The sequence below is a fragment of the Schistocerca nitens genome, unplaced genomic scaffold, assembly GCF_023898315.1.
Source record: "Schistocerca nitens isolate TAMUIC-IGC-003100 unplaced genomic scaffold, iqSchNite1.1 HiC_scaffold_380, whole genome shotgun sequence".
Lineage (NCBI taxonomy): Eukaryota > Metazoa > Arthropoda > Insecta > Orthoptera > Acrididae > Schistocerca > Schistocerca nitens.
In genome coordinates, this window is record NW_026045914.1 from 4243228 (window position 1) to 4315316 (window position 72089).

Below are 72089 nucleotides of genomic sequence, written 5' to 3' on the forward strand. Positions count from 1 at the left end.
GAAAACTGAAAAATCACTTTGTCGACTGGTCAGTTCGCCACTTCCAAGGTTTTATCTGTCTCTTTCCTCGGAGTTGCTACAGACTGAAAGTTGTCCAGATGCAGCAAACGCTGTTCGGGATCTGTTTAGTGTGACTGCCACTGCTGTGCTCACTAGAAATGTGATTTTAGTTGTCAGATAGTAAGTGTTACCATGTTAGGAAGTATCTACGATTTTTAATTAATTTGTCAGAAGCACTTTTTGGACACTTCGTGAGTGATAAATATCTGATCGTTTAACTAGATTCAGTTAGGGGAGGCCTTGTTCCTCATCCAGTCATGATTTACTTCTTGCATCGCGATTCTTATTAAGTTTCTTGATGTCTTTCCATTGTCGGCTTCAAGCCAGTTTTCACAGCTCGTCTGCCCTAGAGATTGTGACCTAGTCGTCTGCTCTCTTTAAGTATCTCGATTTTTGTTTCACTTATGTGTCCACTTCGAATTTTTTACTTACCCTAATCCTTACGGAATACTGTTGACTAAAATTGTTAAAGTAGACACCCCTCAAGGATCGATAGTGAAAGGACTTTTTAAATTATGTTTACAGGAGTTGAGTATTTCATTCTGTTTCGTGAATAAATGTAGCTTGGAGTGAACTACTAACCCAAACTTCTCCCTAACGTGCATTCCAGCACACCATCCAATATTCCTGTGCTCATTAACCCCAACTGCCCTGTAATTAAAATCTATGAGAAGACATATATTTAAATTTTATTCCTCATCGGCCGTTCTCAAGTTTGAGTTCCTATTCCCATTGCAAACTTTAGTAAAAACAAAAAAAGTAATTACGACCAAATTCAATTAAGATATCGTATGACTTCAACCACATCAGCGCAGTGGGTGTCCGAGAATGATAGACATTTGTGGGGTCCTGCCCATTCGTCTTGTATAGAATGCCTAAAGGATGCTGCGTTCTCGGAATGCTGTACAACAATTCAAGCAAAATCACATTAATAGTTTTTATTACAAATAAGAAGAATGACAAAACTTAACTTCTATGTACAACAAGTGGTCGCAAGCGATGGGCGACATGCAAATAAGTGTCCCTGGCTATATACAGTGTTATTATAAGCAGTTGATATGGATGACACGTCACTGCTACCGTAGCACTCTCTGCCGGGCCGTGCTGATGCTGTCCGAATACTGAGCGGCCGAGGCAGGCAGGAGCGGCGCTTATGTTCTCCTCTTGTAGAGGCCGCTGGTGTCGTGGTACGGTCCTAATCAGCGCACCACTGGCCGACGTCGTCTCACCGCCTTCTCTTCTCTTGGGCTCTTCAGCTTCGTTCTGGCACTTTTGGTTTCGCCAGAACAACATTGTGCAAAAGGAAACATGAAACTTCGACAATGTCCACGTTACGTGCCGAAAGCCCGTCCCACAATATACTCAGTTATCAAAATTTAGACGATATCAGTATTTTTTAAAGCAATAGGAATGTTTTAAACTAGACGAATCTAATTAAGGTTAATTGAAATAGTTCCTGGTCTCAGCGGAGCATATAAAGACTGGTACTTTCATAAAGGTTTCGAAAGAATACATCTAAACGTATGTGGCGAATGAAATACCGAATTGCTTAACCACAGGGAGAATTAAACGCAGTTTATAAACGGAAACTGCAAAACTGAACTGTAATCGCAGGAAGGCACTCTTCCATGGCATTCTGTGTCTGACACAGATATTCTTCGACAACCCAACATTTCTCACCAAATACTTAGTAAAGAAAAAAGGGTTATCTCTGATGCAGAATAGTCGTACAAGAGGATTATTAATTTCACACAAGTACTTCACACATACAAACGTACTAATGCTTTCATATATTGCTGACTCTGTGGCATGCTGTATTGTGGTTTGATTGTGTGTTGTACAATTTCAGCAAAATTACAATAAAACTAGTTACTTGTTATTAATGTAGGAAGTGGTTTTATTTAGTCACTGCTTTTCCGGTTAATGATCATTATTTTGTTAAAGAAATCTCCACATGGAAAGGGTTAGCAATGTTGTCTGTCAAGCAGTGTAAATGGAACTAAGTTAACTAAAAACAGGAATCATATATATGCCAGCAAACAAGCTAAATGTATGATACGTAATATGAACCAAACAAGAGTAATGATTTTATTAATTTTCAGTGCTATTGCATAGGTCTATTTACTAGTTGCAGATCGTTTATCGAATTTAACGCTACTGTTATTCGAGGTGGCAACACTTTTCTTTCAGCAAAATGAACAGTTTTGTCACACAATACCACACTCACACAACACTAATGTATTTTTTCGCGTCAAAATATTTCATAAAAGTCTTTACGAAATAACTAGGCTTCATACATCAGCATATAAGAATTTGTATCACATAAGATGCCGCTTCCACTCATAGAAGTTCACAATATTTAGGGATTACTCACAGTCTAACTGGAATTTATTACCTAAGATTGGGTTCTGGGCCACCGATACACAATTATTATCACTATTATGAGCAACAACATTTATGTCTGTATAGAAAGTTAATTTTAAACTACCGCTGCAGTATATCACTAAGATGGCGGCCTACGTAAGACAGTGACTTATCGATTCTGCTTCTACCCCTGTTTTACTATTAACAAATAATATATATTAAATCTTTTTGTATCTTTACTATATGTATTAACATTTGAAAATATTTCTTAGTGTCAATCGCTTATTATTCAGCATTTCCCAATAAACCGTACTGTAGATCAGTAGTTCCAATGGCTGCGCTTCTTTGTAGCTGCTCAGAAAACTTAACATTTACATATGACGAGAGTCAAAATGAAATAAAACTCTAATCAAAGAAGATTTATTTCAGTGACCCATAAACTATCTATATCAACTATTAAATTAACAACATAATACACTTTCTTACGGACATCTGTGTTACCAGACAAAAATCACATCCTATCAGTACAACAGTTCGAAAAAGAAGAAGGATTATTCTAGAAGAATCATAAGAAAACAAAAGAATGAGATTGCCATTACCTTTCTCCATAGGTAATGTCTGAGATATAGTTTCTTACAAAATATTAAATTATGTCATTTACAATAAATATTTGTTTTTTACTAACGATGAAGTCGTTTTTATTAATATCGCAAGAACGTTCATTCACTTTCCACACACAATGCTGTCGTGAATATTATTGTGAATAAAATGTAGCCGTGGGTATTACAACTCTCACAGACTTCTCATCATGTACGAGGAGCGGTCAATAAGTAATGAAAGGCATTTATTTGCTCCACCATTTTGGTTAAAAAAATACATATTTTGTTTTGAGACATCGTGGCATATTCCTGCTTCACACCCTCCAGTTTCATGGAATTCCGATAGGTGGTGGCGCTATACGTGGCCTTCAAAATGGCGCCTGTAGCGGAGGTGGGTTACAAGCAGAGAGCCGTCACTGAGTTTCTTTTGGCGGACAACTGGAGTGTCGCAGATATTCAAGCTGCTTGCAGAATATCTACGGATATATGGCGGTGAACAAAATCACGGTGAGTAACTGGGCGATGTGTCTGTCATCATCACAACGAGGTCGCGTAAGTCTGCCTGACAGCCAGCCTGCCGACCGGCCGTACACAGTTGTCACTCCTGCAGTGTTGAAATGTGTGGAGTCTGTCTTTCGAAGTGATCGATGAGTCACAATCAAACGCAGTGCTGCACAGCTGTGTGTCTCCGTTGGTAGTGCTGACACACTCAAAGTCATCTGCTAACGTTTTGTACCTTCAGACTTCCATCTGCTTGTCCAACGAATGATGCACTCTGCGGAAAGCAGTACGTGGGTGATGGTGAGCTTACTGATATAGCAAGACGATGGCTCAGACATTGGCCTGTAGAATGGTACCATGCGAGACTACAGGCCCTCCCAGTAGGCTGATATAAGGCTGTCACACTGAACGGAGGTGATGCTGAAAAGTAGGATTTTGTAGGCAAAGCCTGTGGGGAATAGTATGGCGTATTTGAATCCATAATACGCTCTCAGGGTAAAAAATGGTTGTGTTACTTACTGAACGCCCCTCACGTATATACAGTCGGTCTAAAATGTTCAAATGTGCGTGAAATCTTATGGGACTTAACTGCTAAGGTCATCAGTTCCAAAGCTTACACACTACTTAACGTAAATTATCCTAAGGACAAACACACTCACTCATGCCCGAGGGAGGACTCGAACCTCGGCCGGGACCAACCGCACAGTTGTCGGTCTCAACGGTACACCAATTTACACCGTAAGAAAGGACACCTTTCTCTGTCACAGCCTCGAACAGAAAAGAAAGAAGACGCAGGCTCTGTTTTCCTTCGGAATTTGTAAAAGCATGCCTAACGTCTCAGCTTTATTTCCCTTGGTTGGCTTAGGTTATTCACGTCCTAAAGAACTCAAGCAGAGAAACTACCTTAACAGACGTTGCAGTGAAAGTTTATCAGTGGGTTCTACGATAACAACAGAAGTTCGTTGCGAATAAGCGACACGTAAGTAACTGAAGGTTAGCAATGTGAAAATATAACAAGCAAATTTCATTTTGATAAGACACGCGAAAAGGAATCGAGGAATGCCAGTTTCGAAATGGAGGAAGAGTGGAGAGTTAAAAGTACAGTAGAAGACCAGGGCTAGAGTACAGTAATCAGGTTCAAATTGATGTAAATTGTGGTTAAAAGTTATGTAAATTTCGGTAGTTACTCAGAGCTGAAGAGCTTTACACAGAACAGACTAGTGCAGAGGACAGCACGAAGCAGTCTTCGACTGATCTCCACAACGACACAGAAATGTGGAACGCTAAATTATTTACAGATGGTATTCAGATAATAAAGCCGATAATTGAGAAAAGCATTCTTCGCAAAATCTAGCAAAATAAAGGCTGAATTCTTTGTTTTCTCTGTTGTCTTCAGTACTTGAACCACATTTTTGGATAACCGTCACACCCAATTTGATATTTTGGCTTACTTCCTGTTGCACTGAATTTCAATGCAAGACCATCCACGGATGTGGATCTGAACCTCATCTGCTCTGTACGACCTAAAATTTCTTGGCATATCTTTCGATATGTTCTCTCATTGAAAGACGTTCTATTATTTTCGTCACCGATACATGAAATGTGATAGTTTTCATCTTTCTCCCGAGATTGTGTTATACTGTGAGGATGTAACTTCGCAGGTCTTTCTTGAGACAGGATGACAGTGACTGTTTTCTATTTTGGACAAATACATATACTCTGGATGGTTTTTTTAATGAGTTTCTGTCTTTTTTATCAGTTTGTGGATGTGGCTTCCATAGCCGAAAGTATCACACTTTTTAAAATATTCTGGGTTATTACTAGGGTTGTTAGCTGAATTTTTGTGAAGAAACCCAACTTTAAAGTGGAGAAACACGCATACATCAGCTGTTCCGAAATATGTTCTGCGATCAGGAGAGCATCACATTCTGTGTGGTAAAACTCTTGGCCTGGAAGTCAGGCGCCTGTATTGTCATACGATATGCAGGGACACGATAGAGATTATTAAACATACCTATAGTTTAATGGGATGAAGCTGATTGTGAGACTGAAGGGTATCTATTCCGCTGCTATAGAAGATGAGTACTGTTCTTCTATCATGGAGCGATATCATAGCGAATGTAGTAATCGACAATGGCCAATTACGCTTGAACTTTGAAAACATGTGGCAGCACATCTCTGCAGGAGAGCACGCAGAAACGAACTTTTATTGCAGTCAGTAATGAGCCAGCAGCTTGCATATTGGAACGCAAGTCGATTTCTTCGAACTGTACATAGAAGAGATAATTAATATAGAAGTATCTTGAAGGACATCTGTAGCGACTGGATACAATGTTGTGGATTTAATCGGTCCGCGTAACTGCTACAATCACCAGTGAGTATACGACGAGTATAACCAAAAGAAATGTGAACAACTGACACACACAGTCTGTTAGATACACTATTATGCGCGACCGCCGCAGAATATACTTCAGTCGGACATAATGCTCGCACAACCACACAGAACAGTGTTTTGACCACGACTGGCATTTTCAACGTACTGTGAACGTTGCACAGATGGCGTTCGTGGCCAAATAGAATGGCGCAACTTGCCGCCTTGGCTAGGAGCTGAATTTATGTCCAACCATGCGTTTTTCGCGGTGTTTCCTTATTGTTACTCAACTTCCGTACAACAACACACACGCACACTAATATGCCTTCCGTACTGAGAATAGTGTCAAAGGCTTGCAGTTAAGGCAAATGCAATTTGCAGTTGAAGATGACAGTCTGCATTTTATTGAAGTGTGTAAAACATAAAAGAAGGTAAAACAAAAGTGAAAAAGGAAGATTGGGTTTAACAACCAGTAGATATCGAGGTCATTAGAGATGGAGCACAAGCTCGCATTATGTTAAGGGTGGGGAAGGAAATCGGCCGTACCCTTTCAAAGGAACCATCCCGACATTTCTCTGGAGCGATTTCGGGAAATCACAGAAACCTACATCTTGATTTCTTACCTCTCACTCCATTAAGTTCTAATTTCTCTGATTCATCGAATCAGTAAATTAGTTATCGCCAAAGGTATCTTTCACGATAATATATGTTTATGCTTATTACCTTGTTCTTTCATTTTATTATCGTAAAGCCTAACTCTGAGTGACACTGTTTTCGTAGTCTTTATATTCGTGACTGTAGACGGTCCAGTCCCATTTATGTGACCACCTGTCGAAACGCTCAACAACCACCTTTTGTAACGCACACTTGCAGGTAGAGAGTGAGTGAGGCTCTGGAAGGTACCGACAAGGACGTGGCGTGGCCAGCTGCGCTATGGATTTTGAACCTCAAGATCAATGGCGCGAACAGCCGGATCGAGGTGGTCCCATATAGTAAGCCAGATCTTATATAGGGGCAGTTTGGTGGTTAGGGGAGTCCAGAAAACTCATCCTGGTACTCTTCGAATCTCACGTCTACACTGCGGGCTGTGGGATGCTTTGCATTGTCCTGCTGGTAGATGCACGAGAATAACGTCACCCAGGGAATGCCACGAAAATGTACTCCAGACCATGGTGCATTCCGCAGTTCGTGGTCGTGCGGTAGCGTTCTCGCTTCCCGCGCCCGGGCTCAGGGTTCGATTCCCGGCGGGGTCAGGGATTTTCTCTGCCTCGTGATGACTGGGTGCTGTGTGACGTCCTTAGGTTAGTTAGGTTTACGTAGTTCTAAGTTCTAGGGGTCTGATGACCACAGATGTTAAGTCCCATAGTGCTCAGAGCCATTTGAACTATTTTGAACCATGGTGCAAGCGTGGAGGCTTGCGACGAACGTTGCGGGGCCGTACGCGCCAACGAAAATCTGTACGATGAAGCAGAAAACGTGATCCACCTGGAAAGGCCACCTGTCGCCGCTCAGTGGACGTTCAGTTGAGATTCTGCCGTGAGAATTCCAGCCTCCGTCGCCGATGAACAGCAGTCAGCATGGCTGCAAGAAGCAGGCGCCTACTGCGGAGGCGCATACGCATCAACATTCGCTGAACGGGCATTGAGGAGAGACACATTCATTAAGGAAAAAAAAAAAAAAAGGTTTGAAAATGCCTCCTTGACATGATGTTTCTAGCGTAAGAATTATAATATTTACTATTTAAAACAACTGTCACGAGCATGCGACAGGAATGACGAACAAAAAGCAGCGTTGCCTAAACCTGCAATATAGAGAAATAGGAAACGACAAGGATGAAGAAGAAGTAGAAGACGAAGCTCAAAATGAAGGAAAGTATGCAGAGATTAGTTTTAAAGGAACCCGATTTTAGTGACCCATAAGGAATCGTAGAGATTCAGGCATATTGGGAATTTTCTTTGTTCATGGCGTCAGGTGAAATGTGAGGTGTACAAACGGAAGGTGAATACGAGAAATGAGCTGCTTGTTGGCTTCACTGAAGGTGCTGCTTTCATTATGGAACGTACAAAAGCACTCGGACAACCAACAGTATATGTCCTCCCAAGAGTGCGCATATACAATGAAGCTGACGGTGGGATATTCTAGAATTTATTGTCAACTATAAAACACTTGTAATGTGATATGTACAATAAGGCTTAAGGGGATTCCTTTAAAAAATATATGTTGGAATTGTCACTCCGTAAAAAATGTTGTAACGTTTACAAACTGTTGTATGTGTATGCACGTGTAAACTCGATATTTTATTGATCAGTACTGCTGCTGAATAACACTGTACATTAAACTCTACTATCTCGGAAACAATTCCGAATATGGCGTATGTCCATATGATGATTTTGCCTTCAAATGATCGTTCTTTTTATATGCCTGAAAAGTGACCACACCTGCCGAGAAACCCTGTACATTAAGGGTTTGCAGTTTAATTGTTTTCGTGTTTACACATTTAATACTTGGTTGTGTGGACCAGTGCCTGAAGCTATTTGAAGTGAAATAATAGTGTAAGGGAAGTTCAGTGTGTAATGCAACAAATACGTCTGAAGGCAGGTTGGTTTGATTTCCCATTCCAGTGCAGGATATTGTTTCCCTCTCATTTGGATACGAAACTCTACTTTTTAGCATAATCCTCGTACAATGAGAGGGCCTTACACCTCCCTACCACGCTGGCCTCTATGCCCGCATGGTACCACCTGCTGGTCGACGTCGGAGCCAACGTCACTAACCTCCCCATCATTTACGCACTGGTTCTTGCGGAGTGCATTATTCATTGGACTGGAGAGATGGACCTCGGAAAGTGCGAGATCCAGCCTAAAGGGTGAATGAGGAGTGTTGTAAGCTCCTCTTGGATACGCAGACATGTGTGAGGTGTTGTGTTGTTATGGAGAGGGAGACAGTCATTTCCATTTTTGTGGCAACGAACATACTGAAGTCGTTCCTTCAGTTTCATGAGTGCACCAGGGTAAACTTCAGAGTTGGTCATTACATTATGAGGGGTACATCAAAGTGTCCACACTACGAACAGAGATGTCCAGCACTGCAGCGAGGTGTCTGTCTGTGATCCGTCACTCACCTCGAATGAAAACGTCCACACGTCCCAAAAGTGCAAGAGTCACAAACGTATGCAGCGAACCGGCACGTGGGACATCGGTCAGGTTTCCACCAAAAGGATCATAATGACAGCACTCCGCTCTTTGAACGCACCTGCATTACTGATGCCATTTTGAAGGCTATGTATAGAGCCGCCACACATCGAAGCTTCATAAAACTACAGAAGCTGACGCATGGTATTCCACGATGTCTGCCAACAAATCTTCATGTTTGCAACAGAAAGGGACAGAGAAAAAATGTGTTATCTGTACATTACTTATTGAACTCCTCTCGTAGAACAATACCTTCATTTCGAATGTGGAGTTTACTCCGTCGACGTTATGTAGCTTAACAAAAGGGTCGTCTGCAAACAAATTGTTTGGAACAAATGCTGCTACGTTTTTATTTATTTACATACAGCTGCGGTCAAACCGAATGTCGGTTTGAATAAGGCAAAAACTGCTCTTGTACCTGTTCCAGGTTCTAGAAGCTACTCGTTAAGGCGTTCCACTGAAGTCGTCCATCGGACAGACAGATCTGTTTGCCCACCGGCGGAGAGGAGTATGGACTGCGGTCGGGCGATAACGGGCTGCCCTGCCGGAGCTACGCGGGCCGCCTGTCCTCTGGAGGCGAACAGCCGCTGAGGCGCGCCACTTGCCGTCAGGATGGAGCGGTCCGCAGGTCGCGTCGCCCTGGTGACGGGCGCCAACTCCGGCATCGGCGCCGCCACCGCACGGGCGCTGCTCAGGAGGGGGCTCGAGGTCGTCGGCCTCGACAAGAGGATCGACAGGGTCCAGGTAATTAATTAACCAGCAGCCTCGGTACAGCATCTCAAAACTGGCCAGCTTCAAAAAATTGTGCCAGTACTTCAGTTCGAAGTGTTATTTAGCTAACTGCCACCGAAACAGCATGGGTTTCAGAGCAATAGAGAAATGAATGTGATGGATTAAGAGTAAGATATTACTTTTTTCTATTTTTAGCTCAGTCACTTTTTATGACACAATCGTAACTGGGTTTTAGTCTTCAAAGCCCATCCTCAGATGCTACTTTTTTTGAGTCATCAGTCTTCTGACTGGTTTGATGCGCCCGCCACGAATTCCTCTCCTGTGCCAAGCTCTTCATCTCAGAGTAGCACTTGCTACTGACGTCTTCAATTATTTGCTGAATGTGTTTCCATATCTGTGCTCCTCTGCAGTTTGTCCCCTTTACATCTGCCTGTAGTACCATGGAAGTCATTCCCTGATGTCTTAAACAGATGTCCTATCTTGCTGTCCCTTCTCCATGTGAATGTTTTCCTTTCCTCTCCGATTCTTCCAGAAACCCCTCTTTATTACCTTATCATTCAATCTAATTTTCAACATTTGTCCGTAGCACCACATCTCAAATACTTCGATTCTCTTCGGTTCCAGGTTTCTCACAGCCCATTCTTTACTACCACACAATGTTGTGCTCCAAATGTACTTTCTCAGAAATTCCTTCCACAAATTAAGGCCCTTTTTACCGGTGATAGTCTGCTTTTGATGTCCACCTTGTCCCGTCCGACACAAGTTATGTTCTTGCCTAGGAAGCAGAATCCACCTACTTCATCTACTTCGTAATCGGTCCTGACGTTAACTTTCTCACTGTTCTCATTTCTGCTACATCTCATTACTTTCGTCTTTCTTAGATTTACTCTCAATCCATATTCTGTACTCATTAGACTGTTCATTCAGTTCAGGAGATCATGTAGTTATTCTTCGCTTTCACTCAGGATAGCAATGTCATCAGTGAATGGTATCATTGATATCCTTCCACCATGAATTTTAATCGCTCTCCTGAACATTTCTTTTTTTTCCCTCATTGCTTCTTCGATGGTACAGTAGGGGCGAAAGACTGCATTCCTGTCTTATTACACCCTTCTTAATCCGAGCACTTGGTTCCTGGTCGTCCACTCTTATTATTCCCTCCTGGCTCTTGGACATACAGTATATGACCCGTCTCTCCCTACAGCTTACACCTATTTTTCTCAGAATTTCGAACTTGCGTATCCCACTTCTTTGCGTATTGATTCTTCCTGACTAATCTCTTACACTTCAGCCTGCTCTTCATCACTATTGCATTCTGATCTACTCCTGGGTACGCCTTACAATCGAGTATCTGATTTCGGAATCTCTGCATGTGTATGACGTAATCCAACTGAAACATTGCCGTATCACCCCGACTTTTCCTAGTATACCTCGTCCTCTTGCGATACTTGTACAGAGTATTCACTATTACTAGCTGAAATTTATTACAGAACTGAATCAGTCTTTCTCCTCTCTCATTCCTTGTCTCACGCCAATATTCTCCTTCCCTTACAACTGTACTCCAGTCCCCGATTACTATTGGATGTTTATCTCCCTATTCTTGCTGTATTACCCGCTCATTATCCTCATATACTTTCTTTGTCTCTTAATATTCAGTTTGCGGCGTCGACATTTACACATGAACTATCGTTGGTGTCGGTTTGCTGTCGATTCTGATAGAAACAACACTATCAGATAACTGTTCACATTAACACACTCTCTGCCCTTCCTTCTATTTTTAATGAATCCTACTCCCGCTACACCATTTATTGCTGCTGTCGATATTACCCTACACTCATCTGACCATAAATCCCTGTCTTCTTTCCATTCCACTTCACTGACCTCTACTATGCCTATAATGAGCCTTCGAATTTCTCTTTTCAGATTTTCTAGCTTCCCGACCACGTTCAAGCTCCTGAAAAATCCACGTCCCGACTCGTACAACGCTATCCTTTCGTTGGTTATTTAACCTTTTTGTCATGGTCACCTCCCCTTTCGCAGTCCCCTCCCAGAGATTCCAATGGGGGACTATTCCGGAATCCTTTACCATTGGAGAGATCATCATGAAACATTTTCAGTTACAGGCTACATATCTTGGGGGTACAGGTTATGTTTCTTTAATGCAGTGATTTCCATTGCCTTCTGTATTCTTGATTGCGTTTACTTAAACTTAAGGGCTGACTTTTTTCTGGTTCATAAACATTTTATCTTTAGCTGTTATTACTTTTATGTTGTAATTTCATGTACTGACACGTTCCATGACCTCGGACATTTGATATTGTTGATTATTCCGCCCTTAGGGGCAGTTTCCTAAACCGAGGACAAGAGAGTGGCCTTAACCTCCGTCCGCTCCATCGCCCTCTTTGACAAGGTCGTTGGCAGAAAGAGGATGATTTTTATGTCGGAAGTCTTCGCCCGCCAATGCTGGTTATTAATCAATATTTAAGTAGTTTCGTGTTTCGAACTTGGGACCGAAGACGTCAATCAAATCAATAATCAAAGACGATACCCCTCGACCACTTGTGCATCACCAATGCTGCTATGGACAATACGAAAGGTCACAGTAAGACTTGAAACAAGTGCTATTTTTTTCACTTGGTTTACTTGTGAGCTTATTAATGTGCTATAACAATGTATGTGGTTTCATACATATGAGCGGCATTTGATGGACAAGTGCTCATCACCGTCTCCACAAACGGGATGTTGTTTCTTCCAAAATGTATTAACAGTTCTTGCTGCTAACAAGTGAGTCCGACTGTAGGACTGTAACACTATAAACACTATTCCCTGAACTTGTCATATTCACAGAGATTCAAAACTCGCTATCTAATGTCGGTAAACAAACAAACCAAGACTTACCATACTGTTGCGTTTGGCCTCTTTATTCACATTAGTGAAATCCATCAATAGAGTCCAGATTTTCTCAATACTGTTAACCGTAATGAAAGCGTCGTCCCTCCGTGGATTCCCATTTATTTTCACGAAGCATCTTGGTGATACCCGCCTGTTGCTCGAGCGTGTAGTAACAAATCAGGCAGACCGTCTCTGAATTTCTTCGACATCTTCCTTTAATCCGTACTTGTGGTGATCCAAAATACTGCAGCTCAGCTAAATTTTAATCAGAATTCTTCCAACGAATTTAAATAGATAAATCGCCTTCCCTACTGCCGACACTGCTTGCCCGTTTCATTTCACATAGCTTTGCAATGTTACACGTAGACATACAGAGCGTAACGGGTGCAATTTATTTTAATTTTATACACACGTCAAGTTCCGCAGGACCAAACTGAGGAGCAAATCTCCGAGGTCATGGAATGGGTCAGTACATCAAATTATAACATAAAGGTAATAGCAGATGAAAATCAAATGTTTGTTAACCAGAAAAATGCCAGTCCGTAAGTTTAACCAATCGCGATCAAATAAGCTAATATTGTTAACAAGGAATGACAGTAAGGAATAGGTATATCTATATATATTAAGAGGCCAATGTCAAAATACCCTGACTCGCGAACAGGGGTCGACAAGAGGTTCGTGAACTTTCATCACTTATTGCCCGAACCGCCCGTTTCTGAGCCAAAAATATCCTTTTGAAATGGGAAGAGTTACCCTAAAAAGTAATACTATACGGCATAAGCGAATGAACATCAGCAAAGTAGACAAATTTTCGTGTCGAACTATCACTCACTTCAGTTACCGTTCGAATACTAAAAATGGCAGCATTAAGTTTCTGAACAAGATCTTGAACGTGGGCTTTCCATGTATCTGAACACCTTGTAATATTTCTACACTAATTTGCTATGCTGAAATCGGGTGCTAATAGTAGAATAAAAGCGGGTTGAAAGCCGTGAGCTGTCTGGGGAGGTTAACCGTGCGTTTACTGGGCAGACTGTTTCAGCAGGTAACTAGTCTAGGTTTACCACATTACCAATCAGACTAACATTGATTATAATCTTTTACAGTCATACAACAACCGGTAATATATCTATATATAAAAAGGAGAATTTAAATAAAAAGAAAGAAATCAGTTTATATTTGCAAATTTATTTTAAGATTGATCATTGAAATTTCAGCATATTATAAGTGAGTTATACTGAGCTGGTGCCTTATTTACGATTGTGAAAATGTGAGATTGGAATCTTATGGAACACATAAAATATGGAGCCAAGATTGGGAGACTGGATACAACACTGCATTCATAAAACAACACACAAAGAACATTGAAACACATGCAAGAGAAAGTTAACCACAACCAACAGATTCAAATTTTCAGTCAAAGAAATTACGTTCGTAGCACAATCCTGTCCGTCATGTAATTACCACACACTGGTATACTAAATTCATATTAACTCTTTATGAAATCTTCCCAAGAAGAATAGCTGAGGGCTACTTTGAGGATTCCACCACATGCTTCACGTGGTCAACTTGGTTTACAGAAAGCGTATAACTCCACAGTAATTTTGATAATAAAATAAATTCGATCGAAAAGCAATTGACAAAAGAAAAACCTTGAACTGGTTACTAACGTCTTACTATTAACCTGATGGGTCAAACAGTTATATAACCACGTGGTACTGGTCTCACAAAGTACACCCCACGTGGGTTGAACATAAAGAAAAGTTGCTATATTGAAAATATTATCAAGACCAGACGTTATAATCACACAAGCATTCGCATTTAAGATTGATCTTAGAGTTACTGACCAACACGTGGTTCCACTTTACTCACAAAGTAGTAACAAAGCAACTACCGGAAAATAATATGAACTTCACACGAGAATTACACTACGCTGCAATTTAAGATAGCATTAGATATTTTAGAGCTAAACCCGAAATAAAAGTGATTAAATTCTCAGTTAAGCTGAACTTAACAAATCCATTGTCCTACGGACTTAGCAGACACGCGCTTAGCCGGAGATCTTACCATTTCAGACGCTCGCTACCGCCAGACTGCCACTGCCTACCACTGGACTGCAACTGCCTACTGCCGGACTGCAACTGCCACTACCCAGCGTGCTCATGAGAGTGGCTCACAAAGACAAACGGAAGGGCCCAGAGGGGCAGCTTCCTATACCAACATGACAAGGGACGGACCGGACCATACTAAGAATAGAAACCTCTCTGCTTTTAGGAACCGTAGCTACCTGTTCCGACGTTGGTCCTACTGTTCTCTAGCAGACAGCCTTGTCTGCTACCCTCAAGCATGCAACTACAAACACATTTGATCATTCATCCTCTCACACAGAAGGGAAGGGGGATGACAGTATCTTATCATATACAGTATATAAAAGAAAGCGGATGTAGGTTCCGTATGAGACTGTGTGACATGAATTACATATAAGAATTACATATAAACTGTGCTTTAAAGTGTAGTAGTGTGACAGATCGGTCTTGTTTACGTGTAAAAGTAACACGTTCCACTACTCAGTCTCCTCCCAGATAGTCAGAAACGCCACAGTAAATTTAGGAGAGGAATTTACTCCATAAATGACATCAGATTTAAGAAATTAAACATGAAAGGAATCCAACAGAGACCTTTCATAACCCCAACGCTCCGGGAAAAGACTGTGCAGGGAATCTTCTGGCCATGCTAGGACATTCCCAAGCAGGCTTCTCACAGCCTACTTAAACCAAAAGTGTAAAGAAAAGGCAAAAGGTCACCAGCTACTTGCTAAAACACAATAATTTCAAACATCTTTACAATCTACCAATTTCAAAGAGAAAAAAGAACACAATCTGTGACACCTATTTAAAAGATAGTGTAGACCCAAGTCGGTCAGCAAGTAAAAACAATGGTTCCTGTGTCATTAATATGAAAACAATTTCTGGTTGTTACCCTTATGGAGTTCACCAGTATTTGCTCATTGCAAGAGCCAACTGATCACAGGCAAATTTATGACTGTTTATTAACAAGCAAAATTTATGAAAATAGCAAAGGTGCCACAGCAATTAAAAAGGAACATGAAATAACATCAGTATTACAAGGTAGAACATTAAAATGCACAATCCGCAAAAGCAAAAAAATGATAAGAGAAAAAACATGTTTTACAAAGTGGTTATCGCAAAAAATTCTATATCTTATAAAACTAATAATTTGTAGAATTAACCTAACTATGTGGCACTAATTTAATCACTCTACAATATTTCAGTTAGTTAGCAAACAATGAGCACTGTGTCATTATACTGAAGCTACAATAATTATGTGATTGTTACCCTTAAGGGGTTCCTCAGAATAAATATGCCCCATGCAAAGGCTAATCGATCACAGCCCAATGAGAATGAATAGCAATCTGTCTGATAAACGAAGCAATCCCACTTGAATGAATTTACGAAACAAAATATCACAAATCTAATACATAACACAAGAACAAACATTGATCAATAAAACAGTACAATAGTCAACATCTAAACAACACACCAATAAATAAAACACCTGCAAAATACAAGAGTCAAAGTTTAAAAAAAATATAGAACACCTGCAAAATACAGGAGTCAAAGTTTAAAAAAAAATAGAACACCTGCAAAATACAAGAGTCAGAGTTTAATAAACACCAATAAATCGAGTGCCTGCAAAACACACGAGTCAAAGTTTCTGTGACAGAGATACACGTATATGCATTGAACTAAGAACCGTATAATCACTGTTCACTGATACACTCACTAGTTCCACTATTCCGAGGCACAATATAAGGGGAGGGGGTGGGGGTTCGTCGCCGCAGCTGTCAGTAGGGATTTTTGTCCATCTGTTGCGTGCAATCCCGCCATCTCTGCCCTCTCATGAAGTTTCTCTTGGTGGTCTGTGTCACGTACATCTCGATTTGGTTCCATGTTTGTGTTGTTAAATTCGTGCGGTATCCTCGATTGACACGCCAGGTTGATATTCCTGGGCAAGGATGACACTTCAATGGCTCTTCTTTTGTGCCACCCTTAGCAACCAGAGAACATCGAACCATGATTTACTGTCGCTTGACTGTAGGCATCCATCAGGAAATGTCGATAGGCGTCGTTGACGTCTGCAAGTTTCTTTGGACAGTACCTGTCAAAAGGCTCCACGCCCTTTCATCCCCTGTCTTTTGTCGTTTCACCGTGGCCGTCTCGTCACAGTCGCGTGCGTGTGGTGCGTTGCCAGGAGATGGATTTCCGCGCGGTGGACCGCTCGCCCATCTCAGGTCATTCCCTTCAGGAAGGGTCGCTTGGGGCGGCCGCCCATTAGCTGCAGGTACAAGGGAAAGTGTTTGCGGCTGCCCTTCTTTTGTTGTCGGCCGCGCTCCCGAAATGGCCTGGCTGACAGCGTGTCCTGCTGGGAAACCCGCCAGTTTACAACTAGTCCGGCTGCTCCCGCTGTCTCTTAAGAGTTTTGCCGGTTCGCTTTCACGTTCTCAACTGCATTCACAGAAATTTTTCATCATCCTTATGTGATTACACAATGTCATACATAATACCACTTAGTATTGTCTTTCACAATTTTTAAGAACAGAAGTGAGACTTAATTTTTTTATATAAAAAAATTAGATGAATCGACAATATAAAATAAAATTTAAATGACTTGACAATGTAAAAATAAAAATTAAATGAACTGACAATACAATATTTAAATCCACATCACTAATGTGATTCACTTGTGTTTTAATAAATCAAATGCCACTTATTAATTCACTAAAATGAATAGGGTTATGCTTTGTGCAAGTATTGGTCAGGAGAGCATGGGGTTCACATGTTATTTACACACACACATGCACACCTGTTGTCTATTCTACAAACTAACTACCCATAAACATGCATTACTCAAAATTCTACTTCTATCCACTACTAATTAATCCCACAAGCCACTTCAATGCTACTTCAACAAAGTGTTTACACCACTACAGCAATGTTCTAATTCGCCCTCTTCTTGACGCTCGCGGCATACGTCTTGTCACATGATAAATATGGAGAAACTTTCCTTAAACATACACAGTAAAAGAACAATGATTATTTACACGCCAAAAACATTTATACCAGTTCGCACACCTGAAAAGAGACTCGCAATTATACATTTATCATACTCATATATTCACACATAACACAGTAAGAAAATTTCATCTAAAATTACGTTATCACAAGAATTAATCACACAGATGGCTCTGAGAAGCTTAAATTATTTGCATTATACAGGTTACACTACTTTTCTTACCCATTTTGCTTCGATTTGGTTCCTTCTTTACGTTGCCTTTCGCTTCCAAATAATTTATTTCGCCTGTGGTGGTTATTCTGGACTCATTTCTCATGAATGGCAAAATTGTGGTCACCTCTATTCTGTAAAACAGTTTCATCTTAAATATTTGAACTTACAACAGACACAAAAGATCCGAATCCTCCTGTGGTTTAAATGACAAATGTTTTGCTTCATCCTTATTACCTTAAACCAAGCTTTCCTTCGTTCCCATAATCAAAATTATTTAATCATCCTCTACCTTCAAGAGGGAAATTTCCTCAGTACAAATCATATAGGCTGCAGTGCATCCCGCACCAGCGGAAACAGTAGGCTGTAATGCTCACAGCATCAGCAAAACACATAAACGTCACTTTTCTAGGACAAGTATTAACGCAGAATAATTTTTCAGGCTTTGGCTCAACATCAATCAAGGCTACAAAAAGGATCCATATTTCCGTTCCATTCTCCATTTGCTGGAAAACTGCTCGTATTTGACTATCACAATAATATTTCAGAGCCACGTAAATTACACAAACCACAATTCTTCTTTCACCTTGAAGGGAATCAATATACTACTTACGAAATCCACAGACAGCACTCTACGTACTCAGCTATAAAGAACAAAAAAGACATATATCATTAATATTAACATATCATCGCATATTGGGAAGCCAATGGTTAAACAATCGTATTATCGCATCCTGATTTCAAGATTCTAAACTTACTCATTCCTTTCTCAGAGTTATCATATTTTAAAATATTCATACAACACGCATACTATAGTAAGAGATCCTCATTTACACTGACATATATAGAATAGTAATAGATAGATAGTAGCACTGAAAACAGAAAATCGGAAACACGGCTACTAACAGCTGGGGACCTGGGTTTGCCAGACCCATAATACCCACAGATCGGATATTCCCCTGAGTTTTTGCATTAATTCGACACAGATCTTGCTTCTCTCAGGAGCGACTCTTTTCAATTTACACACACAAAAAATATAAACAGCATTTCACTCGTTCACAAGGAAACCTTTTATCTTCACATTTGGAACCAACCTAAATCCTAATTGCACAAGGAAAGAAAACGAATTAAAAAAAAAAACTACAAACATCACTTCAACAATCACATAGAAATATCTTTATCACTATTTTTACCAACATATTATTCAAAATGCATACGTCACAAATTTAAACTAATCAATTCATTCTCCTCTCTATAAACCCTATGTACTCATTTGCCATGTCGCTCATTTGTTCCGATTTGGCGCCTTCTGGGCTGATCATTTGTCATTGCCGGTTTCGTTCATTTCCATTTACCGGATTATGTCTAGGGTTGGCCGGCCGAATTTCAACATCATGTGGGGCTCCGCCTACAATCCTACTTCCACCGTGTTCATCGTAGTAACGATTCTGGTTGCCGTACCTGTAGCGTTCACGATCTTGTCCCCATCCTCTATCATTTCTGTTGTTCCACCTGTGTTCGCGACTGTTACCCCAGTTTCTATACGGCCTGTCCCGATTATTGTTCCGTTCGCGTCGCGACGACCAGTCACGCCGTTGATTAGTACGACGGCCACGACTGCGATCGCGCTGCTGTGTCCCGTAATAACTTTGTGCCTGATTAGGCGGGCATTCTGCTGTATTGTATTCCAACTCTTGGAGAAGTGTTTTAAACGTTTCCACGTCCTCTTTTCTTCGTCCCGCAAGAATGACGTGCCGCAAGTGCATCGGCAATTTGGTGATGCATATCCGAATTAGTTCCGCAGGCCCGTATGGGTCGTATAAAAATTGATTTGCCTGCAGCATGTGGTCGAATAGGCGTGCAGGGCTGCCGAAACCAGACTGGTTCAAATTTGGCAGCATAATTATGCCATGCTTGACCCTATCTTGTGCCGCTTCCGACCAATAGGCGGACAGAAAGGCTTGTCGAAACTCCCGAGTGGAGTTGCAGTGACGCGCTGCCGACCTCATGCGACTCGCCGGTTCGCCTTCCAAATAGCCACACATATACTCTATCTTATGTGAACTTGCCCAGTCGGGAGGAAGACAGAACTCAAATTGCTCGAGCCATGCTCGTGGATGTATGCCTTTTTGAGAATTTCGGAATATCTCAAACTTTCTTACCGTAAGGAAATGTTTGAAATCAAATCCCCGCATTTCCTTCCAGCGAGGCCCTTGTATGTTTTTATTCGTCTCATGTCTGCCCCTCAAATTACATCCTTCCCTGTCGTCAACATCTCCCTCATGGCCGGAGTCCCTCTCTGCACTGTTCGTACGGCTATTTTTAGTGCTATTGGCGAGTTTGGAATCACACGCCATGCGGTTTTCCAGATGCGCCACGCGTTCTTGTAATTCGCCTGTTACAGCTTTGTGTCGCCTGTTCACTTCGAATTGTCCCTTCTGAAATTTAAGAAGCGAACGCACTTCTTCGGTCTCTGCGGCCGCTACCGGTGTAGTATTGTTCTCGCTTTCCGTCAGCTTCATCGTGCCTACAATGTCCGCTAATGCCGCAATCTTATCATCTATTTGTCTCTTGTCCTCCGCCCCAGTCTGCTTCAATTGTTCAACCTGCTGTTCCAACGCGTGGATCGCTAAACTGTTGTCCGCTATTGTGTTGCTAACGGACGTGGGACAATGCGTTTCCGCCTCCTGGACCCTCGAGAGTACCTGCTGGCGTTCTCTTTGGCATTCTTCCCTCAGCTCTTGGAAATTCCTAAGTAGCCGTTCTTCGCTTTCTTTAGATTCGGCCTCGCCACTCCGCTTACTCTGTTCTAAGGCTTGCAGACGATCATCGATTTGTTCAAGTGTATGGCCTAATTCTTTCATAATATCACTTTTTATTTCACTTGCCAGATTGTTTATTCTTTGTGAGATATCATCGGACACTCTCTGCATCGACTTGTCGACTTTATTTGTCTGCTGGATTAGTTTTTTGTCTATTTGTTCGCCTAGCTCTCGGATCGATTTTTCTGATTTAAGCGTCATTTGTTCGCCTAGCTCACGGATCGATTTTTCGGATGATTCTTTTTGTTCTTGGAACGATTTTTTTGATGCTTCTTTTTGTTCTCGGAACGATTTTTCTAATTTCTCTGCATTTTCTTTATTTTGTTGCAATAAAGCTTTCATGAGTTCTGCCAAATCAATTTGGTTAGTTGGAGGCAAATTAATTTCTGGCTCTGATGTGAGCCCGTTCGTGCTGTTTTGCATTTCGTCTGAAGTATTCTCCATTGCATTTTCGGAACCGCCCGACGCGTTAATATTGGAAATCAAATTATCCCCTTGGTCCATGTTGCTTAAGTTGTCGGACCGCTTACTTTTAGCTTGGTTACGTGTCAGCATTAGTGCAATTGACACCCAGTACGCAACACACTAATCACAATAAATGTGTCCCCCAAAAATTACGACAGTCACACGAAAGATACTCAACCTAGTACGCACTTTTACACACGCGAAACAAATTTTTATCTTTGATCGAAACAGTGGAATTTACAAGCGAGAGAAAAAAAAACACACATATAAAACACACACATATAGAAAACAAAACAAGACAAACAATACAACGCCGCAACACACAGCCGTGAATCATATGAAAGTCTGCTCAGAAACAACGCAGAAGTTGTTTCAGCGCTGTAGGGAAAAAAATTAAGATTATAACACGCTCGCAATCTAACGTTTCAGAGATTCTAGAGTCTAGCGGAATCACAGAACAGGGTCGCCATGTGTAATATTTCTACACTAATTTGCTATGCTGAAATCGGGTGCTAATAGTAGAATAAAAGCGGGTTGAAAGCCGTGAGCTGTCTGGGGAGGTTAACCGTGCGTTTACTGGGCAGACTGTTTCAGCAGGTAACTAGTCTAGGTTTACCACATTACCAATCAGACTAACATTGATTATAATCTTTTACAGTCATACAACAACCGGTAATATATCTATATATAAAAAGGAGAATTTAAATAAAAAGAAAGAAATCAGTTTATATTTGCAAATTTATTTTAAGATTGATCATTGAAATTTCAGCATATTATAAGTGAGTTATACTGAGCTGGTGCCTTATTTACGATTGTGAAAATGTGAGATTGGAATCTTACGGAACACATAAAATATGGAGCCAAGATTGGGAGACTGGATACAACACTGCATTCATAAAACAACACACAAAGAACATTGAAACACATGCAAGAGAAAGTTAACCACAACCAACAGATTCAAATTTTCAGTCAAAGAAATTACGTTCGTAGCACAATCCTGTCCGTCATGTAATTACCACACACTGGTATACTAAATTCATATTAACTCTTTGTGAAATCTTCCCAAGAAGAATAGCTGAGGGCTACTTTGAGGATTCCACCACATGCTTCACGTGGTCAACTTGGTTTACAGAAAGCGTATAACTGCACAGTAATTTTGATAATAAAATAAATTCGATCGAAAAGCAATTGACAAAAGAAAAACCTTGAACTGGTTCTAACGACTTACTATTAACCTGATGGGTCAAACAGTTATATAACCACGTGGTACTGGTCTCACAAAGTACACCCCACGTGGGTTGAACATAAAGAAAAGTTGCTATATTGAAAATATTATCAAGACCAGACGTTATAATCACACAAGCATTCGCATTTAAGATTGATCTTAGTTAGAGTTACTGACCAACACGTGGTTCCACTTTACTCACAAAGTAGTAACAAAGCAACTACCGGAAAATAATATGAACTTCACACGAGAATTACACTACGCTGCAATTTAAGATAGCATTAGATATTTTAGAGCTAAACCCGAAATAAAAGTGATTAAATTCTCAGTTAAGCTGAACTTAACAAATCCATTGTCCTACGGACTTAGCAGACACGCGCTTAGCCGGAGATCTTACCATTTCAGACGCTCGCTACCGCCAGACTGCCACTGCCTACCACTGGACTGCAACTGCCTACTGCCGGACTGCAACTGCCACTACCCAGCGTGCTCATGAGAATGGCTCACAAAGACAAACGGAAGGGCCCAGAGGGGCAGCTTCCTATACCAACATGACAAGGGACGGACCGGACCATACTAAGAATAGAAACCTCTCTGCTTTTAGGAACCGTAGCTACCTGTTCCGACGTTGGTCCTACTGTTCTCTAGCAGACAGCCTTGTCTGCTACCCTCAAGCATGCAACTACAAACACATTTGATCATTCATCCTCTCACACAGAAGGGAAGGGGGATGACAGTATCTTATCATATACAGTATATAAAAGAAAGCGGATGTAGGTTCCGTATGAGACTGTGTGACATGAATTACATATAAGAATTACATATAAACTGTGCTTTAAAGTGTAGTAGTGTGACAGATCGGTCTTGTTTACGTGTAAAAGTAACACGTTCCACTACTCAGTCTCCTCCCAGATAGTCAGAAACGCCACAGTAAATTTAGGAGAGGAATTTACTCCATAAATGACATCAGATTTAAGAAATTAAACATGAAAGGAATCCAACAGAGACCTTTCAACCTATAATTTGAACTGCTCAGTTTCACTAATCATATGCCCATTTTTTGAAATTAAAACTTCGGATTTTGTTGAATTGTATGTTACAAACATTAAAAACTGAGTCTTGCTGTGATTTAGCGTTAGTTATTTCTCTACAAGCCATTAACTTATGTCATTAACTTCGCTAATTGAAACTTGCACACAACATCCTTTACTACCAAGCTAGTGTCATCTGCAAACAGAAGTGTTTTAGAGTTACCTGTAACACTAGAGGGCATATCATTTATATGAATGTGGAACAGGAGTGGCCCCAACACTGATCCCTGGGGCACACCCTCCCCGACCATATTCCACTCAAACCCCACATCACAGCTACTCTCAACATTGTGAATAATAATCTTTTGCTGTCTGTTGCTAAAGCAAGAGGTGAACCAAGTGTGAACTACTGCCCATATTCCATAATGGTCCAACTCCTGTAGCAATATTTTGTGATCAGCACAATCAAACGCTGTAGTTAAATTTAAAAAAAAAAAATGCCTAGTGTTCGAAATCTTTCGTGCAACGCATCCAGTAACTCACAGAGAAAAGAGAATATAGCATTTTCAGCTGTTAAAAGAGTTCTAAAGGCGAACTTTACATTTGATAGCAAATCATGTGATACAAAATGATCAATTATCCTTACATACACAGCATTTTCAAAAACTTTGGCAAACACGGATGGCATAGAAACAGGTCTAAAATAGTATACATTACCCTTTCCCCTTTTTATAAAGCGACTTTACTACTGAGTACTTAATCGTTCAGGAAACTGACCATTCCTAAAGGAAAGGTTACAAATATGGCTAAATACAGGGCTAACATGTGCAGCACAATACTTGAATATTCTGGCAGGAACTCCATCGTATCCATAGAGTCCATAGTCTTCAGTGATTTAATTATTGACTCAATCTCCCCCTTTTCTGTATCACAGACGAGTATTTCAGATATCATTCTCGGAAAGGCATTTGTCAAGAAAGTTATATGATTCCCTGTAGCAATTACATTTTTATTTAATTCACCAGCAATGCTCAGAAAATGATTGTTAAATACTGTACATACATCTGATTTATCAGTAACAGAAATATTATTTCCAAGAACTGACTTTATATCCTCGACCTCATGCTGCTGACGAGACACTTACCTCACAACTGACCATATGGCTTTAATTTTATCCTGTGAATTAGCTATTCTGTTTGCATACCACAAACTTTTTGCCTTCCTAATAACATTTTTAAGCACCTTACAGTACTGTTTGTAATTGGATACTGCAGCTTGATTGTGACTACTTGTAGCATTTTGATATAATTCACCCTTTGTTCTACATGATATCCTTATTCCACTAGTCAGCCACGCGGGCTGCCTTTTACTGCTAGTACCCAGTTTAGAACGTTCTAATGGAAAGCAACTCTCAAAGAGCATGAGAAATGTGTTAAGGAAAGCCGGTTCTAGGCGCCACAGTCTGGAACCGCGCGACCGTTACGGTCGCAGGTTCGAATCCTGCCTCGTGCATGTATGTGTGTGATGTCCTTAGGTTAGTTAGGTTTAAGTAGTTCTAAGTTCTAGGGGACTGATGACCTCAGCAGTTCAGTCCCATAGTGCTCAGAGGTATCTGAACCATTTTTGTTAAGGAAAGCATCATATTTGTCATCTATGTTATCTGCACTCTAAACATCCTGCAACTCTTGTTCCTTAACGACGTTTAAGAAACTGTCTATTGCTGTTCGATTAACGTTCCCACATATTTTGTAATTATAAGTGACATTTGTTTGAGTACAAAAGCCTTTTAGTGTTAAAATCTGTGCATCATGGTCTAAAAAAACCTTCACCCATTTACTAAGAGAATACCCATCTAGTAATGAAGAATGAATAAAAATATTGTCTATGGCTGTGCTACTGTTTCCCTACACCCTAGTTGTAAAGAACACCGCCTGTATCAGATCATATGAATTTAGGAGGTCTACCAACATCCTTTTCCTGGCACCATCATTTAGAAAATTTATATCGAAGTCACCACATACAATTAATTTCTACTACTTCCTACAAAGTGAATCAGGAACACTCTCTAGCTTGAGCAGAAATGATCTGAAGTCAGAGTTAGGGGACCTAAAAACAACATTAATTAGCAGTTTAGTGTCACTAAGTTCAACTGCCCCTCCTCAACATTCAAATATGTGTTCAGTGCAGTGCTGTGATACGTCTATGGACTCACACGGAATACTGTTTTTTACGTACATAGCCACTCCTCCATCCCGCAAGTGATGAAACACAGCCAGCTAATCTGTATCCTGATAAAGGAAGCCTCTGAAGTGTGAAATTATTTAAGTGGTGCTCCGATATACCAATAATCTATAAGCAGTTCACTAACTTTGCCTCTAATACCTCTTATATTTTGATAAAATATGCTAATTCCTTCTCTACTTGGAAACGTGACGTCCTCTGAAGGTGAGCCCTTAGTTAGAGGGACTTGCTTTAAGTACGTGCTGATATTTCTACTGGTGGCTGAGGACAGCGTACTGAACAATATTATATCTTTATTCATGTAACTGCAGACTAAAAGTCATAGTCAGTACAAGTCATCTATTTTCAGGTGTGAAGTGTGGACGTGTAGTCGCAAAACGCTTAGTGTATACTGACAGGCATAATACTCTTAATGGTGCAGTATGATCATGCAGTAAGCCTCAGGTCGTAAAGTTTCTGATGTGTTTGTGGGAAGACTGATCCAAGCAGAGAAACAACAACCAGCACGCTGGTGTGTGTACACATCAAGGTCCCATGTATGAGAATATCCGCAACTACACCTGTTACAGCCTGTATAATCGCCGTGTAGAAATATCAGCACAACACTAATAGTGTACCGACCAATATAGGAGTGTTATCCCTACTCATCTGCATTAATTGTCACTTTTCTACATTTTTAGCAAGCTGTCATTCATCATACCAAATTGAAATTATCTCCGACTCATCCTGTAGCCTCTAACACACTCTACGAAAACACTGTCCCTTTCACTGCAGTGTAGTCAGCAAACAGTTGCCTTATCCATCACATCGTTTATCCATATTTAGAGAATAAGACAGGTTCCATCACTCGTCCCTGACATACTCCAGGTAATAACCTCGTCTCATTTGCCCTCTGGAGCAACGTACAAGGTAGTGTTATATATTGTCGGACCTTCATTAAAACACAATAGAGCACTGTGTGGCACTGTGTGGAATGCATTCTGGAAATCTAAAAAAATTGAATTTGCCTGTTGCCTTTCATGAATGGACAAGTTGAATTTTTCACGAGCGGTGCATTCTCAATCTGTGCAGATTTGTGGACAGAAACTTTTCTGTCGAAAGGAGATTTATTATTTTGCTCGATAGCGTTACGGATCCGTTCATCTACTCTTCTTACAAGCACGAGTCACCTGCGCTTTTTTTCCATTCAGTTGAGACTTCGCTGTGGGTGGGAGATTATGCGAGCTAGGTAACAGACCAGTGTCCAAGAGTACTCCCCGTAACACCGAATACCGCATTCCGTACGGACCCGGCGATTGATTTCTTTTCAGCTTTTTCAGAAGCTTATCTATACCAGAGATGACTATGACTATGTTTCCTGTACTGGGGTTTGTGTGACGGTCAACCGATGATGTCTGTACTATATTCCGCGGTGAATAATTTTTTAAAAGCAAAATTAAAATTACTGTTTCCATTACAGTCTTCTGTTGTCACACCAGACTGCACTTTTCGATGAGTGACTGGACAGAAGCCTTCGACTCAGTTGCTGATTTTATGCACGGCCAGAAATTTCTCCAGGCCTCGTCAAGATCTGCTAACGTATGGAAGTGGAATTTGTATGCTTCTTGCTTCTTCTTACAGATGCAAGAATTTCTACTAACTTTTGCCTGTCGTCAGTTCCGTTTCTGTTTTGAACGTAGTGCAACATTCCGAATTTTCTTATTAAACCACGGTGGGTCTTGGCAGCCCTTAATCCACTTGATACGTGGCTAGCTGGGTTGTGGTGACAGACGGATCTGTAGCGCGCCCCAAGGTCTTGGTTAAGGTTGTAAGGTGAGAGATGTGCTGTCTAGTGAACAGCGGGCGCCAACAATAAATAACTTTTAAGTGTGATGCAGCATGTTGCATAATTGACGTTTCAGATGATTTTGTTTCTAAGTCTCAGTTGTAGATGTCGTTCATGTGTTTTGTTGACAAAGTGTCTTTTCGCTCTTGGCGATGTGGCTTAGATCGTGTTGCTACAACGACGATCTTATTAAAATGGCGAAATTTTCAGCAGCAAGAAATAACGAACGAACGTCGACAGTAACACGAACACGAAAAATATTTTAAAATACCAAAACTGAAAAGTGTAAGCTTCACGTTAATGTGTGGCCTCTTTTGTTAACTGTTTCTTGTCGTTTCCTAGTAGTGCAATGTAATGCATGAAAAACACAATGTTGTGGATGTTCTACAGGATTCATTTGTTTAGTTAGCCGGTGTAGAAGGCCATCATTAGACTTTAAAACACTATCATCATCTAACGAGTTACAATATTTGTAAAGAATATTCGAAAAGATGTTACTCATCTAGACTGAGGCAAAAACACATAATAAACATCATCTTTGACAGTGCGGTAGCAACGCAATTAAAAAGGTAAAAATTTTAACAGTGAACAGATACAAAATGAGCAAACAAGGAAAAGCATTAACAATAAACTCACGAACACTGCCTATGTAACAATTTATATCAATCACATGAAACTTCATCGTTCCAAAACAAGTTTTTCAAGTCTGAAACATCTATTGTGTATGTATGGAGACAGACGTAACGGACGAAAATTTGTACCAAGGCCGGGATTCAAAGGCGAGTGTCCTGCTGGTTAGGCAGACGTGCGAACCACTACACCGCCCTGGCGGAGTGGCTTTGCACAACTGCAGGGCCTACCCCAGCAAGCCTCCATCCTCAACCAACCTCCCATTCACTTCTCAGCCCACTTGGCACAGCCTCTAAACTCAAACAGTGGAGAGACGCAGGTACAAACTTCCATTCGTCGCTTCAGACTGCGTATATATAATTTACATCAAATTAACAACCCCAATAAAATTGGCATTTGTCAAGACTAACAAAAAGTAGCTTGAGGAGGTATTACATACGAAAAGTGAGACAGAAACAGAGTAAAAGATAAATTAGACAACTGTAACAACAGAATTTATGAAGTACTTATACGATTACAATACAATAAAAGGAAATACAGGAAACTGGAAGAATGTTAATAAACTAGGCATCATGAGATGGAATGGAAAGCTGAAAGGATTAAGAGAAGTTTAGAGGAAGAGAAGTATCGAGCGGTCTTTTATCATTTAATATTAAATTATAATTGTGGGCCAGATGTATGTTGATTTCCAGGGCTTCCAATACACTGAGTTTCTGGCCTTAGTCTGCTAAGTGAAATGGGACAATAACTGGTAACTGGGTCTTCTCAGTACATGTTCAGCGAATGTGGGGTAATTATTCTGCGACCTCCTGTTGATTTCATGTTCTGCCAGCAAAATTGCTATCCCTCTGCCTGATTGGCCAACATAAAACTTATCATAATAAGAGCAAGTAATTTTTTATATCCCACTTTACCTGTCCTAGCTATGGTATTGTACACTGTTCCTGCAATCAATGCAAAGAGAAGCAGAGCACACATAGAAGAGGAGTTGAATTTTCGGTTCTTGATTCCGATGAAAGGTGTGATCTATCAGCACATTGACTGTGACAAGAAATTTGTGCCTCAGCCTAGATGAGTAACTTCCTTTCCAGTTTTACGATATTGCTCTGCGTGTGTTGTTAAGAAGAACGATGCAATGTGCTTTCGGACATGCATGCATGCCAGGCATTGTGGCGACTACAGCCGTTATGAAATACATTAAATTTATTCACATTTGCGAATACGAAGAACCATCAGGTTAAGTGAATGACGACAGTGAGAATTTGTGCCCACCCGACATTCAAACCTGGACTTCCAGCTTTATATGAGCATTCACGTTTACTGCTTTCGCTATCCGTGAACAACTCATGGCCTCGCCTAAACTTCCATATGTCGTCTTTCCGGCAACACAACCTGTACTCGTACACAAATTATGTAATTCCCGTACAGGGGAGGAAAGTTTAATTGAAAGTCGCTGTCCAGCGTTGGCAAATAAATTCGATAGTGCAGTGCCTGTCGTGATAAGAAGGACGATACACTGTCCTTTCAGACACGCATGCATGCACTTCTGAACCTCATGGATAGGAAATAGCAGTCGTACATCTCGCCTCCCTCCTCCCACCCCCAAGCAGTTTCAGCGTTCAATTTCAGGGCAGCTAACGACTTTTGCAGTGTCTTCCTGACGTCCAGAAAGAATTTTAGTCTGCAACAGAGTACGTGATGATCTGAAACGCCCTTTGTACCAGACTAGGACTCGAACCAAGAACCTTTCCCCTAACTGGTAAATACTCTACTCACTGAAATATCCAGTCGCAGGTCGCGACTCACGACCCACCTACAAATCTATAGTTCTATCACAGTTTCTACACTTCATAGATCGGCATACCTTAGGTTCAGAATTCCTGGAAAAAAGGATATTATACAAAATTGAGTTTCCCACAGCCTGAATCATTGATCTTGGAATCAATTTAACACTTCAGGAGAGTATTTGCTTGAACATTCCGTCATATAATAACCGTGTGCTGCACACTGGAGTGGACTTGTAACTAGGGAGGGAACAAATGTGTCAACATTCAACGTAAAATTTGGAGTGTTCATAGAAGAGATAAGACCCACGTGAAACACCAGAAGGAAGTATACTGCGCGTGAACAGGTGATGTTACAGGTTACAGCAGTAATACGGCAGCCTTGGTTCTGGTTCACTTTCGATACCAAATTGATATGCAACTTAATTAAATTGTGGCAGTTGATTGATTTATGACGTTAACATATTATACTGCTAAGAGATTTTTCATGTAACGCCACCCCCTCCACCTCGCCTTAACATATTGTTCTTTAAATTGATTTATGACATCCTTGGGGTTCATTTATGATCCCCTGAGGATACTCTGCCCTCCTGAGAAAAACCCCTGAACATCCCCCTCATCTGCCTCTTCCTCCACCCGTCTACGAATTCTCTTCGCCCATAGAAACTCACATTTCATGTCAAATTAATTGATTAATTAAATTTATTAACTGGTTAAATCCATGCCATCTGGGGAATGTTCTAGCCACACCTCCCTCACTCTCCCTCCCATCCCCATACTAGAAATTAGTAGGAAAGATCTCAGTTGATTAGCTAATTGGCGAGATATCGATTGCTCCATATGAAATATTGTTTAAACAATTTCTGCTGGACAAGGCAATGTGTGGAATATTGTTTATTCAATATTTGTGGTTGACGATGCAGTATGGAAATTTTAAATTATTGTGGTGCTTCTTTATTCCAATCATGCAAGGAATGCTGTCATCGAACACTCACCACACGTAATTACTCTGTCACAGATCGCCCTAAACATATCTGGCGAAACTAAACTGTTGATCATGTCGCTGACTGCCAGACTGACCACACTGCACAGCGCCCGCCACTGGCCAGGGACTGCCCCAGCTACGAGATCGCGATAATGCTCCACAGACAAAGGATCAGGTAGTGGCATCCGTCCCAGATTGATACCAGGCTCACTTCCTGTCCTTCTCTCTCTCTCAAGAGAATACTTCCTGTTTGTGTGTACCAACGTAAGCAAATACACACACCAAGATATCCTCCCCACACTTTCTCCCTTCCAAACGCACCTGTCCCCCTCAACACTCACGCAGATGAAACTCTGTTAGTGGCTATGTACCTTTGTTCTCACACTTCCGCTGCTATGGAAGCCTGTAGCAGATGGAACAAAGACATTAATACATTCAGGAATAAGTAGGCAGAGTGTGTTGTGTACCCCACTATTCCCTTGTTTGATATGAACGAAGTACTGGATACCTGATAAACCCGCAACTGTGGATGTCTTGGAAATACTCCCTCACTCCATAATATCGATTGAATAATTAATTAAATCGATACTCTTCGTGGCTCTTCCCTTCATTCGATCCCTGCGAAACCCTACATTTCAGCAGGATAATGCACGACCGCATGTTGCAGGTTCTGTACGGGCCTCTCTGGATACAGAAAGTGTTCGACTGCTGCCCAGGCCAGCACATTCTCCAGATCTCTCACCAATTGAAAACGTCTGGTCAAAGATGGTCGAGCAACTGGCTCGTCACAATACGCCAGTCACTACTCTTGATGAACTGTGATATAGTGTTGTAGCTGCAGAGGCAGCTGTACCTGTACACGCCATCCAAGTTCTGTTTGACTCAATGTCCAGGCGTATCACGGCCGATATTACGGCCACAGGTGGTTGTTCTGGGTACTGATTTCTCAGGATCTACGCACCCAAATTGCGTGAAAATGTAATGACATGTCAGTTCTAGTATAATATATTTGTCCAATGAATACCCGTTTATCATCTGCATTTCTTCTTGGTGTACCAATTTTAATGGCCAGTAGTGTATTCAGCAATTACGTCAAGAGCCCGTGCATGATGTAAAACAAGAGTGACCTGTGCAATTACTACAACTTGACTTACTGAGTCGATCATTTCCCTCCAAACCGAAACATCTTAATCGGTAAAGTTTACGTGATCAGTATACTGTAACCTTTGTCGAGAACTCTCTACTATTGAGAAGACCTACGGCTGTATCATGCAAAACAGTGCGAGAGCATGGAGAGCAATTGAGTTAGAGACAGTAGTAAGAGATACGGTATTTGTTCCTTAGCAAGAGTTTAACAAAATTTAATTTGCACCGATTTCAAAATGTAGACTTACTATTTAACCAAAGCAGGGCATCGTTGTCTTTTTATTACCTACACAGAGATCTATAGTAAGTCTGAACATCAGCCACAACTCGTCTATGATTTTGGAATTTGGAGTAAGGGCTCTATTGCGTCTTTTAGGTAGAACTGTCTATCAGTTCCAATATTTGCGAATGATCCCCTTGATTTATTTATAAATGTTTTCTGTTGGTGACCAACAACGCTAACCATGTTCGCCAATCAGTATCTCTTTGTCGGCGGATTCAACATCTTCTACTTTTCTTGTTGTCAGCAGGGCTAAAGTGTTTCTCTCACGCGATAGTTTTGAAACTCGTTTTTCGGAGCAGTTATCTGATAACGGATTTAATATTAGTTTACAAGATTGTTTGTTCTTACTGTCGATAATGTAAGTGAAAATTTCATGGTTTGTACTAGCTACATGAAAGTAGCCCCTTTCTGCTAATGTATAGTTGAGCTACATCCGTGTAATTCAATTTATGCTATGTTGAATGGCTTTACGACAGGCGCTTCTAATTCTGACATCATGTGCAAGCATGCAGTTTTCAGGCTAACTGGATCACCGTTAAATACTTTCGTCTGTGTGTACTAGCAGTTACGTTTTATTTGAATTTCGCCTAACCTAATAATTTTGCTCACCCAACCACGAGGAGAGTTTCTGCCCCAACTTTGCGATGCATATTCCCTTTACTGGTGAACGGCGTGTCTAGTGTTATGTGAGAGTTATTTGAAGCTCTCGCTCCGGCAGATGACAACTAACGCTTCAAGAACCTCACGTCCCCTATTTGATATTACATCGGTTTCAGTTATTGGGTTTTCAGATTACGAATTTTTATCTGGAGATCTTGGGGAATTTCGAGTCACACTCAACAAAATGTGTACCACACGACCTCTCTTTCCTCTTGGCCGCTTCTGGTCTTTGGTGGACACTGGGGTAACTGTACAAGTCTCCGTAGCTCGTGGATTCTTCAGGTAAGCCCTGCACCGAACTGACGAAGTTTCTGCTTTGGACAGTCCACTTGGCTCCAGTTCATAGCAACATGCTCGGGCTTTACATAGTCTCTTACTGTACGTTCGTGGTATACATATAGCCAATATGAATATACCTGAACTGGGGTAATTTGATGTCAAGCAATAGATATTCCAGTTCGCGTTCGTTATTCAGTACAAGATAATGAAGTCAGCAAAGCGGCGATATATACAAGCGACTTGAGACTCAACCATGTCCAAATGATACTGCTTTTGGAAAGCATGGCAAATAGTTTTTCACAGGTGGCTCGATGACATGAGGCACCCTTGCAGAAGCTGTGTACTTTGCAAAGATAAATATGAGCCGCTTCTGTCTGGGACCCACAGAAAAATCCGGGCTAACACCTATGTTACCTCCTTTCTAACAGATCATACAATACGAAACAAGTCGGCGGACTCTTGATATGTACCGATTCCATGAATACTTTCTTGCCTGTTGCGAGGGCTGCTTGGAGAAAAAACTGCAAATTATATAGTGCAGGTCGTCCTAAGATGACTTGCTACATCGCAAGAACTCCATAAATCCAAGTTTCGTTGAATAACGCGCTGCTCATATTGCCCGACAGGAGCAACAATTGGTACACACTTTAATATTCCTTCTTCACCATGACAATTATCAACTACATTTAGCTGAGGCAACGGCAGAATGGTCAACATTATGTTACGACGTCAGCTTCAAAGAAACTGGGTACCGAACTATCTAACAGCGCAAATCACATCAGCCCTACTTCCCGACAATTCTAGTCTAATGCGTAAGATTTTCACAATAGGTTAATAGCAGGCCATGTGGCTTCCAATAGAACGGCACACCTGACGTAGACGGTATCCTATCTGAATTGTGGTTACTGACAGTTGAAGAGGTGTTTTTTTAGATTTTGGTGCACTAAGTAAATTACAACAACGAGCCGAACACCAACTAAAGTCCTAAAAATTGTTTATTTCTCATACTGATTTGCTATAAGTTCTTTGAAGAATTCTGAAAATGTAAGTTTTTGGTTGTTACCTGCTTGGTGCTTCAATTCGATTAGTTAGTGGCGAAAACTTAACACTGAATGACTATGCTAAGTTTCTTCACATACATGATCAAGTTAAGTGAGGCTACCTGTGTTCACGAATTCCGAGGTTCTGGGGAAACAAGAATATTATCATCCTTAGTGGCAACAGCTTCTTTCTTCATGCAATTACGGCACTCACTTGTGTAGAATTCAAGTTTGTTAAATGGCAAACTTGATCTATCTCCTAATGATTTTTTTTTCTTCTGTCCCGTGCAGATTCCACAAATCTGTCGTTTATTTCTTGCAGGCTCGAGAACTGAAGGACGCTCCGGGTAGGCTCTATCCATTGCAATGTGACGTCAGCTGCGAGGAGAATGTTCTACGGGCCTTCAAATGGATCAAAGAGAATTAAGAGGGGTCGATGTTCTTATCAACAGCACCGGCATTTGCAGAGAAAACCTTCCAACAAGTAAGTGAGCCACAGTTCGTCTCCATTCAAGTAAGAACCTTGAGACATCATGATGCTGCAAAGGATCTGGAAAGAGATTTATAGTTTATACGAACAGGTGGTAAATTAAGCACAGAGCCGGTGCTGAAAACGCTTCTTGTACGCTTACTGTTTCTCTCTGACCACGGCTGGATGTCTTGTTTATATCGTGTCATATGTTTGAGACCAAGAGCAAGGATCAGGTGGGCCAACTTCGTGAGTCATCTATCATTCCCCTCAATAAACATTTTTATTTAATAGTCATTCTATCATAAGCCAACTAACAGTTACCAAGAATCTTGCTAAATTAATACAGATAACTGAGGTTTTAAAAGTAATATCGCAATGCATAATGACATTTGCACTATACTTAAAATTACAAGTGGTAGTATAAGAACATGTCAACGGTGCAACACAGTGATGGCCCGATTACAAAGGCGCGTGGAGTGGCCGCGCGGTGTGAGGCGTCATGTCACGGAGTGCGTGGCCCCTCCCACCGGCGGTTCGAGACCTCCCTCGGGCATGGGTGAGTGTGTTGTTCTTAGCTAAAGTTAGTTTAAGTATAGTTTAAGTCTAGGGGCCGATGACCTAAGCGGTTTGGTTCCTTAGAGATTCACACACACCGATTACAAATAATTGATGAAATAAACGGGCGGCAGGGCTGAGTCCGCGCATCTATTAGCACAACTGTGGGCTAACCCCACAACAGGACTTGAATTTAAGTTGAACAAACGACAAGTAAAGTACGTTAAAATGCATACATCTCCAGTGCATCAGTAAGCTCCAGACCTGCTCCGAGGCAAACATTGGACACAAGTACATATAATGTTGGTGTCCAAAGTCTATTAGCCACCTCACGCTAGGTGGTACACAATCATATTAAATATTCCTTTTACTAACAATAATGGGGAGCGTAAGAAAAACGACAACACTTTGGTGCCATAAGACATTGTTATTCTTGTCCCATATAAACAAGAAAAGGACAAGCTGGCCAAACGCAATCGTCGTGTAAAAACCGTGCAAACTGTAATACTTGACTGATTGGCTACAACGCTGTTACACACAAATCAAGTACTTAATAAGCTACTGGGACCCTAAAACAAAATAAACTACCGGGCCACTACTAAAATGGTAATGACAATTAAACCCATAATATCTTTAAAGAAATCAAAAAACTCTGCTCAGTTTGCCCAAAGGCTTTCATCACATTCCACAAGAATCTTGCAATAACAGAAACACTGACAAAATTACTTTCTCAAAATGACCAAAGCCATGATACAAAAGAATGGCAATAAATTTCTCAGCTTGAGGTTGAAATGGGAGATCCGCAGAAGCGTGTGTGACCTGCCAACACCTAGACCTCGTGCGATGACGGGAAAGCCGCCGAAGCAGAAGGAAGACGCGTCCCTGCATCGGACCAGCAGAACAGCAACGCGTCAACCGCTGCCGATACATAGCTGTCAACATATACCAAAGGACAAACAGCAGACAAGTTTGACAGAAATTAACATACACAGTAGTATTTAAGCTGAGATTTAAAATTATTTCCAAGGAAACCAACTATTAAAACTTCAGTATAGGAGCACCCCGTTCATAAACATTGGAAGTTAACCTTCCTACAAATAACAAGGAACAATGTAAAAAGTCATTTAAAAGAATAAATACATAATAATTGAAGCAAGACAAAAAAAGTCAATCTTATACCTTTACTGGGGCGTCTTGGTGACTGAATGACACTGTAATTCGCTACGCACCAAATGTCAGATGGTCGGCCATAAGGGCCGGCCGGAGTGGCCGAGCGGCTCTAGGCGCTACAGTCTGGAACCGCACGACCGCTGCGGTCGCAGGTTCGAATCCTGCCTCGGGTTTGATGTGTGTGATGTCCTTGGGTTAGTTAGGTTTAAGTAGTTCTATGTTCTAGGGCCCCCCATGAACCATGGACCTTGCTGTTGGTGTGGAGGCTTGCGTGCCTCAGCGATACAGATGGCCGTACCGTAGCTGCAACCACAACGGAGGGGTATCAGTTGAGAGGCCAGACAAACATGTGGTTCCTGATGAGGGGCTGCAGCCTTTTCAGTAGTTGCAGGGGCAACAGTCTGGATGATTGACTGATCTGGCCCTGTAACATTAACCAAAACGGCCTTGATGTGCTGGTACTGCGACCTGCTGAAAGCAAGGGCAAACTACAGCCGTAAATTTTCCCGAGGACATGCAGCTTTACTGTATGATTAAATGATGATGGCGTCCTCTTGGGTAAAATATTCCGGAGGTAAAATAGTTCCCCATTCGGATCTCCGGGCGGGGACTACTCAAGAGGACGTCGTTATCAGGAGAAAGAAAACTGGCGTTCTACGGATCGGAGCGTGGAATGTCAGATCCCTTAATCGGGCAGGTAGGTTAGAAAATTTAAAAAGGGAAATGGATATGTTAAAGTTAGATATAGTGGGAATTAGTGAAGTTCGGTGGCAGGAGGAACAAGACTTTTGGTCAGGTGATTACAGGGTTACAAATACAAAATCAAATAGGGGAAATGCAGGAGTAGGTTTAATAATGAATAAAAAATAGGAGTGCGGGTTAGCTACTACAAAAAGCATAGTGAACGCATTATTGTGGCCAAGATAGACACAAAGCCCATGCCTACTACAGTAGTACAAGTTTATATGACAACTAGCTCTGCAGATGATGAAGAAATTGATGAAATGTATGACGAGATAAAATAAATTATTCAGGTAGTGAAGGGAGACGAAAATTTAATAGTCATGGGTGACTGGAATTCGTCAGTAGGAAAATGGAGAGAAGGAAACATTGTAGGTGAATATGGATTGGGGGAAGAAATGAAAGAGGAAGCCGCCTTGTAGAATTTTGCACAGAGCATAACTTAATCATAGCTAACACTTGGTTCAAGAATCATAAAAGAAGGTTGTATACGTGGAAGAATCCTGGAGATACTAAAAGGTATCAGATAGATTATATAATGGTAAGACAGAGATTTAGGAACCAGGTTTTAAATTGTAAGACATTTCCAGGGGCAGATGTGGATTCTGACCACAATCTATTGGTAATGAACTGCAGATTGAAAATGAAGGAACTGCAAAAAGGTGGGAATTTAAGGAGATGGGACCTGGATAAACTGAAAGAACCAGAGGTTGCAGAGAGTTTCAGGGAGAGCATAAGGGAACAATAGACAGGAATGGGGGAAAGAAATACAGTAGAAGAAGAATGGGTAGTTATGAGGGATGAAGTAGTGAAGGCAGCAGACGATCAAGTAGGTAAAAAGACGAGGGCTAATATAAATCATTGGGTAACAGAAGAAATATTGAATTTAATCGATGAAAGGAGAAAATATAAAAGTGCAGTAAATGAAGCAGGCAAATAGGAATACAAACGTCTCAAAAATGAGATCGACAGGAAGTGCAAAATGGCTAAGCAGGGATGGCTAGTGGACAAATGTAAGGATGTAGAGGCTTGTCTCACTAGGGGTAAGATAGATACTGCCTACAGGAAAATTAAAGAGACCTTTGGAGAGAAGAGAACCACTTGTATGAATATCAAGAGCTGAGATGGAAACCCAGTTCTAAGCAAAGAAGGGAAGGCATAAAGGTGGGAGGAGTACATAGAGGGTTTGTACAAGGGCGATGTACTTGAGGACAATATTATAGAAATGGAAGAGGATGTAGATGTAGATGAAATGGGAGATAAGATACTGCGTGAAGAGTTTGACAGAGCACTGAAAGACCTGAGTCGAAACAAGGCCCCGGGAGTAGACAACATTCCATTAGAACTACTGATGGCCTTGGGAGAACCAGTCATGACAAAACTCTACCATCTGGTGAGCAAGATGTATGAGACAGGCGAAATACCCTCAGACTTCAAGAAGAATATAATAATTCCAATCCCAAAGAAAGCAGGTGTTGACAGATGTGAAAATTACCGAACTATCAGTTTAATAAGTCACAGCTGCAAAGTACAAACGCGAATTCTTTACAGACGAATGGAAAAACTGGTAGAAGCGGACCTCGGGGAAGATCAGTTTGGATTCCGTAGAAATGTTGGAACACGTGAGGCAGTACTAACCTTACGACTTATCTTAGAAGAAAGATTAAGAAAAGGCAAACCTACGTTTCTAGCATTTGTAGACTTAGAGAAAGCTTTTGACAACGTTAACTGGAATACTCTCTTTCAAATTCTGAAGGTGGCAGGGGTAAAATACAGGGAGCGAAAGGCTATTTACAATTTGTACAGAAACCAGATGGCAGTTATAAGAGTCGAGGGGCATGAAAGGGAAGCAGTGGTTGGGAAAGGAGTGAGACAGGGTTGTAGCCTCTCCCCGATGTTATTCAATCTGTATATTGAGCAAGCAGGAAAGAAAACGAAAGAAAAATTCGGAGTAGGTATTAAAATTCATGGAGAAGAAGTAAAAACTTTGAGGTTCGCCAATGACATTGTAATTCTGTCAGAGACAGCAAAGGACTTGGAAGAGCAGTTGAACGGAATGGACAGTGCCTTGAAAGGAGGATATAAGATGAACATCAACAAAAGCAAAACGAGGATAATGGAATGTAGTCAAATTAAATCGGGTGATACTGAGGGAATTAGATTAGGAAATGAGACACTTAAAGTAGTAAAGGAGTTTTGCTATTTAGGGAGTAAAATAACTGATGATGGTCGAAGTAGAGAGGATATAAAATGTAGACTGGCAATGGCAAGGAAATCGTTTATGAAGAAGAGAAATTTGTTAACATCGAGTATAGATTTAAGTGTCAGGAAGTCGTTTCTGAAAGTATTTGTATGGAGTGTAGCCATGTATGGAAGTGAAACATGGACGATAACCAGTTTGGACAAGAAGAGAATAGAAGCTTTCGAAATGTGGTGCTACAGAAGAATGCTGAAGATAAGGTGGGTAGATCACGTAACTAATGAGGAGGTATTGAATAGGATTGGGGAGAAGAGAAGTTTGTGGCACAACTTGAGTAGAAGAAGGGATCGGTTGGTAGGACATGTTTTGAGGCATCAAGAGATCACAAATTTAGCATTGGAGGGCAGCGTGGAGGATAAAAATCGTAGAGGGAGACCAAGAGATGAATACACTAAGCAGATTCAGAAGGATGTATGTTGCAGTAGGTACTGGGAGATGAAGAAGCTTGCACAGGATAGAGTAGCATGGAGAGCTGCATCAAACCAGTCTCAGGACTGAAGACCACAACAACAACAACAAGTTCTAGGGGACTGATGACCTCAGAAGTTAAGTCCCATAGTGCTCAGCGCCATTTTTGAATTTTCGGCCATAAGGTCTGCAACAAACAAAAATCACACTCAGATGTATCAAATAATCAATGATAACAGTGACTTCAGGTACCAGATTAACATTGCACAATACAAGCTTGGCGCTTGAAGAAACCTCCAGGCTGACACACACAGGCCCGAAAGGTGTCACTGAAAGGCATAAAAGAACCGGATTCGTGGCCAGCTAGCATCGTAGGACAATTAACAGTCTTTAAGTACAGTAGTTACTGAATAGTCTTCGTACATGATTTCACGTTAATGCGAAGGAGGCCAATAGCTTCAGGACTCCAAGTAGGGACTGGATAATACTGCCCTCCTGCTCGTAGCTGCTAACAAGAGGTTCAGTACATCTCGGCGTATTTAGCCCACCACAGTTAACTCATGCATTTCGTGACGAGAGCCGCTCTTTGCCCCCTCAGCTCACCGGCACCAACGGTAAACGCTACATGAAAAGGCGGGACCTACGAACCAACGGTCAACGGTTTCAACTCTCTGCATTCGTCAGTACGCCAGCTACTCAGACACACCCGTCCAGATGCGACTTCCATACACCACTCCTTACTTCACAGCTCCAGAGGTAACACTCAACCAAGCAAAGATGATACGACGACGGCCAGAATCGATGGAACGCGCGCAGAAATGGCGCCAGTACGATCGCACTAGCGCACCTTCACACAAGCAACCACTACTCATTTTTGTTGTACAAATTGCGTGTAGCATAAGAAGTAAAGCTGTCACACAATATTGACACAATTTTCGATAAAGCATTGTTCAGTTCACTAAGTTTGATACGCCCAGTCAATGAAAGAGGAAAAGAGGCAGCAGGTACAACAAAGAAAAGAATCATACGCTACTCTGGGAAAATGCTGAAAGCAAACCAGCCGTCTACGACGTTCCAAGATGGCAGATGAGGCAGTTCCATGATGAAATAGCAAAGACAGTGTGTGGCGGTAAGCCCTATCATGAGCCCAGCTATAGACTACGTAGCCAAAGAAAACTAATAGTATTAGGCGTTCACAGGCGGGCAGATAAGGCAATGCCATGTTGAAACGGCAAACACACTGCGAGATAAACCAGTTGTTGAGACTAGCGATAGGACACGTAGCTGTTGTTCACAGCTCACGGAATCTGAACGAAAAATAAACAGGAGGAATCTCTTAGCACACACACACACACACGAGGGAGGCCTAATTTCGCCCTATATACGTATAAGCAGGAACTACCTCGAACTGGGACACAGGCTGACAATTACAGTAACTGTAGTGCTGCGGTATGAGGGAGATATCAGCGTATTACAGTATTCGAATCTGTGGAATTAGCTTCAGATAACGGCCATCTGCTACTCTGTATCGTTCTGATCTGTAGTAATATCCGTACAACGACAGTTACAATCATTCCATTACACAGCTGATGGTTGCCCATAATCGCAACTGCGAATACATTTCATGTCACTGAAGGCTGTCGTCCGTTGATGAACAGCGGCAGTAGCGGCGCAACATTGGGCTGACCTGTCTGGGGTTTGAATGAGTCTCCAAGGCTTGTGCTGTACAGGCCTAGACTGTTATCCTGGTAGACGACACAGATTAATATACCGTTACTATAGCTAGAATAAACTGCCATTCGGTTTTATTATCTCTGATCTCAGATAGCTATTGCTTTCCTCGATGCCTTCCCAACAATTGGTAAAATCTTATTATTTTATACACACTGATGAGCCAAAACATAATGATCAATTACTTAAAAGTCTGTTGGTCCACATTTTGAAAGCAAATGAGCGGCGACTCTGCGTGCAATGGATTCTAGAAGCTCGTGATAGGTTTTCAGATGTTTTCCCCGGTCAAATATTATTTTTAAGCGTACGTGAGGAAAAATGTTATGGTTACTTTGTGATTGGAAATCTTCGCAAGTGAAGAAAAATCCTTTTTATTAATAATTTGTGGAAAAAATTCGTTTCATGCTCTAGGGGTAGCGTCTTTGATTCATAAGCAAAACGTCTTCGGTCCCGGGTTCGATCCCCGCCACCCCCTAAATTTTGATAAATACTCAGCATTGGCGGCCGAAGACTTCCGGCATAAGAAGTCAGCCTCATTCTGCCAACGGCCTTGTCAAAGAGTGCGGAGGAGCGGATAGAGGTTCAGGGCACTCTCTTGTCTGAGGGGTGGGAAATTGCCCCTAAAGGCGGAAGAATCAGCAATGATCAACGACATGAGGATGCAGAAGGCAATGGGAACCACTGCATTAAAGACACGTAACGTGTATCCACAGGACATGTGGCCTGTAATTCAAGAAGTGTCATGATGATCTCTCCATTGGCAAAAGATTCCGGAATAGTCCCCCATTCGGATCTCCGGGAGGGGACTGTCAAGGGGGAGGTCACCATGAGAAAAAGATTGAATAATCAACAAAAGGATAACGTTCTACGAGTCGGGGCGTGGAATGTCAGAAGCTTGAACGTGGTAGGGAAACTAGAAAATCTGAAAAGGGAAATGTAAATACTCAATCTAGATATAGCAGGGGTCAGTGAAGTGGAAGGAAGACAAGGATTTCTGGTCAGATGAGCATCGGGTAATACCAACAGCAGCAGAAAATGGTATAACAGGTGTAGGATTAGTTATGAATAGGAAGGTAGGGCAGAGGGTGTGTTACTGTGAACAGTTCAGTGACCGGGTTGTTCTAATCAGAATCGACAGCAGACCAACACCGACAACGATAGTTCAGGTATATATGCCAACGTCGCAAGCTGAAGATGAACAGATAGAGAAAGTGTATGAGGATAATGAAAGCGTAATGCAGTATGTAAAGGGGGACTAAAATCTATTAGTCATGGGCGACTGGAATGCAGTTGTAGGAGAAGGAGTAGAAGAAAAGGTTACAGGAGAATTTGGACTTGGGACAAGGAATGAAAGAGGAGAAAGCCTAATTGAGTTCTGTAACAAGTTTCAGCTAGTAATAGCGAATACCCTGTTCAAGAATCACAAGAGGAGGAGGTATACTTGGAAAATGCTGGGAGATACGGGAAGATTTCAATTAGATTACATCATGGTCAGACAGAGATTCCGAAATCAGATACTGGATTGTAAGGCGTACCCAGGAGCAGATATAGACTCAGATCACAATATATTGGTGATGAAGAGTAGGCTGAAGTTCAAGACATTAGTCAGGAAGAATCAATACGCAAAGAAGTGGGATACGGAAGTACTAAGGAATGACGAGATACGTTTGAAGTTGTCTAACGCTATAGATACAGCAATAAGGAATAGCGCAGTAGGCAGTACAGTTGAAGAGGAATGGACATCTCTAAAAAGGGCCATCACAGAAGTTGGGAAGGAAAACATAGGTACAAAGAAGGTAGCTGCGAAGAAACCATGGGTAACAGAAGAAATACTTTAGTTGATTGATGAAAGGAGGAAGTACAAAGATGTTTCGGGAAAATCAGGAATACAGAAATACAAGTCGCTGAGGAATGAAATAAATAGGAAGTGCAGGGAAGCTAAGTAGAAATGGCTGCAGGAAAAATGTGAAGACATCGAAAAAGATATGATTGTCGGAAGGGCAGACTCAGCATACAGGAAAGTCAAAACAACCTTTGGTGACATTAAAAGCAACGGTGGTAACATTAAGGGTGCAACGGGAATTCCACTGTTAAATGCAGAGGAGAGAGCAGATAGGTGGAAAGAATACATTGAAAGCCTCTATGAGGGTGAAGATTTGTCTGATGTGATAGAAGAAGAAACAGGAGTCGATTTAGAAGAGATAGGGGATGCAGTATTAGAATCGGAATTTAAAAGAGCTTTGGAGGACTTACGGTCAAATAAGGCAGAAGGGATAGATAACATTCCATCAGAATTTCTAAAATCATTTGGGGAAGTGGCCACAAAACGACTATTCACGTTGGTGTGTAGAATATGTCTAGCGACATACCATGTGACTTTCGGAAAAGCATCATCCACACAATTCCGAAGATGGCAAGAGCTGACAAGTGCTAGAATTATCGCACAATCAACTTAACAGCTCATGCATCGAAGCTGCTTACAAGAATAATATACAGAAGAATGGAAAAGAAAATTGAGAATGCGCTAGGTGACGATCAGTTTGGCTTTAGGAAAAGTAAAGGGACGAGAGAGGCAATTCTGACATTACGGCTAATAATGGAAGTAAGGCTAACGAAAAATCAAGACACTTTCATAGGATTTGTCGACCTGGAAAAAGCGTTCGACAATATAAAATGGTGCAAGCTGTTCGAGATTCTGAAAAAAGTAGGGTTAAGCTATAGGGAGAGACGGATCATATACAATACGTACAACAACCAAGAGGGAATAATAAGAGTGGACGATCAAGAACGAAGTGCTCGTATTAAGAAGGGTGTAAGGCAAGGCTATAGCCTTTCGCCCCTACTCTTCAATCTGTACATCGAGGAAGCAATGATGGAAATAAAAGAAAGGTTCAGGAGTGGAATTAATATACAAGGTGAAAGGATATCAATGATACGATTCGCTGATGACATTGCTATCCTGAGTGAAAGTGAAGAAGAATTAAATGATCTGCTGAACGGAATGAAGTCTAATGAGTACACAGTATGGTTTGAGAGTAAATCGGAGAAAAACGAAGGTAATGAGAAGTAGTAGAAATGAGAACAGCGAGAAACTTAACATTAGGATTGATGGTCACGAAGTCAATTAAGTTAAGGAAGTCTGCTACCTAGGCAGTAAAATAACCAATGACGGACGGAGCAAGAAGGACATCAAAAGCAGACTCGCTATGGCAAAAAAGGCATTTCTGGCCACGAGAAGTCTACTAATATCAAATACCGGCCTTAATTTGAGGAAGAAATTTCTGAGGATTTACGTCTGGAGTACAGCATTGTATGGTAGTGAAACATGGACTGTGGGAAAACCGGAACAGAAGAGAATCGAAGCATTTGAGATGTGGTGCTATAGATGAATGTTGAAAATTAGGTGGACTGATAAGGTAAGGAATGAGGAGGTTCTACGCAGAATGGGAGAGGAAAGGAATATGTGGAAAATACTAATAAGGAGAAGGGACAGGATGACAGGACATCTGCTAAGACATGAGGGAATGACTTCCATGGTACTAGAGGGAGCTGTAGAGGGCAAAAACTGTAGAGGAAGACAGAGATTGGAATACGTCAAGCAAATAATTGAGGACGTAGGTTGCAAGTGCTACTCTGAGATGAAGAGGTTAGCACAGGAAAGGAATTCGTGGCGGGCCGCATCAAACCAGTCAGTAGACTGATGACAAAAAAAAAAAAAAAAAAAAAAAAAAAAAAAAAAAAAAAAAAGCTGAGCCGTCATTCAGCTTCGAATTTTGAAGCATGGATTACTCGGAAGTCCCATTCCCCCTATGGCATGTCCGTATATTCTTAGATGGCGTGTTTATATGGAAACATGACAGAGGACAACTTTGAGATTGTGTGACTGTTCTTAATTATTTATTCCAGGGTGTCTGTGTACGCCATGGTTTTCACAACACAGTATGATGTCTTACATGTAAGATGTGAAATTCTCCAAATTGCTGGCATGATGGCAGTAAACGTACGTCGAACAGAATTCATCTGTCTCGCAACGTGTGACAGAAACCTTCGGCTTAATGAACCCCATAAAACGCTTTGCACACAGGATGACAGATCAGGACTTCGAAGCGGCCACTCCAAAGGTACACGCGAATGGACAGAACGACATCCAGTCCGTTTGTAATGAAATGTCCCATTGAAGCTTTCTCTAATGGCGATAACAGAATGGACTGGTGCCCTATCCTGCTGAAACCACATACGACCGAGCAGTCCCAGATCTTGCAGATACGGAATAAACAAATCGCGTAACATGGTGAGATACGCAGTGTGATTCACAGAACCGTTGAAGAAATAAGGAGCTACCAAGTGGGTTACAGACATTGCAGCCAATGTCATGACATATGGTGGGTTGTGTTCACGTTAGTCATAAAAATATTGGTCTTCTTTACTCCTGAAACGTTTCTGGCTCTTGCACTGCGATATATTACACACTTGTCCGAGAAAAACAATTTGTGCCTTGAAGGAATAGTTGCTAAAGTCATCAAGCATTCACCCCCACACAAGCCTAATGACTTTTCGGGTGTCGTTACCATTCATTTCCTTGGCAAACAAAGGTTTGAATGCCTTTAGCTTGTAATCATTCCTCATATGATTTAGTAATGTAGAGTATGGAACTCCCAATCCCGATGACCGCTGACGAATTGACTTCTTTTAGCGAACGTTCGACAGACACTGCGTCCTCCAGATAATTTTGCATTAGTATTTACAGTCTTCCTGATCGCATCTCATGTTTTATACATTGAGATGAAATTGGTGTTTCTCACACCGTAAAATTGTTAGGTTTGGTAGGGAATATTTATGAAACATTGCATTGAAATCTAGACGAATATTTCTTAATGATTTTGCTGTATGAGGTCGTTCGTGAACACACATGCTCATCACGATCCGTTCCTAGATGGTGCAAGTGCGCTCATCAGCCATGATTTAGATATATGTGACGGCCTACAAGAAAAAGAGAACAACGTAGCTTCCCTGAAATAGATAGGGGTTAATGGGACTTTGTGATAACCCTGTAGAAGTAGTGACGAAGAAACAAGAAAGACAGCGCCCCATCTTCTATTTACAGGCGGTCTTTAGTCCTTGACGTCTTATTTTCACATACCACACATAATTATAGCTCTTTTTGATGTAAATACGTATTTGAGACAGAGCCAGATATGGGAAACAAGTGAGTACAACAGAAGTGAAAGATTTACAGTCTAAATTATTTTGAACTATAACTCCAAAATTAAATACGTCAACCAGAATTAAGTGATGTCACTTGCAGAGTGTACAACTACAATGTGTTCCCTCTTTCTCGTTCCGTGAGCAGAGGAGAGCGTGCAGTGCGGAGGGAGGCGGGAGGGGGGGAGGGTGTGACAGGCAGGGAGCAGAGGCGAATAGAGATCTCGCATTACGTCTAATGTGCACGCTTTGCGCTTCGTACCGATTGCTTGCTGTAATTCACATGATAGGCGGGAGAGAAAAGTTTTGTGTCAGTGCGTATGTACGTAGACTGTTATCTTCACATGTGGTATATATTGACAGCACACCACAAAGATAAAGAAATACCCGCTCACCTGTTAGTCGCGCACTGACCGACTGTTCGCTGCAATGCTGAACAGTGGTAGATCGCCGACTATGGCAGAAGTTGCAAAAGGCACGAAACGTATAGAATTAAGTCAAAAAATTCCTAACAGAACTGTGGCTCTCAAGAAACAAGACTAAGTGGACAGACGATAGCATGTGAAATAGGACCCGCAACAATACTGGTTTGCATTTGGCTAGCTATTTCGCCGTGAGACAGAACAAATATTGGCCTTCTTACGACAAAGGAAAGCACTGCTAAAGTCAGCCAAACTGCCATCCTCGCGTGCACCCATTATGTTCGTATTTTCGTCTTCGCTTACTTCAACCAGTGCATCGCTAGTCTCTTATATTTTGTACTAAAGATGGACGACTCCATCAAATCGACTCTCCCACCTTGCTGTACTCAGTGGCTTCAACTTTAGGATACATGAAAGGGGCGTTCAACAAGTAATGCATCACTTCGTTATCTCATCCAATTCCGGCTGGCAAATTGCGGAATTTGCTGTGGGACATGGTGGAATATTTCCGCTTCACCCCTCTAGTTTTATGAAGTTTCAACATCTGGCGGCGCCATACGTAGAATTCAAAATGGCGTCTGTAACAAGTAGTGCGTTGCAAGCAGAGAGTTGTTGTTGAGTTTCCTTCGTCGGAAAACCAGAGACTCACAGGTATTCGTAATAGATTGCAAAATGTCTACGAAGACCTGGCGCTGAACGAAAGTAGGATTAGTCGTAGGGTGAGGTGTTTGCCATCATCGCCAATAAGGTCGCGAAACCTTGCGATCTCCCGCGGTCTGGGCGGCCGCACACAGCTGTCACGCTTCATCTGTTGCAACGAGTGGCCACTCTCATTCGAGCTGATCGACAGATCGCAATAAAATACGCAGTCGTTCTCGAATTGGAGTACTGAAAGATGTGGGTTCCTTACCGACTGACAGAATACCAAAAAATAACTACGAAGAACCATCTGCGTGGAATTGCTTGCCCGTCAAGAGGTTGATCGACGCAATTATTTGTAAGAACAACCACAAAGGCGATGAAACACGGGTTCATCACTTCGAACCGGAAATAAAGCAGCAGTCCATGGAGTCACGCCACACCACATCTCCTGTGAAGAAGAAGTTCAAAGCCGCATCCTCAGACGATAAAGTCATGGCGACGGCCATTTGGGATTCTCAAGGGGTTATTCTGTTTGCTGCCCTACTTCACGGGGCAACGATCAACTTTGACTGTGTTCTGTTACCTTCAGGAAACTGAACGAATTCAGTGTGCTCGACGCCACAAAAATGCAAACAAACTGCTCCTTCTCCAAGACAATCTAAGCCCTCACACAAGTATGCGCACCCGACACTACAGAACTTCGTTGGGCTGTTACTCCTCATCCACCCTACGGCCAGGATCTCGCGCCTCCCGACGTTTGTTGGGTCCAATGCCTCCGATGTCGTCCAGTAGAGTCGTACCATGTCAGCATACTGCCTCTCCCAGCGAGCCCAGCGAGGTGGTGCGAGGCCGTCATATTGAACGGAAATAATGTTGAAAAATAGGGATTTGTGCCAAAAGAGTGAGGAATAATAAGGTTTAATAGAATCCTGAATAGAACCAACCTGCTTTCAGAAAAGAAACGCTGCGTTACCTATTGAACGCCCCTCGTCTATGACCATCAAATCTGCCCAGCGTCGCACAGATACAGAAAAGAAACCAAAAATTGTTTTCACCAATCAAAAGAAGGAAACTGCGTAGCACGATGCCTTTTCAGCTAGAATTTGCGACTAGAATTAGGGAATAACTACTGCAGGGAACTAGAAATGCTTGAGGATTTATCTAAAATTCGCTTTTGCATTCCTATGTTCTTGCCTTTCATATTAGTGCAGTCATTCCTAAACAAATGAATATGACATAGTAAAGAATAAGGCAGATGAAATAATTAAAATGTGACGTAAGATTTTAGTTATTGTTGTCAATTGCTTACGTACGTGAATGGTGCTTATTGATACTGCCGGCCTTTAACGTTAACATGTTAAGACGCACCTTCTTAAGGAGTGGTTGGTATGAATCTCGATCCCAGGTATCGGGCATAACTATCAGCCCATATCAAACGTCAGTCACCCTATTTGCGCTAGTAACCCCCCCCCCCCAGAATGATTCTCCATCCGTTCCCGCTCCGACTTTACACCCCCCCCCTCCCCCAACACCACCACCCACAATGACACATGCCTGTAACTCTACCAAGGTGAGTTCAGCTTTGCGACGGGAAAGGATCAAAGTCAGTTGGCTCAACAGTGGACACTATGAGGAATGCTGGGATAGATGAAGAATAAACTGGAATTCAAATAGCTGAGATAGATATCTTACAAATGCAGATGACACCACACTGGTTGCAGAAGGCTTGGCTCTGAGCACTATGGGACTGAACTGCTGTGGTCATCAGTTCCCTATAACTTAGAACTACTTAAACCTAATTAACCTAAGGACATCCCACACATCCATGCCTGAGGCAGGATTCGAACCTGCGACCGTAGCGGTCACGCGGCTCCAGACTGTAGCGCATAGACCCGCACGGCCACTTCGGCCGGCCGGTTGCAGAAGGTGGAAGAGAGTTAAACATCCTCGTACTTAAGGTGAAAGGAGGAAGTACAGAGGCTGATCTGAGTTAGAACGTCAAGAAAACGAAAATTATGCAACTTCACGTATCACTTCATGGCATACGGGAGGAGCAAAAATGGAGGTAATTTCTGTGATGTTGAATGCAGCTACGAAATCAAGAGACCGTTGCCGCTTTGAGGAGAGGGGAATTACAACTCTGGCAGTTTTTTAAGGAGTAGAGACGTAACTTTACAACAAAAATCTGTATAGTCAGTTGTGATATACGGATGTAAGACCTGAATCGCAAGAAAGGCTGAACGGCGTGGAATTGTGGTATTGGAAGAAAATTCTTAAGAGTTCCATGGAGTGAAAAGAGTATGAATACAGTAAATAAAAACCAGACTGCTGCTTAAACGGTATAATAATGAAGCAAAAAAACAGACCTGCTTTGGGGACATTACGAGAAGACACCATTCGATGGAAAAGACGGTAATGCTGGGCAAGATCGGAGGCAGAAGAAGAGGGCGGGCAAGGATGAGATGAATCGATGGCGTTACATCAGTAATGGATTCGGAGCTGGAAAGTCTGCAGGAGAAAATGCAGGACTGAAGAAATCGACATGCTCTAGTTCATGGGTTCATGGAGAGTGGGAATCGACTAAACAAATAGAGAGATAGAGAGAGACACTACATACCAAATTAATGCAGTTTTACTTGTTGGATTGATCCGAGAGGGCGAGCTAATGCTTGTTCATCTACCCTCTTACTTTTATCCATTTTTAACCAGGGTTATACAATGGAATAATTCCCTGCCGCATTCATTAGTATAAGTCTGGCACAACCACCTTGATTCTCAAACGCAGTTTGTAAATAGCGAGACAAACGAACGTTCATCTACTAGACAGTGGACCAAGGCAGGTGAAAGACCTGGAAGTGTAAGGTTGTGTACTAGCAGAGCACCTCTGTGATGCCACTTGCATTAACTTCCTTCATCCATATTGTTTGTATTTACCATTTTGTAACGAAGCAATTATGTATACCTTTGGTATTATAGCTATTTTTAACCTACAGACCTTACTTCAATAATTTTTGTTTTAGTCTTTTTCAATTAGGCAGCAGGTTCCATTCGCACAGTACGATTGAATTATTTTACGATATTCTCACTAGAGGCGACTTGTTTTGTTTTAGATGTGTTCTTTGTAGTTTAAATTCATAAATTTATTGGATGTTAGATTTTAGGCACATTTCTGATAAAATATCAGCTACAAATGATTTATGATGATTCCTTCAAAACATAAACGCAATACTGAAATTGAAAAATAAAATATGAGATTAATGAAATATAATGAAATAAAATTTTTTGATAGTAAAGGAATTACAGTGTTACGTACTGTTTCATAGTGTCAAAAGTGGGACTCTTTAAACTAAAATCATTGACACAAATCCTCAGCGAGACGACGAGTCTATTTACGCAGACAATGGTTTAAGAACCTGAGAGCTTTCTAAAAACATGGTCTGCGTTCCAAAAGCATTACGTAGAGTGGAAAAAAAATGTAATATCGGAAAGTGTGAACATATTGGATTGAGACTGATAAAGAGAAGGTTGCAAGTGTTGGAAGCCAATAAAGACATGTTTGCATCCCATCTACTGGCCAGTGACGAAACGTGAATATACATGGTTGTGCTAAACAGTCTGAATAGCACGTAATGCTGTTGCAGGGTAAGTTGTGCTGAGAAATAATTCGATACGTTGCACCGTGTCCGAGTAAAAGACAAAAGGAAATCAGACCGTTGCAACTTGAGCACGCAAATTCAAGAGGCCCACCAGAGACAGTGTCGCCAAACACGATCGTTTGTTTCCCGAATACCGAGCAAGAGAGCGACACAATAATTGGACACGGGACGGCAGTAAGGATCGAACCAGAGCCGAAGGCTGAGTAGTCTCGAATGTTGGCGTCCATGCTATAACAACTGATACTAGCTGCATCTGGCGGGCCGCTTGAATTTGTGCGCTCAAGGACCTTCAGTGGTTACTACACTCCTGGAAATTGAAATAAGAACACCGTGAATTCATTGTCCCAGGAAGGGGAAACTTTACTGACACATTCCTGGGGTCAGATACATCACATGATCACACTGACAGAACCACAGGCACATAGACACAGGCAACAGAGCATGCACAATGTCGGCACTAGTACAGTGTATATCCACCTTTCGCAGCAATGCAGGCTGCTATTCTCCCATGGAGACGATCGTAGAGATGCTGGATGTAGTCCTGTGGAACGGCTTGCCATGCCATTTCCACCTGGCGCCTCAGTTGGACCAGCGTTCGTGCTGGACGTGCAGGCCGCGTGAGACGACGCTTCATCCAGTCCCAAACATGCTCAATGGGGGACAGATCCGGAGATCTTGCTGGCCAGGGTAGTTGACTTACACCTTCTAGAGCACGTTGGGTGGCACGGGATACATGCGGACGTGCATTGTACTGTTGGAACAGCAAGTTCCCTTACCGGTCTAGGAATGGTAGAACGATGGGTTCGATGACGGTTTGGATGTACCGTGCACTATTCAGTGTCCCCTCGACGATCACCAGTGGTGTACGGCCAGTGTAGGAGATCGCTCCCCACACCATGATGCCGGGTGTTGGCCCTGTGTGCCTCGGTCGTATGCAGTCCTGATTGTGGCGCTCACCTGCACGGCGCCAAACACGCATACGACCATCATTGGCACCAAGGCAGAAGCGACTCTCATCGCTGAAGACGACACGTCTCCATTCGTCCCTCCATTCACGCCTGTCGCGACACCACTGGAGGCGGGCTGCACGATGTTGGGGCGTGAGCGGAAGACGGCCTAACGGTGTGCGGGACCGTAGCCCAGCTTCATGGAGACGGTTGCGAATGGTCCTCGCCGATACCCCAGGAGCAACAGTGTCCCTAATTTGCTGGGAAGTGGCGGTGCGGTCCCCTACGGCACTGCGTAGGATCCTACGGTCTTGGCGTGCATCCGTGCGTCGCTGCGGTCCGGTCACAGGTCGACGGGCACGTGCACCTTCCGCCGACCACTGGCGACAACATCGATGTACTGTGGAGACCTCACGCCCCACGTGTTGAGCAATTCGGCGGTACGTCCACCCGGCCTCCCGCATGCCCACTATACGCCCTCGCTCAAAGTCCGTCAACTGCACATACGGTTCACGTCCACGCTGTCGCGGCATGCTACCAGTGTTAAAGACTGCGATGGAGCTCCGTATGCCATGGCAAACTGGCTGACACTGACGGCGGCGGTGCACAAATGCTGCGCAGCTAGCGCCATTCGACGGCCAACACCGCGGTTCCTGGTGTGTCCGCTGTGCCGTGCGTGTGATCATTGCTTGTACAGCCCTCTCGCAGTGTCCGGAGCAAGTATGGTGGGTCTGACACACCGGTGTCAATGTGTTCTTTTTTCCATTTCCAGGAGTGTATTTCTGAAACGGCGCAACGTATCGAGTTCTTTTGTTAACAATTATTTCTCGACTCAGCCTACACTGCAACACCCTCAAAAGATTTTCAGACTGTATCCGACCACCCTGTATATAATCCAGAATGAGAAAGGTCCAGGTACATGCGGCGCATCACCTTCCGAATACTAAACAAATGTAAGAGGTAGCCATCGGCCAAAAATGATAAGGACGCAGTTATTAATTTTCTGTAATGCCGCTGTTCGTAAATAGCGAGGGACACGTTCACCTTTTACAAGCATAAAGTCGTCACTACCACGAAGAGATTACACAAGAACACGGAAGCGGTTCCAATTCACAATGGTAATGCCAAACCGCACGAATCTTTGGCAGCTAATCTGGCACCTTCTTAGACTGGATCAAGATCTCTTACGCTTCGCACAGTGCTGATGTGACACCCTCCGACTTCTACAGGTTGGACCCGTGGAAGACAGTCTTCAGTGTCTCAAATTGATAATACTGGTGACATAAAGTGGCTGTGAAGACGTAGATACAACATTGTGCACTCGACTTCTTGCGACGAGGATTACAGAATAAGCTTAAACGACGATGCTCTGTCACTACACACCAAATTGTTCTGAGTAGCTTCATTGTAAACAGGGTCAGTAACTTTAATAGCGTAAGCAATTCGAATGATGTGTCGGTACACAGGGTTTCACTGCAGTCCTCGTCCTTCGCTTTATTGCTGACTTATGATGGCGGCATGCTGTGTTCCCAGCTGGTCAGACAGCCGAGTGGCGGCACACACTGGACGTCAACGTCCTGGGGCTGTCCGTCTGCACGAGGGAGGCCGTCCAGAGCATGCTGGACAGGGGAGTCGACGACGGCTTCGTCATCCACATATGCAGGTAGACCTCAAAGCGTTTATAGCGATACTTTTTCGTCTTGTGAGTCTGTATAGAGGTATTCTTAAAAATACAGCCATTCAGCATGTGACTGTCATGGAAGATGCTTTATTGGGCTTCTTAGCTTCCGATAAACGTCGACATCAGCTACCGTGTGAGAATCAATCTTTCGGGTACATCAAAACCGCCCTATGCTCGAATTCTGCACTGACACCTGCGATAGCTCTGACATGATGATCATTTCGTGAGCTACCTTAGGGAGGAAGTAATAAGTTTCTTGACAGTTCTTGGATTACAGTACTCCTCTTCATCATGTAGCAAATGTATGGAGCAATGTACAATGAGATTGGTTCAGCCGGCCGGTGCGGCCGTGCGGTTCTAGGCGCTTCAGTCTGGAACCGCGTGACCGCTACGGTCGCAGGTTCGAATCCTGCCTCGGGCATGGATGTGTGTGATGTCCTTAGGTTAGTTAGGTTTAAGTAGTTCTAAGTTGTAGGGGACGGATGACCACAGATGTTAAGTCCCATAGTGCTCAGAGCCATTTGAACCATTTTTTTTTTTTTTTTTTTTTTTTTTTTTGAGATTGGTTCAGAATTCTCCAGTGCCGTGCTGTTTATTGCGATTCTCAAGGAATAATCCACATAGATTAGGTGGGAAAACGTAGAACCGAACCTGAACCTTATTATACTTCATTCCTGGATCGTTTTACACTTGTGTTGGCTGATGGAAAACCTAGGCTGGCACACAAAAAAGTGCTCTTTCACCAGTACAATTCTCCATCCCACACATCAGTGATAATGGTGTAACTGGGCTTTGAACTGCTTCCTCATTTGCTTTGCACACGAAGCTCAGCTCCAAGTTACTTTTTTCGGTACCCTAACTGGAAAGTTTGGTTTGCTGGGGAGGAATTTTCAACAAATGAAAACGTTACAGCCGCAGTCAACGAGTATTTCGAAGAGTCTGACAGAACCCATTTCTACGGATGGGATGAAACAGCTGGCAGATCGCTGGACCAAGTGTGTTTCCCTCATAGGAGACAACGTCTACAAGTAAGGTGAGTTGTTTATCGAGCAACTTTTTTCCATGATTTTTCACTACACTTAGTAAACCAACTTCGTATTACCACACAGCTTAAAATAAATTGTTGCATTACGCCTCATTTGACGCCAGCTGTTAGGTTGCAGATATTTGTAATCTTGTACTCTGGTTTTTCTTTTTTTTTTTTTAGACCTATCATAACTATTTCGGTTTTTTACGTTCACCAAATTATCAGAGCAGAATGTACATCTTTAAATATACTTTTTTCAGGATTTGTAGATTATCTACCCAGCTATATAACTAGAAACGATTTTTCGTGGTATAAAAATTGAATATCGCTTTGAAAAACCACAAGCAATGTCATCTCGTAAGTACACTCTTGCAAATTTTCGTGCAGGGTTATAAACGTGCGTGATACTTTTCCTGTTAGGCTTAGCTTTACACCTCATTTAGCTTTCATTATTAGAAGACTAGCTACGTTCTTTATAATTCGGACAGTACAATTTCAGGTGATGATATCACTGTGTACTGTCGTTGAAAAATAATAAAATGATTTCCGTTTTCCGAATACTCTTTTCTCGAAGTATTGGTACATATTTATAGCTGCTAAAAGAACAAACACTACCTCACTTGTTACAAACAGTGTAGTGTTTACCCATCTTAAGATAACACTAGAAGATTTGCAGTTGGTGCAAAATTGAACAACTGCGCAATTTACAAAATATCCATTAAGATTATGTTTTGTTGTTGTTGGGCGTTATCGTTGCCGAATTTCCAATCAAAGTCTCACGTTTCGAGAATGGCTAGAAGTTCTCGTATTTTTGCGTGTTTATTAACGAACATGAAAGCTGACTCTTATCTCCACAGTCTACACTGGTGTCCAAAATTAAAGCAGCAAACCACTATTTTCCCGTCCTGCGCCTAATTCACGATATAATAATACAAAATGTCGACAGATGTCCGTACAATCATGATCTGCATAAAAGATAGCATTCCGGTCAACGGACAAGCACGCCAACGATGACGTCAGAGCACCCATCAAACGAGGTAGTATTTGTCGAGTTGTCCAACATCCACGGTCGTGGTGTACACTGCCACAGACGGTGCAGGGCGGCACAGAGAAGTCGCCAATCAGACTCTCTGCAGTGGAGAGGCTTACAAAGAATGGAAGCAGGGCAGTCGCAAACTAATGTACCCCGATGGCTTAATGTGAATCGTTCTCTTGTTTACAGATATCGAAACTGTATCCAGAGGATCAGGGCGGGGCCGACCACGTGTAATATCAGAAAGAGAGAACCATTATTTGGCTGTAAGAGCACGACGGACCGCCTTAGTAGCGCATGGCAGCTGGCGTCTGACATCGCTGCACCCGCTGGACGTGTTGTAGCGAGGCAAACGCTGTGTAGAAGGCTACAGCACAGAAGCCTTTACTGTCTGACATCTGCTGTATGTGTACCTCTGACGCGTCTTCTCAGAAGGGCCATCAACATGCCACAGTGGGCCAATGTTCTTTGCACAGATGAGTCCCCTTTTGGTCTGGAGAGTGATTATCGACGCAGACGCATCTGATGGGAGCGCAGAACGCATTTTCGGAATCCAAACATTGAGGAAAGACAGCGGTATCGAGGAGGATTCCTAATTGTGTGGGCAGGGATTACGTTGACTACTCGAACACCTCTTCATTAAATTGTACGACTGAACAGGCAATGTTTATCTGATGTCAGTTATCGCGACGAGAACTTGGGACCTCATGTGCAGTTCTTGCGATGTGCTGTGGGCCCATACCTCGCACTGATGGATCACAATGCTCGACCTTTAAAGCACGGATGATTGATATTCTTTTGGAAGCGGATAATACTGCTCGCTTCCCCCATTTGAATCCCATCGAACATGTCTGGCGTGCGCTAGGAAGACAGGTTGTATCACTTCAGCATCCCCCAACCACTCTCCAAAGCTTCCGAGCAGCTCTACAGGAAAAATTGGCGTTATTGCCTGAACATGAGACTGATGACATCATTCACAGCATCACCACTCTTAGTCAGACATATATTGCTGCCAGAGGTGGTAACACCCCATGCTAAGTACATTGACCAGTTGTCGGAATGTGTGTGAAAATGCATTAAGTTGGAAAAAACGAAGAACATCTTTGTCTACCGTTATAAATGGTGCAGTTGGTTACGTTCTATATTTTTTACTTTGTTTCTACTTTACTGTCACCTGTTTATATTGTTTTGTTGCAAAATTAACGCAATCTTGCACTATTTCCGTTTGTTGCTTGAATTTTGGACACCGGTGTAGATAAGACGTTTGATTGTCAGAAGAAAATATTTGCATTATATCCGGTTTTCCCGATTGAAGGAATAGTTACAACGGGTTTATTTTCACTTTCCTTTAAAAGACGGCGTCTGTGAAAGTAATGTAGCATTCTGTTACGATGTAGAATTCTCGTGCATCTAAGGAAAGACGAAAATTCGCATTGTGCGAGACGGTGTGGTGGATAAAAAAAGGCGGAGTTGTGGATTTCAGACCCCCGTCCAGCGATACCCATGAAAATTTCCTGTGGTTTCTTTGTTTATTTTAAGGCCCAAGCCAGAATATTTCCTTCAGGGTCACCACCGTTGATTTCCTAACATGATCATTGTTAAACTGAACTGTGTTTGTCCCTAGTAACCCCGATATCGACGGAGCATTAAAACTTCTTCGCTTAGGCCTGGCGAAGTGCATGACAGTTGGTTTCAGGTCCGCAACATAGAGAAGACTTTAATGCGAGGCACCGTCTCTGTCATGTGTAGGACCATTTAGCGAAAAAGAAAAAAAAAAACTCATGGTATACTTTTTTGTGTTCACTCGAACTATAGAAACGAGGGCACTCAGTTATTGTAACCTACAGATCTTCATAACCTACTCTCTGTAGAGCTCCATGCATTTTGCTATATCTGTGTACTAACGAATCATGTGCCTAAACCACTGCCCAGTAGTGCTAAATACTGTCACTTGCTCACTGTTACGACCAACAACATGCTGCAGAGTTGAAACTAACATTAGTAATACTCATCAACGAAAAATTCCGCGGAGGAACTAAATGTACAGCACATCTGGTGTATCAGTTCCTGCACATGTCGAATCTATCAAACATTCTCCTCACACGTAACCCTCTGTTTCATTCCTATGGTTGGTAGGGAGGAACCTGGAAATTCTTCAGTATCACACTGAAGTTTATGTATTTTAAGGATAGAAAATAATGATAAATACAGACTTGTGTTCATAAGGGTCCCGTCACTTCAGTGCCAGTACTATCCCTTCTAATTTCGTGTGATTATGTGTGATAGCAGTAAATGACGTGGTGGCAACGGTGTGGTATCGCCGGATAAGTGAATTAAATTAGCCTTGCCAATGACAGTCCCCAGCTGCGGTAGTCCCCAAGCTGTGACGATACTCCACTCTAAATTGACCAAGATCGGTGACTGGAGTCTAATTCTAGGAAGAGTAGAACAATCGGGCACTCATAATACTTTTATTATAAAAACAACTACCAAAGATACAATGCAAAGTGAACATTCACTGAGACAGAACGTTAACTCCAACTCACTAACCTAAATTGGAGATTCGCAAATCGATCATGACGTGACTCGAAATCGCGTCCCCGCTAATACGACGGAAACACTTAAGCGGCCGACACTGATTAACATCGAAGTTACGGAAGCCTCTAGCCTTACTGGCACTGACAATGAAGGGCACTGCGATCAAAGAAATGGAACTTAATACACATACTGTTAAAAGAGTTCCTATGTGCCGAGCCGTGGTGCGTATATCGCTGAATTCAATTCTGTGAAGAACAATTCTGCAGCGATTATCTGGGAACTACTGCCAGTGGTCGCAGAGACAAAGTGCGTTGCGTAGCTGAAAATTCTGACTACACAGAGGACGTCAAATGGCGTCTGCAACCTCCTGGAGTCGAGGCCACTTCCGTCTAATGCTGGACACGAATTAAGAATTCTACTTCCTTATAAGCCAGGAGCAGAGACATTTCATAAATGTAAGGTCGTAAAGAAGCACTCTGTAATGACTTCGTCTCCCCGAAGGAGCACAGGTACGTACCTCTGCTCACAGAGAGACGAATGATGGAGTTCCTACTGGCAACATCAGCACATTCGAATCTAATGCTGAGACAGTTCTCTGACGCCTCGCCAGCAATGTCTCAAAACGGTATCCACCTAAGTTGTTCACCCACCGACACTCACCAGAGAGCTCTCAAAATCGCTTTGTAGCCAAATATATCCTACCGACACCACCAAGTGACGCCCCCCGGCAGAAGCGTCCAGTTAGTAAACCTCCCGTCGTTAGTGTGTATTCTCCTTACAGCCAATCACAGCCCCCACTACAAACTGAGTACCTTCCACTCTACACATCAAGAAGCTATCAGTCAACCTCTTACAGCTCATGTTTAGCTCAATAGAAACTTATAGAACATATTATGACCCCTCCTCCATCTGCAATTGAACTAACCAAATTCGTTTCTGTGTCTTTTAGCAGGAATGTGGCTTGGCCTTCTCATAAAAACATCTTTCGGCCGTTAGCACGCATTTGCGGCAGGCATTCCACGTACGAAAGCCTGTTCATGGCACTCTCTACAATCTCATGCTTTCAACATCATCTTGCCTAAGCCTCCTAAGCGACCACAGCCAATCACGAGAAGCCCTTCTCCACTGGCCTCACGAAGAGGCGACAGTCTTGGGCTGTAAACTACCAGCATTCTCCTTTTAGATCCATGAAACTGGCTTCCCAGCAGCCCTTGTTCCATGTCGATCACAGGGACCATGAAGTCCCACTTTCATCTTTCTGTCAGAAAATTACACTTTCAGTTTTCATCTCCACAGAAATGTTAGTATGGGGCTACCCAGTATCAACCAAGAAACGATTAATTATTCGATAGCTCCCGCCCCATAAAAAATGCGATCCCCTTCTAAGTAAATGAAATACGAATTGTCAAAATTATTCATGTTTGGTGGTTAAATCTTGCCGACTTACACAGTGTATAATCTGTATCCGTATAGTACAGGCAGTACAAGTTTGTTTCTTTTTCTTGTTTCCAGTATAGCTGGCCACATCATGCCATTCGATCCACTGTGCTCGATGTACCACGCCAGCAAACATGCTGTCAGGGCTCTGCTTGAAGGACTGAGGAAGGACCTGGTTGCCAGGAACAGCAAGATACGGTGTGGGGTAAGTTTCAAATGCATTATGTTGTTACGTTTCGAAGCCTCCGAGCAGGTCTGGTGTTTCATAATTTTGTGATTACGTAAATACACTTTTCAATCATACAGAATTTTCCAGTCTGGTAAACACACAGTTCAAACAAGTATATATAAATTGCAGGAAAGGGAATGGATTGAACAGAACGTTAAAAAGCAAATTATAAGTATCCAGGCTTCGTGATAGAAATAGGAAGTTAATTAAAGGAACCATTGCTAACACAATCTCACAGACGAATTCTCCACTATGGAGCAGACTGTGTGCCCCTCTTAAACTTGCTGTCTGTCTGATGCAGTGCTCTGAGTTTTTGACTCCAACCTGAAACCTTGACTTCGGTAGCAAGACTCCTACTGGCTGACTTACCCACACAGAACCCGTCTTCTTACTTCCGCAGTCGCTCTGCCTCCTTTCACTCCGTCCCGCGCTCCAACCTTCACAGAAGCTCTCCATGGGCACCTTGGTTCACTGTCCTTCTTGAAAGAATGAATATGGGAAGAAATGCAATGAAGTAATCCCCTGTTGTCGCATTTATCTAGTATATAAGACTTTCAAATATTAAAGTCGTGTAACAGTAATTGTTTATTCCGTGCTTGGATTCCACAAATAATCCGAATTTTCAGGCCTAGTACGATAAAGACGCTGCTCAGCAATTAGACTTGCAGCGAGGAATTGACCATTTTACCTGCCATGCTGAAATCAGTCGTGCATGAAGGCGAAAGTGTGCCGACATGACTTGTCAGTTTGCAGTTGAGGCTGCGTGGTGCCGCGTGGCTGTTGACAGACATCTGGTGGCTTTTATCTTCGTATTTCTCTGTAGCCGGTCGCGGCTTTACAAGCGACACTGAGAACAGTTCAATACGCATTACGTGCGATGTTTTCTCAGTAATCGTTCTGCAGGAGAAACGGTCACTCGACATTGGCACAGAGCTGCTGTCCCATCCAAATCGATCGTTTCCTGTCTCCCAGAGTACATATGGTGAATTTTATCTGCAGTAATTTAACTGAATGGGTGATATCCAAGCTATATTTTTGCAGTTCTAGGTCAGGTAACAAGAACACAGTCGGAAAAGTGGACTGAAAGAAGAACCATACGACACTGAAAGGAAGCTGAGAATGTCACAAAATGAGAGCAGATCTTTGGATGAATGCAAGACTCAATCAAAACAGAATAGGAGACAGACTGAAATGTTCCCTGAACGCTAAATCAGAGTGCCCACTCTGAAACACAGTCACCTCTTCACTTTCAGTGCCCTCAGATCAAACAATTCCATCCCCTCGAAGGCCCGTGCTCAGGAGTTTTCTTCTTCTTCCCCCCAATACTGTTTTTGATGGCACTGAATTTTCCATAGTGTCACCATGTTAATGGTGGGCTCATTTCCACAGTAGCACAATAAAGGGCAGAAATTAAGTTGCTCCACCCTGTCATTCGACGTTACAGGCTGCCAACCACTTCGATCCACTCCAGAGAATCACTCCACGGCGACGAGTATCGAGACAAGATGTTCCCATGGCAGTCTCAATAAACTCGAGGCACCAATCACAGTCTGCATCGCCCGGGTTCCCGGGTTCGATTCCCGGCGGGGTCAGGGATTTTCTCTGCCTCGTGATGGCTGGGTGTTGTGTGCTGTCCTTAGGTTAGTTAGGTTTAAGTAGTTCCAAGTTCTAGGGGACTTATGACCACAGCAGTTGAGTCCCATAGTGCTCAGAGCCATTTTTTGTACAGTCTGCATCAAGTTTCCTACATACTCACACGCCAGCTTTTCGTGAATGCGTCCAGGTTTCTGTTCTGTGCATTGAAGAGTCGCCAACATGGCACCAGCTGAAGAGAAGGTCCGTTAGTTTCTACTGGGAAGGCCTTTAAGGTTCCCACAAACGTTTATCTGGTACTTGAAAATTCGGTGTCATCCATTAGCTGTCTCAGCCTTTTAATGGGATACTCATTTCAGAGTGAAGTGAAACACAACTACCAGTTTTCAGTGACTGCCGGGGAAGTCCTGAAAGTCCTGATAATAAAGCGTGGCTTAACTGGAAGCCTATTCCTCAGAGCGTTGCATAATTTTTAGTACACACAAGAGGTCGTCACTTCATCGCTATTCAGATGTACTTCTCTGTAATTACATCTGTAATACCTTACATAGAATAAATGGAACCTCATTGTTGTAAATATTTTATCAACTTATCTTCAAAGCTAAATGCTTCGTGGGATGATAATCATTGAACACCTTTTAGTAAATGAAGTCTGGTTTGCTGCATTCTTTCTATTTCACATCACGTTATATCTAACTGTAAACGGCATGGATTCACGTATTTTACATACCACTTTGCTATGTTCCAAAGTCCTTTTCCCTCTCAGCTCCTGTCTATTCTCTACAGTTGGTGTTTTTATGCTTTTGTTTCCTAACAGGGAAACTGCTGTGTGTGTGTGTGTGTGTGTGTGCGTGTGTGTGTGTGTGTGTGTGTGTGTGTGAGAGAGAGAGAGAGAGAGAGAGAGAGAGAGAGAGAGTGCAAATCTCTTGCTAACTAGAGAAGTGTTCTAAAATACTGATATAGAATCGTCTACTGCTATCCTACTTCTGAACACAAACAAATCCTTGCAAATTACTTTTCGTATGTATGACATTCTGATTGATTTAAAACGCACCTGACTGTCTGTAAATTAGATTGTATATAAATAATGGTCCACCTGAAAATTCAAGAGATCTTTATCATGAAGAATCTATCTTACACAATGGTAAACCGTTACGTAATGTAAATGTGTCCCTATTAGAAAACTGCAGCTGCTGAATTTATATGAAAGTCTGTAAATCAAAACTTGATCTTAATTCCCTCTAAAAATGTTCGTTTAGGCTCTACAGTTGTTCCTTATTTGGCAACGGGTAACTCGGCATTGCTCTGACTGCACTGCAAAAATGATGAGTTGAAATTGTTGTATTGGCAGAAGAGCCAACACCGTGTTACGAATGGAGGCCGAAATGAACGCGTATTAGCTCACGCAGGCTGGCGTGAGGAGGGAAGGACTATACTGACGTGAGGTCTGGTACATGACAAGGAATTAGAATTCAGAAAGTGGACGTAATTAGTTTCATACTTAACTTTAATCCATTAATGATGAACGCCGCTCCGACGGTACATGATTCACAATATCTGTTCAGAATACATTCGTAGTAACTGAATATGGCGCCTTGCTAGGTCGTAGCAAATGACGTAGTTGAAGGCTATGCTAAACTGTCGTCTCTGCAAATGAGAGCGTATGTAGACAGTGAATCATCGCTAGTAAAGTCGGCTGTACAACTTGGGCGAGTGCTAGGGAGTCTCTAGACTAGACCAGCCGTGTGGCGGCGCTCGGTCTGCAGTCACTGATAGTGGCGACACACGGGTCCGACGTATACTAACGGACCGCGGCCGATTTAAAGGCTACCACCTACCAAGTGTGGTGTCTGGCGGTGACACCACAGAAATAGATCACTGCACAGCAGTTTGCCTGTACATATTACTTGTCAGACTGTTTTTTGCTAATTAAACTTTTCTTCCTTTTTTTAAAAAAAGATGTAGGATTCGCCGTCCATGCAACAGTGAAAGGCGTGACGTTGCAGGTCTTGTCTAATCTAACTATCACTTAATTGTGAGAATAAGCTCCATGAAATATTTATAAATGAGTAGGGAAGTATTTTGAAATTAAACAGGGTGAGTCACTAACTATTGTCACCTAGAATAATTCCGAAAGTATGATAGTAGCTGAAAAGTTTGTGGCACAAATGTTGCATGGGACAACGGGGGCTATACTACGACGTTGTTGTCTTGCTGCTAGGTGGGGTCGTGTCAGAGATATGAAAGTCAACTTTGATTTTCAAAATGGGGTGCTATAGTTTGGTACTTATTTTCTGATAGCGGCTATCGAGACGAATCCAATGATGTTTAAGAGTAATGCCTTTGAAGGTCAACGAAGGTCACAAAGGTGGCATGAACATCCATTTTCAGAAGGTGTACGAAGTGATGACCATTGGTATCAATGCAATGCTACAATTTTCTTATCGTGGATTGAGTGGTGTTCCTTATCACTTTGGCACTTACCGAAGCGCATGCTCTGACAATTCTCTGTCGTATATTGCGCAAATATTAAATATACGCCGAACACGGCGTATCAATCTAAAGTACCATTCACATGTAAACACCATTCGGCGGTTTCGCAATACAACACTGATAGGAACGGTAAGACTAGTATCGTCGAATCAAGCGAATGTGAATGATGTATTCCTTCGTAGAACAAGTCTATATGCTTCTCATTTATAGAAAATGCCAACGAAATCCATTGAGAGCTAGAGACTTATACGATGAAGTATATCGTCCTCATACCCACCCTGCATGTCGTACATTTAAATATGTGTGTGATTAATTGCGAACAACTGGATTTTTAACGTATCGGAAACGTATCTGCCAAAGGAAAGTTACTAACGAGGAAACGGAAATTGGTATTCTTGCTACTGTAGTTCTAGATCCTTGGGTCAGTTCGTGTCAAATCGAAAGGGAATCTTGCATGAGCCAGAGTAGTGTTGTTCGTGTTCTGCATCGCCATAAATACCATTCTCCTCGAAGAATTAACTGGTACAGATTGTATGCGTCGCATTGAATTCTGCCGATGGGTGAAACGCCCTGCTTAAGTCCGCAGGACAGAACAGGTAGTTGGAATTGTGGAAAGGATCCAAAAGAGGGTTGTCAGTTACAGTCAAACACATATATCTTTATTTAGTTGTTCAAAAAATACAGCAAAAATTTTTTGGACATAGTTATCGGCTGAATAGGCCACACTGTTTTATGCCTTAAGTGCACAAGCACTTAAATTTAAAAACGGCTGAAAACCATTGACTTAAAATTCAGACTAAAAACAGAATATTTAGAAGGCAAAAGGCCTCACGTAAGTAAGTTCTATGACTTGGCTGAAGGCCCAACAAATCTAACACTCGAAAGGCAAACAAGTATAACTTAAAGACGGCTGAAGGCCCATGATTTAAGATACTTTTTTCAAAAGAACACATATCTTGAATTAGGCTGAAGGCCCCACACAGTCTGATCATAGAAAGACAAGAACTTTAATTTAAAAACGGCTGAAGGCCGATTACTTAAAACAACTAAAATAATTTTTAATAGGCAGAAGGCCCAAAGCTTTATCTTTAAACAATATTTTACACAGGTTGAAAGCCCAAACAATCTAAAATTTAACAGGTAAGGAACTTAAATTTTAAAGCGGCTGAAGGCCCATTATTGAAAAACACAACTACAATAAATTTTCAAAAGGCAGAACGCCCAATGCTTTATCCAAAAAAATATTTTAAATGCGGCTGAAGGTCCAAACCATGCAAGACTTGACAAGTAAGGAACTTTCAATTTCAAAGCGGCTGAAGGCCCATTATTTAAAACCCAACTAAAAGCATACATATTCAAACCATCGCCTGTAAGCCATTAAAATACACAATCAAACACCAATAAGAAAAGGCAGTACAGCCAGCGGCGCTCAGACGTTTCCGGTGGTCGGTCTGCACTTGGAATATTAACATTCGCAAAGGGGAGACAGGTAGTCGGCCCAAATATATCCGATCCGCCGGCAACCAGACTAAGAGACAGTCAACGGACCCACCGACAAGACGACTTGATTTCCACATGACCAGTGCACAAGGAACTCCAAAGCCGAACGTAAAAGGCGTAGCCACCCACAAGCCAGTACGCATAAGCTGTCGAAACTACACACACGAGTTGGACAGCGACAACATGTTGAGGAGAGGATACTGCCTGAATTTTACGTCAGCGACCAGGGCAAGTAACCGGAACGCTAATGGCCACAAATCAGGAAATTCCGCTGGTGCACTTGGACTTCAAATAACCAAAATACAGTTAAACTCCACCAGACGGTGGCCAAACTTTCGCCAACTCGAAAACTCGCTGTTGGTCATGGGAATACCCCCAGCAGCCAACGATGAAAACCAACGGCTCAGTGTGAAGAGTCCGGCTTCGGTAATTAAATCACCACTTAACTATGATGTCCTGAGTCAGTGAGCCACGAGTCCTGTAGCAATTGGCACAGCTCCCACGCACTCCGACACTGCGTAGAGATGGCCAGCGGCCCCGACATGCTGCGCCGCACGGAGATTTCCTGGCTGATCCACACCAACCGACCGACTGCCGCACATCGACTAGTCGGAAACTATAAGCATCAGACCAAAGATAGTACAAGGTGCGAATATCGATACACACCACTGCTGCCACATGTAGAAAGAGGAAGAACCACGGCATAACCACAATAACCACGGGAAACCAAACTCATAGTAACAGTCAAGGTTTAAACCAACGCATAAGCTCAATGGGCTCAGCTTCAGATTCAGAGGGATGACATATTTATTAATTTGATTTTTTTTAGTGACGAGGCTACATTCACGAACCATGGAAATGTTTATCTGCATAACATGCATTATTGGCCAACTGAAAATCCATGTTGGCTGCGGCAAGTTGCACACCAAAAACCGTGGTCGATGAATATGTGGTGTGGGATTCTGGAGGACAGAATTATTGGACCCTGTTTCATCGAAGGAAATCTTAATGGTAGGAAGTACACCACATTCCTGCAAGAGACATTAGGTCTTTTATTGGAAGAAATACCTTTAGGAACAAGGAATGGAATGTCGTATCAACACGATTGGTATTTGGCACATTTTTGCTGATGGCTAGAAATGAGTTGCAGAGACCATTCCCAAATCCTAGGATAGGATGCGGAGAAGATGTGTCGTGGCCAGCTCTTTCACCAGACTTGACGCCTCTGGTTCGTAAAAGACATATTTTATAAAGACGTTCCAACTACACCTGCAGATATGCGACAGAGAAATGTCAGAGCATGTGCTTCGATAAGTGCCGATGTGATAAGGAAAATACCGCTCAGTCCACGATAAGAAGATTGCAGCACTGCATTGATACCAATGGTCATCGCTTCGAACACCTTCTGTAAATGGACGTTCATGCCACCTTTATGACCTTCATTGACCTTCAAAGACCTTACTGTTGCACACCATTGGATTCATCTCGATAGCCAGTATCAGAAAATAAGTACCAAACTATAGCACCCCATTTAAAAAAAAACAAAGTTGACTTTCATATCTCTTAAGCGACCTACTAGCAACAAAAACCGAGCGTCATTTTATAGCCCCCGTTGTCCCATGCAGCTTTTGTCCCACAAGCTTTTCAGTTCCTATCGTACTTTTGGAGCTATTCTTGGTGGCAATAGTCAGTGACTCACCCTGTATAGAATGCTTTTAATCTCACAGAAATAATTCGCACTAGCATATATTATGACATCTCTTCTACATTCTCGCACATCGTACAATTTACCTTTGTAAACGATCTTTAAATTATATTAGTTTACCACTTTTCCTTTTTAATGATATACTTCAACTACGAGCGGAGGAAGCAAACTAATTAAAATACTGGACGCAATATTGATAATCTAGAATTCCTGGGGAAATCTTATGTTATGTCTAAATCCAAAAGGTAATAACCGTCTATACGTAGCTGCTGCAATATTCTATTCGAATATACATTTCAACGCCAGCTAATTCCACTTCATATGGTATAGCCACAGGATTTTTGTGTTCATTCAAAATGGTATCCAGGGCTTCCTTGCCGATCTTATCCAATATTCCTCTTTCGATCACAGTATTTCGTGTAGGAGAAGTGGTAGCTTCGCCTGGACACCATGTCTTGGCGTGACTAACTTGGAGAATTTACTACGTAGATAACAACTAAATGAGCTATACATGTCTTTCTTTAACACTAAGGACTATCCCTTCTCTAATTGATCCTGACAGTCCGCTTTGTCACAGTTGTAACTACCATAACGTTATCGCAAAACGTTTCTGTAATGGCGCTAATGACATTTAAGTCCCTCTTGCTGACAAGTGTACCACTTTCAGTGTACTTTATGTTGCCAGTGACAGAAACAAGATTGTCCAGGTTCACCATTAATAACCATAAACCAAAGGGTTCGTCAGCTGGTCTTGTCCTCCTCCATAATAATCCTTGCATGTTAAGCACTTTGGAGGAATGCATGTTGACACTTTCAACTACCACAGAAGACTGATCGGATGTGGCTGTCAAGTCTCCTCTTATACTATTTATTGTCCACGATGACCTCACATCTAGTCAAGCGATCTTTCGCTTTACAAACTAAATTTGATAGTGCTTGCAATCCAACTGTAAACTCATAGCATAATTGCGCTATTTTGTGTGGAAGGTTTCAGTGGGAGGCAGGGAGGGATGCTGAAACCCCCACGAGTGGACAGAACAGTGCAGGGCTGTATCCTAGCGTGATAGTGGGGTTTGCGGCGACGGGTTGGGCAGTAAGGGCGTTACTCGTGTATTTACAGCAGAAAAGCGTCAACACACTGACTGCAACAGAGATGTGTGCGTGTGTTGAAAAAAAAAAAAAACATGGTTTATCTAAAGGAGCAACACCCCTTTAGCCGTCAAGAAAACCAGAAACTGCTTGGGTATCGTGCTATAAAAAATATGCTACAGATGGATGCTTGCATCTATATCTCAAATCTTACAAACTACAGATCATGTGGTCATTAAATCGCCGGCCGGTGTGACCGTGCGGTTCTAGGCGCTTCAGTCTGGAACCGCGTGACCGCTACGGTCGCAGGTTCGAATCCCGCCTGGGGCATGGATGTGTGTGATGTCCTTAGGTTAGTTAGGTTTAAGTAGTTCTAAGCTCTAGGGGACTGATGACCTTAGAAGTTAAGTCCCATAGTGCTCAGAGCCACCATTAAATCAAAATTTCCGAGGTGGCTCTGGATCTTTGGAGTGACATGAATGATTTCCTTCTCCGCCTGATTTACACCTATGTTGCTGCACCATTGGTTGTAGCGCGTTGTACTTACGAGCGCGAATGACGTGTTGTCTTACTGGATATTTTTATGTCGTTCATTCGGGAGTCTGCCGATGGTCAAATGGCGGTATGTTCGTATGCTCCTCCTGTGTTTACGATTTTTTGAATGAGAAATATAAAACATTGGATTTCGTTGTGCTGTCTTCAATTGCCACACCAGACTGGACAATAAGGGACTGAATGGAAGCCTTAGATCCGCTTGCAGGTTCTATGCCAGATCTTTCGCTAAGGTGTGACGTTGGTAGCTGTTGTATGCTTAGAGCATAGCGCATAGAACTTTTCACAGATGCACTTGTCATCATTTGTGTGTCTCCTTCTAAACCTAGGGTGCAGTAGCCTCTGCTTACTCAGTATCTGGGCCGACCGAAGTGGCCGAGCGGTTCTAGGCGCTACAATCCGAAACCGCGCAACCGCTACGGTCGCAGGTTCGAATCCCGCCTCGAGCATGGATGTGTGTGATGTCCTTAGGTTAGTTAGGTTTAAGTAGTTCTAAGTTCTAGGGGACTGATGACCTCAGAAGTTAAGTCCCATAGTGCTCAGAGCCATCTGAACCATCAGCATCCGGCAAATTCCGTTGTTAAACCATGGTGGGTCTTTTCCATTCTTTATCCACCTACTAGGCACGCACCAGTCCAGATCACAATTTGCAGTCTGCTTAAACTTTTCCCACAATTCATCCACATCCATCTTACTGGAACTAAGTCATGCCAATTCACTGCCCAAGTGAGATTTTACTATCTGCTTACCTGCTCTATCCAGCAGAAACACTCTCCTAGCCTTCTTGACATTTGTTAACTTTCGTTATCAAAGTTGCTACAATGACATCATAACCGCTTCTCCTCGTTTGTATGCTGACATTGTCGATAAGGTGCGGCCTATTTGCAGCTACAAGGCCTAAGGATTTCCATCGCTTGTGGGCTGCCTAGCTAGCAGCTCAAGACAATTTTCAGAAAATCTCTTCAAAAGTATTTCACATGACTGACCTTCTGTAACCCCCACAATGAATGCATAGACATCCCAACCTATACTTGGCAGGTTAAAGTTGCCTCCAACTAGTATTGCTTGATCTGGGTATTTACGCGGTAAAGACCGTAGATTTTCTTTCAGTCATTCTAGAACTGTCAAAGCGGAATCGAGCGGTCGTTAAAAAGTCCAACAATGAACTTAGATTCTCCTACACCTGTTATACGCGACCAGGTGACTTCACTGTTACAGTCAGCTTCGACCTCAAAAGAGACAATATTTTTGTCAACTGAAATGAACACTCCCACTCATATGGCTCAAAGAGCACGGCCGACTTCCTTCCCCATCCTTCCCTAATCCGATGAGACCGATGACCACGCTGTCTGGTCTCCATCCCCAAACCAACCAACCAATCATATGGCTCAAAATCTGTCTTTACGATATACGTTCCACGAGTCGCTAAATATCTCAGAGCTTTCCACTTTGGGTTTCAGCCAGCTCTCGGTCCAGAGAATAATTTGAGGGCGACAACTCTCTTGGAGGGCAGTAAATTTGGGAACTTTATTACGAATACGTCGACAGTTTACTGATTAAATTGTGACAGTCGAAATGGCTCTACTCTGAAGTCAGTTTGACTCCCCTTTCTGTGGATCTACTGACGAGTGTTCATCAGAGACCTCAGCCTACCAGCTAGCTAAAAAACCCTCATGCGAACTCCACATGTACTCTGCTGAGCAGCTGCTTCCTTTGTGTTGTGCACCCCTGACCCGTTAAGGAGTGTCCTACAAATCCCCACACAAAAACGCAGGTCTAGAAATCTGCAGCCAAGATCGTCACAGAGTGGACGAAGAATTTGGTTGAGATCCCCACTCGGCTCCAAACCAAAGAACACCGACCAGCTCTGGGAACGATGTTGCTAATTGCGAGCTCTGCTTGCACCCCACACACGAGTCCAGCAGTTTCCACCATCCCCGCCAGATGGCTGTACGAACTGAGGATCGCTTCAGGATCCATGCGACAGGCATCGCTGGTGCTGACGTGAGCCACAACTTGCAGACGATTGCAACATGCACGCTCTGTAGCCACAGGCAAGGCCGCCTCCAGATCTCGGATGAGGACGCCCCAGCAGACATACAGAGGGCACATGGGCTTTCTTTCCAGCCCTGAACGCTATCTGTCGAATGGGCTCCATAACGCGCCTAACATTACAGCTCCCAATAACCAATAAACAGCTCCCCCTGCTCGGGCACTGCTGAAGGAGCGTCCACCTGTCGACTCACAGGGTGAATGGACGAGGCCAGGCGGCCAGTCTCCACATAGGCCCTTCACCTCATGCGACGTGACAGCGTGACTACCCGCCACTCACCCTCTGTGACGGCGAAACAGAGCCCATGGGCAGAGCAAGTGACACCTGAGGTGTCCCATGTGACGTGCCAGACTCGTGATGTATCAGCAATGGTCGCTGCTGCGTTCAAGAGCTACGTTACTGGCTGTTCAGTGAGCAACTATTGCGCTGATGACTGGATCAAATGACATTTACAAAAACGCGATATTAACCCTCTTAAACATAAAAACGCACGAAATTTACTAAATATACTACGTGGACGCAC

At 42.4% G+C, this 72089-nt stretch overlaps 1 protein-coding gene across 1 annotated transcript; it reads left to right on the top strand.

The window, feature by feature from the left end:
• Nucleotides 1-9698: 9698 nt before the first annotated feature.
• LOC126230342 (dehydrogenase/reductase SDR family member 11-like) lies at nt 9699-54303 on the top strand. Its single transcript, XM_049942400.1, has 3 exons — nt 9699-9830; nt 34753-34777; nt 54170-54303. Exons 1-3 carry the CDS (start codon nt 9699-9701, stop codon nt 54301-54303), a joined length of 291 nt encoding a protein of 96 aa, XP_049798357.1.
• Nucleotides 54304-72089: the final 17786 nt, after the last annotated feature.

Bases quoted from the DNA above. Each gene is read 5' to 3' on its own strand.
- LOC126230342 (XM_049942400.1), top strand. From the start codon at position 9,699: ATGGAGCGGTCCGCAGGTCGCGTCGCCCTGGTGACGGGCGCCAACTCC. The intron at 9,831-34,752 runs GTAATTAATTAA...TATTTCTTGCAG, and splicing joins AGAGGATCGACAGGGTCCAG to GCTCGAGAACTGAAGGACGC. The intron at 34,778-54,169 runs GTAGGCTCTATC...CTGTGTTCCCAG, and splicing joins AGAACTGAAGGACGCTCCGG to CTGGTCAGACAGCCGAGTGG.